Genomic DNA, 51864 nt, shown 5'->3' with positions numbered 1-51864 from the left:
TGCTTTCGAATCCTTCAAAGGGATGTATTCTGTCATGACTTGCATTAAAAGTATGTGTTATGACAGAATAATTTCTGTATTTTTTGCCTATGGATTGTCTGCACATGACGAAAAATAAGGGTTTTAGTTTCTTTTTTTTTTAGGAAAAACAAGTAAGAAGAGGTTTTAATATCTGAAAAAATATGCTACTTGATTGGCTACTGAAATTTCTTTATTCAAATATTACTAATCTTAATATTCGAAATATTCAACCATATGAATAGGTAAATCATAGAAGGAAATATTGAAATTGACTATCACTTCCATATCTTTTATCTTTCTATCAATATTAGCTATAATTTGCTAGGTAATTTGTTAGACTAGGGATATGTCGTTTCCTTCAATTTTATTTTTAAAAATGTACAGAAGATGGCAATTACACCCACAATCAACATACCAACTTTTTTTCCATTGTGTCTTATTTTATAACACTGGACAAATGGCATTTGTATGTCTGTTTTTTTATGCAAAATATTCATATAATCATTGTTATGTGATGTTTATTTTATCATTTAATATATCCTATGGCAATTAAAATAAAAGAATGAAATAACTCAATAATTTCATTTATATCTGGAAACTCTTCCGATTTTTGGAAAGTTTGCTATAGCTTGCTATAGCTACTTTCCTTAGGCGTTGGCCTCAACTTCGAGTGAGACAGACTATCGTAGTTTTCTGCTCCAAGATAATGTAGTACTAGTGTTCGAACTCTGATTCTTGGATATTTTGATTTGCTACTCTTTTGAAAAAAAAAGGAATGAATGTTCACCGACAATTCAGATTAATTTAACTTCATTTTGAAAATAAGTATCACAAACACTACTTTGCGGATCGGCCATTGGCTGAAGAGAAAATCAAATGAAATCTACGCAAGACATTTCCCCGCACTATGTTTTAATATGTACGATATTTACAACTGTTTATTATTGAATAAGTAAAAGCCCAAGTGTATCGAAAGAGTCCTGTATGCAAGAAGAAGTTGACATTTGACCAAGTTGTCGGATAATTGACAAGTAATAATGGTTTGATTTATTTTAACAATACACAGGTGATAGAATATAAAATAATCGATAATTATATGGCTAATGTCTCACACCAAGGACGAGTAAAGGTAAATACTGGCTTTAATAGAAAAGTGCATTGTTTTTGTCAAACTGACATCGATCTGAAAGTTTTGATGCCAAAAATCATTGAAAAACTTTTAATTCCGTTATTTAAATACTAGCTTTTTTACAATCCAATGTGGATATAAGGACCTTTACTTGTTCAGTATGCTTAAGTGGATCAAACTGATAACAGAAAAACATTGTCTTAATGACAATTAATATCATAGCATCCGTGTATAATTTAAAAGCAACCGAGTCATCATCTACTTATTAGAATATTAAAATTCAGTGTGTCAAGACCGAGATCAAGCTATAGAAAAGACATGTTCATCTACTAACAAAATGACTTTCTTAGTGCTTAACAATTCAGTGGCGGATCCAGAACTTTTTATCCTCACACTTTATTCCTGGTACAGTATGATGTTTTAAGATTGACCTATAATTAACAATGTGTCGTCCTAACACAGAGGCAATGATTACTAGTATATCAAATAAATGGCTTAAAACAAAAATCTCAAATGTCATTGCCTCAATGGTAAATTACACAGCAACTTAAATGTGTTACAGGGTTATAAGCACCTCAGAACAACATTGTATGAATCTAGTGTATATAAACTTTTTATTCCTAATTAGGTCATACTACTATTGTTATGCCCTAACATATTGAGTTTTATCCTTGTTTTTTTCTGTAAGTATGTACGTCCCTTACTTGTACGTATGTCCATACATCTCAAAACTGATTTCTGTTCTCTTACTTTAGTTTGCCTGAACCAAATTTTATAAAACCTATACGCAATGCTTATAACCACAAAACACAAGTCAAGTTTGAATTGTGTTGGCGTCACTTTTACCAGAGACATATAATATTATATGTCTCTGCTTTTACCATTCTAGATATAAAGGGGTGAAATTTTCAGTATACCCTATCAAGTATATATATAAACCTTATATATAAGTTTGACTTGTAGCTTTCTTCGGTTATACATTTATCAGGTGAACATAAAAACGGTCTTTAGATTTAGAAGTATAGATATAGAAAATAAGAATGTGTCCATAGTACACGGATGCCCCTTCAGCACTATCATTTTATATGTTCAGTGGACGTGAAAATTGAGTAAATGGGCATTAAAAGTGATTTTTGGAAATTGCTGGCGAGACAATGGTTTAATTTAAAAATCAAAACTATAATTGAATACATACACATGTATTTGAAATAATGCACGTCTATAACCTATTTGAAATAATACACATATACAGTTGCAAACTTTCCAGAGGTGCTATCCAGCACTTTGATTTTATTTGATAGCAATTGTGAAAAATCAAAAGTCATCGGTTTCAACTCTCCATGTATTCTCGGAAGCCTCTAAAATTTGTGAATTTCCATTAGACAGAGATGTAAAATCTCCCTCTTTGAAGAAAATGCTATTCTGAATAATCATTTCATAAAACTTTTTTCATTAAAGGTAAATGCATATTTATTCACAGAATACAGTTTGTAGAAACAAATTACTAACTTTTATTTAGAATCTAAAAGCATTTAGTATTCACATGAAACCTGGTTTCAAGAATAACACAGAATAAAATAATGATTCTGCTTTTGTGTTATCTATCTGTAGATCAACATTTAAGAAGTAAAGAATTATAAGAATGATAATAAAGGTCTTTAACCCTGTTGCAAGATAATTACAAATAACGCTTTATTGTTTTTATTGTTATTGTCCTGTCGTAAACTCAAACAGATGAATGTTGTATTAACTACAACTATCAAATCGAAAAATATTATAAAATTTTAATTGTAAAAATCTAGAACATTTATTTGCTTTGTCATTGATATCTTATCCTAACATTGTACGTTAATAAATAGCCGTGTTTTTGTAGTAATTATTAAATAATTAACATTTTAATGTTTTTTGTTTTATTCACTTAGCCAGTCAACACTGAGGTTGTGAGTTCGATCCCATCTCGTACGGATGCACTCGACTCCAATCTTAATTGACTAGGATTGTCAGTTTTCCATCGAAGGTCAGTGGTTTTCTCCGGGCATTTTATTCCGCCTTCTTCCACCAATAAAAACTGGCCGCCACGAAATAACCCCAAAACGGTGCACAATAGTGGCGTTAAAACAACAAAAATAAAAAATAAAAATCTTACAGCATGTTTCCAAAAAAAAGGTGAACATTTATTCTTTCATTTCTAATCTCTTCAAGGTGTGTGTTCTTTTGGTGCATTAAACTCCTTAACTAAACGGGTTTTCAGATTTCATATTCAATTTACTATAATAAAGAAATAGAACTGTAAATTAAAACAAGACTTTGGCTAATGATACATGTCAATGCTGTGAATATACGAACAATTAAACGAGAGAAACATATTTGTGTGACCAAGCGTGACAAAGGACTACTTCACATTTTTTTTGTTACAATTTCTTTGAGAAAAAAAATAACGATTGATACAAAAGTCACGTGGAACTGGATAAAAGGCGCAGGATATATGGACTTACTAGTATAAGTAGATAAGTGAAATAAATTAAGGATATAGAACCTAACAACACCATGCAGTTAGTTTTACTTTCTTCCGTTTTAATTTGCAAATTACACATCCATATATAATGTTTTAATTCTAAGACAAGTGATTATTGAGTACAAACGCATGACCTGAATACATTTAATTGTCCCAACATTTAGTTGAACATGTTTTATATTTACCCTAAACCATTACAAACAGATCAGACAAGATATGAATATTTGTAATTCTGTAAATATAAATGACAGTCAATTAAGAAAGATACGTAGCAAAGCACACAAAAATAAAATATGATTAACTTTTAACAACTGCATATACAAACATTTCCGAATCCGAACAAATTCATTGAGTTGAAGAAGTCATGTTTTTGTATGTTATATTGTTTTTTTTATGTCAAAAAGGAAGGCTTTTCCGCCTTCATACTGTTCATTTTTACAAACAAGTAGAACATTTTCGTTTCTGTCAAAATGAATTACACTCGTCCTATTCAGGCCAACTGCATAAATAAAAAGTTCGTCGTAATGTTTGCCATCACTAGATACAACAAATACAGTGTTTGAATTAAAATCAGTTACATATATATTGTCCTTCTCATCTGTTGTCACGCTGTTTAAACATTGACACTTTTCATTATCAAACTTCCACAATATTGTGCCATCTACCGAGCAGCGGTATATTGAAGTTTCGTATATGCAGACCAATATGTCCCCTTTAACGGTTATGTCGACAATACGTTGTGAAATTGAAGGTATAAAAGAACGTATTATTGTACCTTCCAGATCCATCACACGGACTATTCCGTCACCGATAACAACGTACAGGATATTATCATCATATGATATTGCATGACAGTGTTTACGGGTTTTGATTGATTTGATGACCTTATCTGTATATATATTTATCAATTTTATGGTTCTGCCTATACAGGATACTGCCACAGTGTCACTGTCGATCTCTGTAATATGCCACGGTTTGCGATCCAGAGGTATGTTATGTTCATCCGTACCATCTGCATTACAAGTGATAAGTTGGCTACCATTATAGTCGGCGAATACCAATTTATTGCCTATTTTGATACAGTCCATAATGCTTGATTCATTACCCGACATTGTAACCTGTAACTGTTGACGTAAAGTGACAGAAACAGGAAAGTTGTATTTGACTGGTGTTTCAGCTAGGGCGAATGCTTCCTCTGTGGCTGGTACATTTTCTGAAATGAGAGGTATTCAATTTATCACTTGAGCAGCTATTGCCTAATAAATTTGCAAGAAATTGCATGTTGTACCATATCTATTTTGTGTTTACTCTTTCTACATGTTCTATGCATAACTGATGAGTCTTATGTAGACGAAACGCACGTCTGGCGTCTTAATTTATAATCCTGGTACCTTTGAAAACTACTTAGTATTTATACCATTGGGTCGAGATCACTAATGGTGGACGTTTCGTCCCCGACGGTATCACCAGCCCAGATGTCAGCACTTCGGTGTTGACAAGAATATCAACAAAATGCTCATCTAATAGTTTTACTGTTTGCTAAAGTATGAATTATTAAAAAAAAACTAAGGATTTTCTTATTCCAGGTATATATTGTGACAGATATTTGACATACAAATTTTCATGTCCAGTTTTTAGTTCAAGTAAACTTCACGTTGGTCAAACTAACTTTCTTTGGTCAAATAACTTTCTGATAGAACAAATATTACTTAAATCTTTGTTTGAAAGTAAAAGATGAACAAACAAGTCATAAACTTAGGACAATGGTTGACATGGTCAACTTACGTCAATAATTTAACTTTGATAAACTATAGGGCACAAACTAGTACCAAAGTCATTAAGTGATTGCTATATAAGTAGAAATTCTGCTTTGAGACGTCAAAGTTTGAATTTTGAAACTTATAGGTAAGTCATGATTTTAAAAGTATTAAGATTTAAAGTAAAATATTTTAAATAAGTTTAACTAAAATAAAGATAATAAATAGTAATCATAAATGAAGTTTATTCAAAATATTTATTGTTTTCTGTTAGGGAAATAATTGAAAATATTTGTTTTACTTTATTGTTGTTTGTAACTGTTTTGTATTATTTTTGTTTTTATTTATTTTATTAAAAAGTTTGAATTTTGAAACTTATAGGTGTCAGTCGATCCCGGCCTGCCTCTACATCGGCAACAACGCCCGGCCTGCCTTTACAGCGGCAGCAATGCCAAACACCATCTTAGGCATTGTTCCCAGCTAGTTTCCCCACTAAGATGTTCCCAGCTAGTTTTCCCCATCATGGAAAGATTCCAAGACCAACCTTCACAGAGTCATTTGTCTGTTGAGAGTTTGGGTCTTTAAAGAACAACTAACTATGCAGACCAACATACTACATAACATCAATAATACGAATTCCAAAAACTAATTTTGTTACAATATTTGGTGGAGGACCCGGGCAATACGAATACCATGAATAATAATTTTTTTATAATATTTGGTGAGCACAAATAATTTTGATACAATATGTGGTGGAGGACCCGGGCATAATATTGTAACAAAATTAGTTTTTGGAATTCGTATTATTGATGTTATGTAGTATGTTGGTCTGCATAGTTAGTTGTTCTTTAAAGACCCAAACTCTCAACAGACAAATGACTCTGTGAAGGTTGGTCTTGGAATCTTTCCATGATGGGGAAAACTAGCTGGGAACATCTTAGTGGGGAAACTAGCTGGGAACAATGCCTAAGATGGTGTTTGGCATTGCTGCCGCTGTAAAGGCAGGCCGGGCGTTGTTGCCGATGTAGAGGCAGGCCGGGATCGACTGACACCTATAAGTTTCAAAATTCAAACTTTTTAATAAAATAAATAAAAACAAAAATAATACAAAACAGTTACAAACAACAATAAAGTAAAACAAATATTTTCAATTATTTCCCTAACAGAAAACAATAAATATTTTGAATAAACTTCATTTATGATTACTATTTATTATCTTTATTTTAGTTAAACTTATTTAAAATATTTTACTTTAAATCTTAATACTTTTAAAATCATGACTTACCTATAAGTTTCAAAATTCAAACTTTGACGTCTCAAAGCAGAATTTCTACTTATATAGCAATCACTTAATGACTTTGGTACTAGTTTGTGCCCTATAGTTTATCAAAGTTAAATTATTGACGTAAGTTGACCATGTCAACCATTGTCCTAAGTTTATGACTTGTTTGTTCATCTTTTACTTTCAAACAAAGATTTAAGTAATATTTGTTCTATCAGAAAGTTATTTGACCAAAGAAAGTTAGTTTGACCAACGTGAAGTTTACTTGAACTAAAAACTGGACATGAAAATTTGTATGTCAAATATCTGTCACAATACATCACTCTCCTTAGAAATTTTGGACTCCAAAATAAAATAAATAATAAAGAAAATTTTAAAGAAATTGTGTATTTTTATGTTTACTATATTAATTTGAAAATGGATTTATAACTTTTAATTATTAGTGTAAGTAAATAATCAATATCCATATTTAAATCTCAAAACAATATAGAAGACAAACAATTGAGTGATGAAAAAACCAATGGATGCATAAACATACAGCATTTACTTTTTGATTTTAAGCGGGGGAAAAAACTTGAACTTAATTTTAATATTTTTTTTTTTTTTTTTTCTTTCTTTCTTTTTTTTTCATTATTTAGATTCCTTAATCATACTATTTAATTGGTGTTTTTATCTTTTATTTGTTTTATAATTTAATTGATGTTATGATGATAAAATACTATTAAGTATTAATTATAAATCATTGTTCTTTAAAGTTTGTTATTCACATGCTTACAAATGAACGTTTATCTTTACAGTTGATGAAATGTTATTAGAAATATATGCAAAGTGTTTAAACAAAATGTTGCAAAAATATATGAAATATGAAAAACTTGAATAAATCTTAAACAGAATTTGATTTTGCTTTTATCAGTCTCTAAGTTACTGTCTTATCATTTTGATGGCGTTCCTACTCTTGAGGTAACCCATTTTGTCAATTGATTGTGGCGTCCCTGCTCCTGAGGTGACCCATGCGCATATTTTGTATGGCGTTCCTTCTTGTGAGGTAACCCATTATATCTATTAATTGTGGCGTCCCTGCTATTCAGGTAGCCTGAGCATTATACTTGCCTATATATGTATATATTGAATTATTATAACTCTGTACCGGTATTAGATTTTCCAAAATGTACAGTAAAAGGCAACAAGAATTTTACTAACTTGTTCCTAATAGGTAATTCACAAACAAGGATATTTACATTATGTAACCCTTAATAAAGTGAACCTAATCTTAAAGACGACTGATTGCAAATATTAATATTGACATGCGTTTGAAATACAAACATTCAGTTCTAATTAACATCATTCTAAAAAAGTTATTCAATGGATGATTTAAATGAATAAAATTTTACAACACTTTATGAAAAACATAATTTTAAAACTTATTTAGACAGTCTTTTAGAAAAGTTGTCCTTAAAATTTTAAGACATGAAACGCAATACGATTTGTGAAATGAAAATGAACATTTTGTTTCATAGCTGAAAATTTTAAATTAAAAATTTAGATTTTAGAAATAAGCTTTTGATGTACTCACAGTTTCATGAAAATATATGTTTACAATGAAAATACACAACAATATAATTTTAATATTAATGTCACTGATGTTGATAAAAGTTCTTCTTTTATAATAATATGTAACAGTTCTTTGATATTCAGCTTGTGTCATTGTTCAATGGTGTATTCTGATTATTCACAAATAAATCATTTACTGGAAATATATAGAATTAAATAGTCCGAACGGTACAAAAATAATGTTCAACTGTAAATATTCCGGTTCGAATTGTCGAAATACTGTCTTAGTTTCTGGCATGCTGTAAAGGTCTGGATGTTGATTTTTCATGTCAGCTTTTATTAACGGGCCTCCACCAAATATTGTAAGAAAAAGAAGGTGTTATTTCTGTACTGTCGTTTGTTCTGCTTGTTGCTCTTTTCTCTCGGCCTCTCGACAGACGAACTACATCTGTGAGAGCTGAGTCTGGAATCTTACATTTTGTGGGGGAACTAGTCGTAGACAATCTTGGTAGGGAAACTAGCTGGGAACAATGCCTAAGATGGTGTTTGGCATTGCTGCCGCTGTAAAGGCAGGCCGGGCGTTGTTGCCGATGTAGAGGCAGGCCGGGATCGACTGACACCTATAAGTTTCAAAATTCAAACTTTTTAATAAAATAAATAAAAACAAAAATAATACAAAACAGTTACAAACAACAATAAAGTAAAACAAATATTTTCAATTATTTCCCTAACAGAAAACAATAAATATTTTGAATAAACTTCATTTATGATTACTATTTATTATCTTTATTTTAGTTAAACTTATTTAAAATATTTTACTTTAAATCTTAATACTTTTAAAATCATGACTTACCTATAAGTTTCAAAATTCAAACTTTGACGTCTCAAAGCAGAATTTCTACTTATATAGCAATCACTTAATGACTTTGGTACTAGTTTGTGCCCTATAGTTTATCAAAGTTAAATTATTGACGTAAGTTGACCATGTCAACCATTGTCCTAAGTTTATGACTTGTTTGTTCATCTTTTACTTTCAAACAAAGATTTAAGTAATATTTGTTCTATCAGAAAGTTATTTGACCAAAGAAAGTTAGTTTGACCAACGTGAAGTTTACTTGAACTAAAAACTGGACATGAAAATTTGTATGTCAAATATCTGTCACAATATATAGATAACCTTAGCCGTATTTGGCACAACGTTTTGGACTTTGGGACCTCAATGCTCTTCAACTTTATACTTGTTCGGTTTTCTAACTATTTTGATCTGAGCGTCACTGGTGAATCTTATGTAGACGAAACTCGCGTCTGGTGTATCAAATTATAAACCTGGTACCTTTGATAACTATGACGACCTTAAACTTTCTCTAATTTGTTTTTCACAGGGATTGAAGTATAGAAATGTATTCAGCATATTCGTGTTCTAGGATACTTATTCAATTTGATAAGTTATTTGTTTGACGCTATTTATTAAATTCATGTGCTAGATAAAAATTGATTTAAAGCCATATTTTGTCCTAACTGCATAGGACTGGACCTACGACCTCTACATGGCAAAAAGTCAAACAATTAAACAAAAGAAAATAAAAATGCCATGATTGATAACGAACACTTGTTTTGTCTACATCAGTGGCGCTTCGACCATTTATTTTGTGAGATATAATACCGTATAGCGGGTTATTTTCGCGGGGTATAAGTGTTTATGCAAAGGTACTGATAACAGTTTCAAATCCACCAAAATAATAACCGCCAAAATATTTCTTACACCATATTTTAAATGAAAAGAAATGTTACACCCGCGAAAATAGCCCACTATACGGTAATCTCGGGATGCAACAGTTAAATAGTGACTAAAAGCTAAACTAAAGTAAGATATAATCATTGGACGTCTTCTCGTGAATATGCATATGATACTAAGATATTTTCTAATTTGGTTTCTTTAGTTTAAATCTTCTCACAGATGGGTCATGGTGCGCAATTCGTTTCATGTAGACTATAATGGGTGTCTTTTCTTCAGTTCATCTGTTCATATCTTAAAACTGATATGTATTATGGCTCATTTTGAAGCTGAGATATTTTCACACAGGTTGTAAAATTTTGGGGATAAAAAGGATGATTCATATTTTCTAAACTGGAAAAGTTACTTATTTTTACAAACAGTTACGAACTCCGAAGTTTTTAAAATTTTGTTGCGCTTTTTTCTGCAATCAATTACCAAAGATACAACCATGTCCAACATCATTGCATCCACTCTTTTTCTTTTTTATTTACCGGATTTTCGAAGTAAATATCGGTTATTAACTTGAGGCTGTAGGGCGAACGGACGGGCGGGGGTAGGGGGCGGGCGGGTTGGTTGGCGGCTACCAAATAGTTTCACCACCATAACATGAAAACACTTTGCCTTTTTTTTCAACTTTTCAAATTTGATGATGTTGATTACTGTGACAAAAATGAAGGTCTAGTTCAATTTTCAAGATTTTAGTATTTCTCCTTTTTAGCTCACCTGGTCCGAAGGGCCAAGTGAGCTTTTCCCACCACTTTGCGTCCGGCGTCCGTCGTCGTCGTCGTTAACTTTTACAAAAATCTTCTCCTCTGAAACTACTGGGCCAAATTAAACCAAACTTGGCCACAATCATCTTTGGGGTTTTTAGTTTACAAAATGTGTCCGGTGACCTGTCCAACCAATCAAGATGGCCGCCATGGCTAAAAATAGAACATAGGGGTAAAATGCAGTTTTTGGCTTATAACTCAAAAACCAAAGCATTTAGGGCAAATCTGACATGGTGTTTAATTGTTAAACAGGTCTAGATCTATCTGCCCTGAAATTTTTATATGGATCGGACAACCCGTTGTTGGGTTGCTGCCCCTTAATTGGTAATTTTAAGGAAATTTTGCTGTTTTTGGTTATCTAGAATATTATTATAGATAGAGATAAACTGTAAACAGCAATTATGTTCAGCAAAGTAAGATTTACAAATAAGTCAACATGACCGAAATGGTCAATTGACCCCCTAAGGAGTTTTTGTCCTTTATAGTCAATTTTTAACAATTTACTAACATTTTCCACTGAAACTACTGGTCAAAGTTCATTATAGATAGAGATAATTGTAAGCAGCAAGAATGTTCAGTAAAGTAAGATGTACAAACACATCACCATCACCAACACACAATTTCGTCATGAATCCATCTGCCTACTTTGTTTTGTATTCACATACCAAGGTGAGCGACACAGGCTCTTTATAGCCTCTAGTTTAGTTACGCCATTTTTGATATTCAAAAGTGGTATTTTTAAATATTTTTCTCTTGTCATTTTATGACTAAGGTTAAGTATAATAATGGCAAATGTCTTATCTCACAATTATAATTGGAGTGACAGATTTGTTTGAAAATTTTCTATTTCCTAATTGGTGAAGATTACAAGCTGTAGTAGATGTAATAGACATTTTGAAGTTAATTACATTACTAATAATTAGATGTTTCCACTTTTCCGTGGTTTTCTTCTGACTATTAGGTCTTTCCACTTTTCCGTGGAAAGACCTATTGATTTTGTTCTGATTACTTATTTTTTTTTTCTTCTGCCTAATTGCTTTCCTTCGCTGTATAGATGTTTCGCAATATGTCGCTTAGATATTTGGAATATGATATCGTACATTTTGTAAGCTTTTGTAACTACTATTTCGTAACCGAAAAATTTTCCACGTAAGAGTAAATTCACGGAACACTGTTTTTCTTGTTATCTCTGAGACTACGCAACCGTATAAGAAACCGACAAATTTATTTTTCCAAATTGCTCGTTATATCCTCAGGATGTTCTGTTTTATTTTGACCAAAGCCGTATAGAGATTCCATATGAGAGTTATTTCCCCTTTTTTATTTGATAGAATAAAAATGAGGTCAAGGTCAAAGGTTAAGGTCGTGTTCAAAATTTTGATTTTGGTTTGTTATCACTAATCTTCAGAAATCCTATAAGATATCGACAAAATATTTTACAGAATTGTTAGATGCGATATGACCTAACTGGTAAATTTGAGTTGAAAGTGTACGGAGACATTTAATGGGAGTTTCCTCCCTTATTATATTTAAAATTACACGTATTGTGATACAACTCATTTCTCATATAGGGTCTTTTGACTTGAGGTCCTTGGTTTAGGACATTGAAATTGAGACCAAGGTCATAGGTAAATTTAACGTTCTAAATTTTGACCTTTGCTTTTACTTCATATGTATGCATGATAAAGCCATTGGAATTTTTTTTTATAAGGTTGCAAGCCATTTGAACTTGAAAAAGCCAACCGGAAGTGACCTTTTGTAAACCGGACGTAGCTATTTTTTGTATAAGATTAATGTAAAAGTATATAGAACCATATATTTTTGAAATCAGTGTCAAGTAAACTATCAAACAATACCAAAATTGACTTTTTCAAAACGGAAGTAAAATATTATCTCCCTTATTTATATCTTTTTGTATAGAAACCATATATTTTTGGAATCAGCGTACACTAAGCTGTCATTTGACTCTGAAATTGACATTTAAAACCAAATTTTAATATTTCTTATCAAAATAGATCCTTACTGGTGGAAAGACCTTCAATTGTTCTGTGAACAGTTTGTTTTTAATTTGATGGTGTGTTTGTTATTCTGTAAAAACTCATTTTCTGAGTGATATATGTATATTATTGTTTTGTTGTGTCTGTTAATTTCAATGTTTACTTGATACTGGTTGGGGTTCTAGATATGAAAATTCGTTAGATCAAATTCATAAGTTAAAAAGGTGCATATCTATATTAGTATGTTACAAATGAAAGAAAACATATTGGCCACCATCAACTGTATAAAGTTTGATTTCTACAGTAAGTGATAAGATAACACACATCTGCTCATTTTCAATGCAATTACCCAATTATAATTGAAGTGACAGATTTATTAGAAAACTATTACAATGTATTTATATTTGATTATAATTTAGAATTAAATATAACATCATATCTCTTTAAGTCGTAATCTAATTTAAAAGTCTATGGTGAAATCATATTTAATTTCAGATTTACATTATTGGTTCTTGGAATAAAGTGTGATTTATTTCCATTTGAGCAGAAATGGTTCAACTTAGAAGTATTTCATCAAAAAATTGAAATATTTGGGTTCTTTGGTATGCTGCTTCTAACAATGTATTTAGAATTTGGATATTGGACCATAATAGGTAAATGTTTAATTTCAAATTTTCAGTTCTTTGAACACATTTATTTTGTGTCACAAACCCATGCTGTTTCAAATATTCAATCACAATCAAAATGCTGACCTGTTTTAAGCTTAAATGCTGTGTCCATACTTGCTCTACTGTTCAGGATTTGACCTTGGTATGAAAATCCGGTTTGCTGTCTCTCTGACAGCCTCTTGTTAGTTTCTCAAATGGAGGCGCATTAAGGATATGACACAGATAGACAGATCGTTTGAAATTTACGAAATCTTATACTACGTGATTAATTTTTTTAACATTGTGCTATATAATATTTTTAGATATATAATAAATGTACTGCAACAGTCGTGTCAGTCATAAAATGCACGAATTTGAATTATGCTCTACCTGTGAATGAGTATTGCTTACCGATGTAAGTAAGGTGTGATGAACTGCTCAATGCTTCTCCAGCTTCGTTTGTAGCTTTACAGACATATATTGCTTCTAGTACGGCGGTTTTGTGAAAAAATGTGCACATCCTGCTACAAGCATGAAATTTGGCATAAACCTTCCTCAACTATTACTCTTTGATTTCAGATAGGGAGGCATTTGAAAAAAATGTCTCACTTCCGGTAAAATTCAAAATGGCGGACATCATACTTAAATCAGCCCAATATCGAAGGCTTTTATGTGAACAGGTGTTATTATCATGCTACTATCATAATATTTACTTCAAACCTTTGTTTTATACTACTTTTGGATATATCACATAGATTAGATGCCTAACCCTTTTTCCGGTAAAAACCAACATGGCTGACATTGTACTAAAATAAGCTTATCTTTTAAGGAGGGTAATTGAAGTGTGTTTTAACGTATTGCTACTATCATTACATGGGGCAGGAACCTTTCTTTAGTGCTGTTCATGGATACAATGTATAAGACGTACATCTTTAAAACCATTACTTCCGGTAATATAAAAAAAGCGGGCATAGAAAAGTCAATTTATTATTTAAATATTCAACTTTTTTTCAACATGTAAAGAAAATGTTGTTTTTGTGCTGGTCATTAAACTTTTGGCTTTAAGCTATCCCCAAAATCACTAATTCTATACTGTTATAAATGTTAAAATACAAAATTTACACTTCCGGTAAATTTCAAAGGTAAGTCCTCAATCCATATCTTCGATGTCGAGTTTTGGATAGATTGATTAAAACACTAAATTACTGAAGCAATTTTAAAATTACAACTGTTTGCCCAAAAATATATGTTTATTCACGGTCACCATTACATGCATACAAGGCAGTGCACGGGGTACCCGATTTTCCCCATAAACAACAACAGCGGCATCCTTTCTTACATCCAGAAAGTACAAACTTCTAAACAAATGATGAGGCCTCAGAAAGAGTTTTTTTAAAAGGGATCCTCTTTGTCCCTTCGCCATCCATTAGCGCCTGAACTGGGTAGCATAAGAGCCAAGTCCATGTTCGTCCCCCTAAACACCGCCTGAGTTTATTGCACTAGATCAAGTTGAGGGAACAGCCTCAATTAGCCTTCCCCTGTGTGCAAATAGTTATTTTCTTGCTTCGTTAACCATGTTATATAAATTTTGAATTTAAAAAAAAACTAAGGATTTTCTTATCCCAGGCATAGATTACCTAACCGTATTTGCCATATTTTTTGGGGAATTTTGGATCCTCAATGCTCTTCAACTTTGTACTTATTTGGCTTTATAAATATTGTGATATGAGCGTCACTGATGAGTCTTATGTAGACGAAACGCGCGTCTGGCGTACTTAATTATAATCCTGGTACCTTGAATAACTAATTAGCCCAATCTGATAAGTTTGTGCGATCTTACAGTAAAACCCCGGTGATTTAGGCTAATCATCTTTCTTTATGATAAAGTCACATCTAAAAATGCCATCAATGTCTTCCATGCAGTCTTTTTCCTTTTCAAGCAAACAGAGAACCGTATCACAACCGGTAAAGGCATGGATCACAATAAGCCATGGTATATTGCACGCTTTACATGCTGAAAAAAACTAGTCCTGGGAATAGACCAAATAAATCTTTCCTCTTCCAAAAACACATGTTTTTATGCTTTGTTAACCCCATCTGATAAGTTTTTTTTATCTTACAACAAAACCACGTATCGTTTTATCAATGACATTAGCAAATCCATATCTGGTGATGTTTGCTGGTCAAGTCAATGTCAAAGTCACTTCTTCATCCATGCTACCAACGCAGTTCCTTTTCCAGAAAACGTGTAAACTCTCAATGCCTAGTGCATTTGAAAGGTCGTGGATAGATATATATCTAAAGCTTTTCCCACTTTCAAATGCAAACCAATATGACACGGAATAGCGAATCAGCAATGACATCATTATCGACTTTCGAGTTATGACTCAATTAAGTTTGTGATTCACTGCATCAGACACATACATCTTGATTCTAGTGTCAGTCTCTTCATGTTAACATGGTGCTAAACTTGAAACACAATCAAGTGGTGGATAACACTGAACATCCTGAGCATTTGTTATTACAACTACCTTTTCCTCAAAATTTTATTGAGCAAGCTGCTGTGAATGAAAATTAAAAAGTTCTTCCCTATTGTCGTCATCTCTCAGAAATTTTGCAAATTTTAAGGAATTTATTTTGACCCTGGATTCGTGTGTGTATTCCCTTCTCCCTAAATGTAGCTCTTGCTTCTTGTAGCAGCCTTCAAACTAACAGTATTGTCTATGTACGAATCTGAGACTACATCCACTGTTGTTACAGTCTCAAGGTGTTTCCTAACGAGTTTGCTGATCAATTATTATGTCCTTACTTTAATAAAATACCTTGAAACTGTAACAAGAGTAAATGAAATCTAGAATGAGTATCGTATTGTAGCAACAAATGCTCAGGATGTTCAGTGTTATCCACCATGTGATGTATTTCAAGTTTAGCACTAAGTTCACATTAAGCATTTAAGAGGCTGACACAAAAATCATGGTACATGTGTCTGATGCAGTGAAACACGAACTTAAACGAGTCATGATTCGAACAGTCGTTACTGATTATGTTCTCATTACTGTTCCGCTATTCCGTAACAAAGGGTAGACGAACTATGCATTGTGTTAGGAAAGACAAAAATCTTTGGATTAATATTTACCAATGGCCTTTCAAATGCACTAGGCAATGAGTGATTAACACACTTATTGCGATCCATGCCTTTACCGGTTGGGGTACGGTTCTCTATTTGCTTGAGAAGGAAAAAGACTGTTTGGGAGACATTGATGGTATTTGAAGATGTGACTCTAACATAAAGAATGATGATTGGTCAGCCTAAATCACCGGGGTTTTAGTGTAAGATCGCACAAGCTTATCAGATTGGGCTAACATGGTTAACGAAGCAAGAAAATAACTATTTGCCCACAGGGGAAGGCTGATTGAGGCTGTTCCCTCATCTTGGTCTAGTTTTTACCCATATGTAAACGTGTAATAAACTCAGGCGGGTGGTTAGTGTGATGAGCTTGGGATTGGCTCTTATGCTACCCAGTTCAGGCACTAATGGATGGCGAAGGGACAAAGAGGATTTCTTTTAAAAAATTCTTTCTGAGGCCTCATCATTTTGTTAGAAGTTTGTACATTCTGGATGTAAGAAAGATTGCCGGGGTCGTTGTTTGTGGGGGAAATCGGTTACCCCGTGCACTGCCTTGTGTGCATGTGGTGGTGACCGTGAATAAACATGTATTTTTGGCCAAATAGTAGTTATTTTAAAAATGTTTAAGTAATTTAGTCATTTTATTTTGTTTTATTCAATCTATTCTAATCTCAACATCGAAGATATGGAATGAGGATTACCTTTGACATTTACGCTATATTTTTTTTCCAGAAGTGTCAACGTTGTATTTAAACATTTAAAACAAAATATAATTAGTGGTTTTGGGGAAAAGTCAAAAGTTTAATAACCAGCACAAAAACAACATTTTCTTTACATGTTGAAAAAAGTTGAATATTTAAATCATAAATCGATTTTTCTATGTCCGCCATATTTAGATATTACCGGAAGTAAGGATTTTAAAGATATACGTCTTATACATTGTATCTATGAGAAGCACTGAATAAAGGTTCCTGCACACAATGTAATGATAGTAGCAATACGTTAAAACACACTTCAATTACCCACCCTAAAATATAAGCTTATGTTAGTACAATGTCCGCCATGATAGATTTTACCGGACGAAGGGTTGTTAAAGACATCTAATCTATATAATATATCAAAAGTAGTATAAAACAAAGGTTTGAACTAAATTTTATGATAGTACCATGATAATAACATCTGTTCACATACTAGTCTTCAATATTGGGCTGATTTAAGTATGATGTCCGCCATTTTGAATTTTACCGGAAGTGAGACATTTTTTTTCAAATACCTCCCTATCAGAAATCATAGAGTTGAGGAAGGTCTATGCCAAATTTCATGCTTGTAGCACGAAGTGCACAATTCGTCTGAAATATGCTTGTAGCCGCCGGACTATCCATCTTCTTGATTGAAGTATATTATAGTCAGTGAAGGAACATCAGCATTTCCCCCGATGTACTTTCTTTATTATTTGTTCCTAGATGCCCTCCATGGTTTCCTCAAAATTGTTTCAAACATTTGTTATTGCTTACCTGGTTAACTTTGTTTCAAAATTACAATAGGGAACAAATATTTCAGTAATTATTCACCTGTTTATTGACAATCAAAATGAAATTATTTTTAACTTCTAACTTTGACAATAGTGTAGTTTAGACTCATTAAAATCATGTTATTTGTTGGCATTCATGTTGTCAATACTGTAAACCATCTAATTTTGCGAACAATTTAATTTCAGCGATCAGAAAAATAATGCGAGTAAAACATCATCACAAACATGTAAAATTTGTATCTTTCTTTTTTTAACTACATGAACATGAACATGATGAAGTAAATTTGAAACTCTCCAAATAGGCCAGAAAGGACTGAACCCGTAATAAAGTATCTTTAAAAATAAGTTGGTTTACAGTATTTGAAATGTTTGCCCAAATCTACAACTTTATAGGGCTTCCTGTAGAAAACTAATACCCAAGAAATTTTATACCCTGTTAGTAGTAGAGTTTTATGGTAACAATTTTACATAAAGTTTTTGTTTTTGTCTTAGCAGCCTCATATTTCTTATTTATACACTGTCCAACACAAATTTGTACAAAGTCAAGAAGATATTGTCAGTCCCCACCAAAAATTATAAAAAAAATCAAAAACCATATTCAGTAATATTTAATGCAAGTATCCAATAGGTGCTAGTAGTTATATAAATGGTACAAATTTTCATGCACCTGATACCTATTTTTATTTTTAATATTGTGCAATATTTGATTGTTTGATATAAGATAATACAATATGGCTTTGTAAGCTAGTTATTTTACTTGCCAGTATATATTTTACTTGCCAGTATATATATATATATATATATATTTTAAAAGGGATCCTCTTTGTCCCTTCGCCATCCATTAGTGCCTGAACTGGGTAGCATAAGAGCCAATCCCAAGCTCGTCACACTAACCACCCGCCTGAGTTTATTACACGTTTACATATGGGTAAAAACTAGACCAAGATGAGGGAACAGCCTCAATTAGCCTTCCCCTGTGCGCAAATAGTTATTTTCTTGCTTCGTTAACCATGTTAGCCCAATCTGATAAGCTTGTGCGATCTTACACTAAAACCCCGGTGATTTAGGCTGACCAATCATCATTCTTTATGTTAGAGTCACATCTTCAAATACCATCAATGTCTCCTAAACAGTCTTTTTCCTTCTCAAGCAAATAGAGAACCGTATCCCAACCGGTAAAGGCATGGATCGCAATAAGTGTGTTAATCACTCATTGCCTAGTGCATTTGAAAGGCCATTGATAAATATTAATCCAAAGATTTTTGCCTTTCCTAACACAATGCATAGTTCGTCTACCCTTTGTCACGGAATAGCGGAACAGTAATGAGAACATAATCAGTAGCGACTGTTCGAATCATGACTCGTTTAAGTTCGTGTTTCACTGCATCAGACACATGTACCATGATTTTTGTGTCAGCCTCTTAAATGCTTAATGTGAACTTAGTGCTAAACTTGAAATACATCACATGGTGGATAACACTGAACATCCTGAGCATTTGTTTCTACAATACGATACTCATTCAAGATTTCATTTACTCTTGTTACAGTTTCAAGGTATTTTATTAAAGTAAGGACATAATAATTGATCAGCAAACTCGTTAGGAAACACCTTGAGACTGTAACAACAGTGGATGTAGTCTCAGATTCGTACATAGACAATACTGTTAGTTTGAAGGCTGCTACAAGAAGCAAGAGCTACATTTAGGGAGAAGGGAATACACACACGAATCCAGGGTTAAAATAAATTCCTCAAAATTGGCAAAATTTCTGAGAGATGACGACAATAGGGAAGAACTTTTTAATTTTCATTCACAGCAGCTTGCTCAATAAAATTTTGAGGAAAAGGTAGTTGTAATAACAAATGCTCAGGATGTTCAGTGTTATCCACCACTTGATTGTGTTTCAAGTTTAGCACCATGTTAACATGAAGAGACTGACACTAGACTCAAGATGTATGTGTCTGATGCAGTGAATCACAAACAAAATATATATATATATATATGCCAAAATAGTGAAGGATGAATATTCTCTTTTTAAAGTTTAAAAAATATACTGACCATCAAAAGAGATACAATTGACATGACTGAGGTTTGATACTCTCTGTGGAAAATTGAAAATATAAAAATAAATTTAAAGAACATCACAATTTTATTCTAAAAGTCCATTTGTTAGAAATGGACAGAATTTTTCAAGCAAAACATGTTTTGTATTGAAAGGAGATTTTGTTGCTCAAAGAGGAAAAATAGAAAAAAAAATTTGGTTATAATTAAAACATTTAATATTCACTTCAGTAATTTCCAAAGTGAAACATTCAAATATTAATTCATGAAAAAAAACCAATTATTTATTGTTTCCTAAACCAAACTATAAACATATTTTAAATAACTAAATTGATTTCTATTCAGCATCCCCCTACAGAAAAAAAAATTGATGGTCATGTGGCGGACAGTTGAGGGCTAGCTGTTCTAAGCGAAATAGTTGAGGGCTAGCTGTTTTAAGCGAAATAGTTGAGGGCTAGGTGTTGATCATCTTGGCTCAACTAAAACCTGGCCAAGCACTGTATGTTTGATAGATGTCACTCAACAGGCCCTCAACTGAAGCTGATCATTAAGTTGAGGAAAAGTTGAGCAATTGATCTTTGGTTTTCATATAGTTGAGCAAAATGTGAGCATTCAGACTTTGATTTTTTTTTGTAGTTGAGCCAAAGTTGAGCAATTTTAAATATGACCTGGTGATATAAATGTTATGTCCCATCTGTTTTCTCTGTGAATAGTGCAGTGTATTCTTCTGATGACATGACTCTTGGATTTAGTATTATTGATGTTTTAACACATATTTCTGGAAACATCTTTTGGTAAGTACATTGGATTAGAATTTCTACTTTAATAAGTGTATATGCTTTTTTAGTTCAAAATAGTGATATTTTAAGTGTCTTCTTAACTTTTAAGAGTGAAGAAAAAATTGGGACAATATATTTATGCATTATCAAAATGTGTAAGACAGGAGATATATTTATTTTATTATCAAGACAATTTTTTTTATAAAGTTTAGAACAATAAGAATATTTTAATATAACGAATTTTGGTATAAAACGATTTATTTTTATTTACTAGATAACTTTTAAAAAGCAAGGATAAAGCATTCATGTAGTCTGTTGTGAGTTGAGATCTTTCAGCAGTATTTTGGCTTTAAAAATACACACTTTAAATTATTTTTTTTTACAATGTGTACTGGTGGTCATCCGTTTGCAATTTTCGGTTTTATGCTATTACGTTATATATGTTGTATGTTCGTTTTCAACTTTGCTGTATGAATATCCATTTGGTATATTTCTCTTCCTAAGTGTACAAGTGCATAACTTTGTAATTTATTGTAATATCATTATCTTTTAAAAGTTATAACTTACCGATGTAAGTGAGGAAAGATTCATTGCTAATTCCTTCACCAGCCTCGTTCGTAGCTTTACAGACATATACTCCTTCGTCATTTTTATTGAAGTCCTTTATGGTCAGTGAAGGACAATCAACATTGCCTCCTGTGTACTTTTCTTTAGATAATTTAAGTATTTCTTCTTCTCCATCATTAACTCTAATCCATAACAAAATAGGTTTTGGGATTCCAGAAACAGAACATTTTATTGTTTGAGCTGTACCTTTGACTACACTCTGCTTTTCAGGAGACACTTTGACCATTGGTTTTTCTATAGTAGCAAAAATTATGTTTCAAACAAAAGAGTCATTTATACACATTATAATGCAGTATGTAATAGTATGTGATCCACATTTGTGTAACTGTGAACAACAGTAATTTCCTTTAAGTCGGTCGGCATTTTGCATCTATTTTAGCATTTTAAAATACAGGCATTTTAGCAAAACAGCACAAAGTCTTTACAATTATCTCATTTTCCCTGGTAGAAGGATTCATCTAATATGCTATGTATCTAATTAAAACATTGCTTAAATTGAAAAATAGTATGACATATGTGTGTCTTGTTAATACAAGATACACCGAGGGCGTTTAGAACAAAGCCAAGAAATTGCATTTTAAAGTGGCGTTTAGAACAAAGGCAAGAAATTGCATTTTAAAAGTGGCATGCTTTTTTATGATGAAAAAGACAATGGCATCAATATGGCTTATTACTACAAGTGTCTTCTTGTGTAAAGGAATTCAAATTGTAAATACCCTTAGTATGTTCTACCGAAACCAAAATAATCAATAATTCCGAGACTACTGAAATAACTCCGGTTCGTGCTAATAAACCTTACGTTTGGTATGTTGTTTTTTGTATATCAAATTTTGTTTTTGGGTGTTTTTTTGGTTTTATGCTATTACGTTATATATGTTGTATGTTCGTTTTCGACTTTGCTGTATGAATATCCATTTGGTATATTTCTCTTCCTAAGTGTACAAGTGCATAACTTTGTAATTTATTATAATATGTCATTATCTTTTGAAAGTTATAACTTACCGATGTAAGTGAGGAAAGATTCATTGCTAATTCCTTCACCAGCCTCGTTCGTAGCTTTACAGACATATACTCCTTCGTCATTTTTATTGAAGTCTATTATGGTCAGTGAAGGACAATCAACATTGCCTCCTGTGTACTTTTCTTTAGATAATTTAAGTATTTCTTCTTCTCCATCATTAACTCTAATCCATAACAAAATAGGTTGTGGGATTCCAGAAACAGAACATTTTATTGTTTGAGCTGTACCTTTGACTACACTCTGATTTTCAGGAGACACTTTGACCATTGGTTTTTCTATAGTAGCAAAAATTATGTTTCAAACAAAAGAGTCATTTATACACATTATAATGCAGTATGTAATAGTATGTGATCCACATTTGTGTAACTGTGAACAACATTAATTTGCGTACAGTCCGTCAGCAGTTTGCATCTATTTTAGCATTGTTTAAATACAGCCATTTTAGCAAAACAGCAAAACGTCTTTGAAATTATCTCATTTTCCCTGGTAGAAGGACTCATCTAATCTGTTATGTATCTAATGAAAACATTGCTTTAATTTAAAAAAAAAGTATGACAGATATGTGTTTTGTTTATACAAGATACACCGGAGGCGTTTAGCATGTTTAGAATAAAATGATTTTAGAGGCAAGAAATTGTATTTTAATAGTGGAACCGCTGTTGAATCCAATGATTCCCCAAATATTAGAAAATCTGGTTTTCGACCATAACTATAGGCTTTAGATTAAAATAACTAGGGTTTCAAATTATTTTAATACATATTTAACATTCAATAAATAGAAAATATAATCACGATATTTCATTACAGCATAGAAATTTCGCTGTTTTGGCTGTGATTTCAAGTTGAAATTGTTCACTAGCAAGTGTATCGAAGCCGATGTTGTAATGAAAGATACGAAAGATACCTGGTTTATACTTAGGCCAAAGACGTTTCGTTTATAAAAGACCCAACCGCTGGAATCACGATAGTTGAAAAACTAAATCACTTATAAACTAAATAAACATTTCAAACAAACAAAAAACACAAAAGAGCTGTTACAAATCTGACAAATATTGTCTATGCCATTTCTGTAGTTTCATATTGAACCAATATAGAAAACTTACCAATGTATATAAGCTGTGATTTATTACTAATTCCAACTCCAGCCTCGTTTGTTGCTTTGCATATGTATATGCCTTCATCGTCTATTATAAAACATTTTATTGTCAATGACGGACATGAAACTGTTCCCCCAGAATATTTTTCTTGTAATGGTACTATTTCTTCTCCGTTCTTTTTCTTTGTCCATTGAATGGTAAATGGTGATGGCTTGCCAGATATGTGACATTCTATTGTATGACTGTCTCCATTTAGAACCGTTTTCTTTGCAGGTCCTATTTCAAGCTTTAGCTCCTCTAAAATAAGACAGGGGTTTAATCGTAACTATTTATAAAACAATCAACACCATGACTTATTTAAATCAAGACTTTCCAAGGTCACATTTTATATCAAATACAAAAACCTTACTTAACGTCTTTGTACACGTTGTGCGAAGTATTATTGTCTGTTTGTTAAATTCATACAGTTGTATTGGATGTTAGTGGTGTATGTTTACACTGTTTTGTTCCAATTTTACTCATGTTAACTTTTTAGGTATGATTTGGTCTCTCATTCAATCTGTGTTAATATAACAAAACTATTAACAATCGTCATACATGTTTGAGGCAAAGCTAACTTTACAACTATGTAATATACCCATTTTCGTAAGAATAAACATGTACCATGTTAGGAATATGACAACTGTTTTCAATTTGTTCCGTTGGTCGATAAAGTCTAACGTAAATAAACCTTTATAACATATCTCATCAGGAGAAAAATACATTTCACAAATATGCAGTAAATAAGTGTTGACAAATCGTATGACTTCAGAAAGGTTATTTAATTATTTTATATAACTCAAGTTCTTATATGAGAAGGGATATGAATTCCCAATTGTGAAACCTTCAATTTGTATTTGATTATCTAATATTCCTGAGATTTTGATATTCCTGTTGATGGCCAGGTTGATTGTTTCTTAAGTCAAGCGAAATAAGCATATATCTCCCCCAGTTATTTCAATCGTTTGCCTCATGCGTTTGTAGTATCAATAACAATTCCGAATTTATTGTACTAGTAAGAATTACAAAAATTTCAGAAAAGGTGAGAAATAAAATGTAGACGTTGTGCTTCAGTTAAATTCCATATCTCTATAGCTTATCTAGAGCGGTTATGAATCCACTAGTACAGAGAGGCATTGCTTCACTTTTCTATCTGACGTTATGACATCAACATATTGAACCTTTTTTAACCATTGTTTGTGTTTAAAATGAAGTGAAAAACGGTACATAAGACTATGTTTTCTTCTTTCTTAAATTGTACCAATATTATGCTATACAAATAAACTCATCATAGATACTAGGATTAAAATTTTATATTAACGCATTTCGTCTACAAAAGACTAATCAGTGACGCTCGAATTAAAAAATATTTAAAAGGCTAAGGTAATCGATTCCTTAGGAAGAAAAGCCTTAGTTTTTTTTTTCTTCAAAAATTCAAAGTTTTGTTAACAGTTGTTTTATAATAGTGAACATATCAATGATTACTCAAGTCAACACAAAAGTGCTGACAACTGGGCTGGTGATACCCTCGGGGAAATAATTAGCCATCAGCATATGCATATTACTTTATTTGGCCTTTCTAACTTTTTTTTAATTCGAGCGTCACTGATTAGTCTTTTGTAGACGAAACGCACGTCTGGCGTATATACAAAATTTAGTCCTGGTATCTATGATGAGTTTAATTGTGCCTATAAAATGACATATGTTCACTGCAAGATTGAAGACATAGTTCGAACCTTTTTTAGCTCACCTGGCCCAAAAGAACAATTGAGCTTTCCCCATTACTTGGCGTCCGTCGTCGGTCGTCCGTCGGCGTCCGTCGTCGGTCGTCCGTCGGCGTCCGTCGTCGTTAACTTTTACAAAAATCTTCTCCTCTGAAACTACTTGGCCAAATTTAACCAAACTTAGCCACAATCATCACTCGGGTATCTAGTTTAAAACCTGTGTCCAGTTGCCCGGCAAACAAACCAAGATGGTCGCCATGGCTAAAAATGGAACATATGAGTAAAATGTAGATTTTGGCTTATAACTCTGAAACCAAAGCATTTAGAGCAAATTTGACAGGGTACAATTGTTTATCAGGTCAAAAACTATCTGAATCGGACAACTGGTTGTTGTCTTGCTGCCCGTGAATTGGTAATTTGAAACTACTCTGAAACTACTGTGTCAAATGTAACCAAACTTAGCCAAAATCGTATTAGGGTATCTAGTTTGAAAAATGTGTGAGGTGACCCAGCCAACCGATCAAGATGGCTGCAATGGCTAAAAATAGAACACAGGGATAAAATGTAGCTTTTGGCTTATAACTCTGAAACCAAAGCATTTAGAGCTAATTGATAAGGGGTTAAATTGTTTATCAAGTCAATATCTATCTGCCCTGAAATTCAGATGAATTGGACAACTAGTTGTTGGGTTGCTGCCCTCCCCCCTCCCTCCCCCCCCCCCCCCCCCATTGGTATTTTTAAAGAAATTTTGCCGTTTTTGGTTATTATCTTGAATACTTTTATAGATACAGATAAACTGTAAACAGCAATAATGTTCTGCAAAATAAAATTTAAAAATAAGTCAACATGACCAAAATGGTCAGTTGACCCCTTAAGGAGTTATTGCCCTTTATAGCCAATTTTTTTACAATTTATATTAATTTTGTAAATTTTTGTAAATTTTTACAAAATATTTTCCTCTGTATCTAAAGGGCCAAGTTTATTACAGATAGAGACAATTGTAAGTAGCAAGAATGTTCAGTAAAGTAAGATCTACAAACATCACCATCACCAACACACAATTTTGTCATGAATCCATCTGTGTCCCTTATCTGTGTCCCTTAATATGCACATAAACCAAGGTGAGCGACACCGGCTCTTTAGTTTTAATTTTGGTATGACTTGCTGTAACGAACTTTTAATTACTAACCTGGCGCTATCATCTTTAAATCAACGTCAGCTTTCTCTTTTGTGTCTATGTATGATAGAAAACCAGATATCAAAGGTATTACTTCATGGTGTAATTCGTGTATATCATTCATAATATGTTTTAATACGTCAAGTATGATATTTAAGTTCTTATAAGAATAGCTTTTTATTTTCACTCCTGCTTCTTTATTCATCTGTGATAAATGAATTTCTTGTAAGGCTTTAGTGATTTCATTCTCATCCCAGTTATCAGGAACATCCATTTGAAGAAGAACTGGTATTGTTCCTTGCCCTAGAAAATTGTGTGAAAGTAAAACTTTTATTGTTGATTCGAAGTTAAAACTGTTAGTAAAATTTTTGGTGTGCTGATATTGAGATGATCACTTTCAATTAATGAGATAACGTGTTTGTTATAATCTCAAGATCTTTAGAAGTTATGATAATCATAGTTATATCTGAAAATAATCAAAATATAGCAAGAGCATCGTATATAACATAACATAACCTCTTCTTTGCGTCAGTAAATTCTGGCTTAAAACTACGTAACCACATTTCAGCGTTGAACAGGGATGTATTAGTGCACTTATTTGTTACATAGAATTATTATATGACGTGCTTCTTTCGTATTGTAGGATAAGGCTACAGATTTCAAATAAATCTAAGTCTTACATTTCTATCTTTTTTCTTAAACATGTTAAATAACAACTAAAAAGTATCTTCAATTCTTATTGTTATTAACCCCACTTTTATTTTTTCGTTGGCTACTATTTACCGTTTTATCCAAAACTACAGAGTGAGCCGCCATGTTGACATGCAGAAATCTATAAATGTGCAAATGTCAGCTTAAAATACAGGTGGCGCTAAGCAACCAGCAATAATGAATGTATTATAGTACACATTTATTCCAGTAACTGTAAATTTAGGGTTCATGCGACATACTTAGATGACACGATGGAATGTATTTATCTTCGAGGAAAGCTTTAAGTCACAAATGCCCCATTTCTAATTAGTCGCTATTTGAAGAAGAACTGGTATTGTTCCTTGCCCTAGAAAATTGTGTGAAATGTATTATCAGTAACTTTTATTGCTGGATTAATAAGTAGGTTATCAAAATACGCTTGGTTGCAATAAGTCCTATCCCAACGATTTCACAAAAGATTTAACGCAAAATTGACATAGTGAATTAGTAAATTGTCCAACCTTGATCTGAATGTCCACAAATGAAAAATATATTCTTACCTTCATCTATTGTCCCTTCATCTTTAGATTCAATTTTTTTTTTCAGGTCACTGTTTCCGAAAACTCGAATAACTACTTCATTAACAACGGTTTGTAATGCCTCTGAAAAGGAATCAAGTTTAATTCACGTCAAAATCATGATTTCAAAGTAAACATCTCTTTGGACAAAAATTTCAATCTATCAATAATTGTTGTGACCTAATTTCTATTCACCGAATCTCAACATCAATAGGGATTTATATCGCCAACCTCTTATCTCATATCTACTGCAACTGCAGCCATTAGTTTGATAATTCCACAACTTGAATATATTATCCCCATGACCTGGGCCATTATTAAATCAAGAGCGATATATGTGAAACAGATGGTTAAAAAAATACAGTTGCTGAAAAACTACTTAATTAACAGTTCTTAGATATAGGACGATGTGGTGTGAGTGCCAATGAGACACTCTCCACTCGAATAACAATTTATAAAAGTAAACCATTATAGGTCAATGTGCGTTCTTCAACACTGAGCCTTGGTTCACACGGAACAACAAGCTATAAAGGGCCCACAAATCACTAGTGTTAAACCATTCAAACGGGAAAACCAACGGTCTAATCTATATACAAAAACGAGAAACGAGAAACACGTATTAATTACTTAAACAAACGACAACTATTGTTCATCAGATTCCCAACTTATAACAGGTGCAAACATTAGCAGCGGGATTAAACATTTTAATGGTACCAAACCTTCTCCCTTTTTCTGAAACAATAGTATAACATCACAACATAGAAAAGCACACGATAAAATATCAACTGGAAGGCTTAACTCAATCAAATATAAGCGATTTGTTTGAAAAGTACTTTATATACTGCAGTTGATAAATGGATAAAATTGAATAAAAAGCGGAAAATTAATGAATTATTTATTGTTCATATTTTGCAGATGCTTTTAAATCAAAAAATGACATTTTTACTATAATGACAGTAATTTGACAACTTAAATCACACTGCAAAATGAGTGAACTTATGATTCTGCTCGTTTTCTACCCTGAACTGATCGTCTACTTTCAAGCATATCATATTGCTGATTATATTTGACAAATTTTGCAGTTTAAGGAGCGATGATGATTGAGAAAAAAATATAACAGAATCAAAGTGTCAATGTTTATAGACATGCCGTTGACGAAACAGGATCCACATGTGTTTCTTAAATCTTTATTAATGGTGATGGAGACTGAAATATAAAAAAAGAAGATGTGGTATGATTGTCAATGAGACAACTCTCAACAAGAGACCAACTGACACAGAAATTAACAACTATAGATCACTGTGTGGTCTTCAACAATAAGTAAAGTCCATACCGCATAGTCAGCTATAAAAGGCCTCGAAATGACAAATGTAAAACATTTCAAACGAGAAAACTAACGGCCTAAATAATGTACAAAAATTAAACGAAAAACAAATATATAACACATCAACAAACGACAACCACTGAATTACAGGCTCCTGACTATGGACAGGCACATACGTACAGAATGTTGCGGGGTTAAACATGTTAGTGGGATCCCAATCCTCCCCTAACCTAGACAGTGTTGTAACATTACAACATAAGAACGAACTAGAAAAATCAGTTGAAAAAGGCTTAAAGCATTAGATGGATACTAATAGAAATACTATACTGAGTGGACGTGACCGGGTACTTGTATATCCTAACAACAAAAATATACTACGTACAGATCTGAGAGTACTCGCAGTAACTGACAGAGCTATTATTCAGAGCCCCAAAAGTTGATAAAATCGAATAAAAAAATTCTCTTTAATTTCGTACTTTATTCAGACTTTTAAAAAAATAAATATTCGAAGGTTACTGATGAGTCTTTTGTAGACGGAACGCGCGTCTGGCGTAAATATAAAAGTTCAATCCTGGTATCTAAGATGAGTTTATTTACAACCACTTTGTCGATGCCACTGTTGGTGGAGTTTTAACTCACCGAGGGAATCATCAGCCAAGTAGTCAGCGCTTTTGTGTTCACTTGAGTTGTCATTGATATGTTCATAATTACGAATTAACTGTTAACAAAACTTTGAACTTCGGAAAATACTAAGGTTTTTCTACCTCAGGAATAGATTACCTTTCCGGAGTTTTTCGATACATTGAAGACCCATTGTTGGCCTTCGAATGATGTCTGCTCTATGGTCGGGTTGTTGTCGCTTTGACACATTCCCCATTTTCTTTCTCAATTGTATACCTTAGCTGTCTTAGGCAAAACTTTAGGATTTTTTTGTCCTCAATGCCCATAACTTCGTACTTAATATGCCCTTTTTAACATTTTTGTATTCGAGCATCACTGATGGGTCTTTTGAGGACGAAACGCGCTTCTTGCGTTAATATAACATTTCAATCCTGGTACATATGAGGTTTTTTCTACCCTTCACTGATTATTTTCTTTTCATACAAAAAAGAAGATGTGGTATGATTGCCAATGAGACAACAAGAGACCAAAATGACACAGACATAAACAATTATAGGTCATCGTACGGCCTTCAACAATGAGCAAAGCCCATACCGCATCGTCATCTATAAAAAGCCCCGATAAGACAATGTAAAACAATTTAAACGAGAAAACTAACATGCCCGATTTCAAAATGATATCAAATACATAGGTGTTATCCTTTGTTCTATATTGAGTCCTGGTGTATATATTTTATTTTTTGATTTGGCAAATAAAAACATCCGACAACTGTTGTAAACTAAACACACAAAGGATTGGTTCTAATGACCCAAGTAATTTACTAAAATATTTGGTAAAGTAAAATGCTGAACAAACTCCATGCGACAGTACAAGTCTACATTATTGAGGCTACCAACCAATTTCAGGAGCTGCTTTCTCAATAAGAGTGTCTTCATCCATGATTATCTGTTCAAATCTTGAAAATGTTAGGCGAAATTCTTCTTGATGACGTTTCTAAAAGATTTGAATATAATATTAAATTACTTAAAATCACAAGTGTATTCTTTTCTTCCTTGTTATTTACAAATTATATGGGAGAAATTTGATATAAATAAAAAAGAGATGAAAAAAAGGACAAATATTTAACTGAAAGTGGCGAATTCATGTTGTGTGTTAATAAAGGAAAGTACTAATTAAAATAAAATAAACAGTTTTTTCATGTTGATTTTTCTCAATGATTTGAAAGGTGATGATTTTGAAAACGTCACCTTTCAAATCATTGAGAAAAATTAAAATTGGAATACACAAGGAAGACAAAAAAGGGAGAGATTTTGGATGCACCAGTTACGAACTCTTGAACCTGATGGACTCAATGAGAGAGACGAAACAAGATTTAAAAGCAAATCAAAACCATAATTATTTTAAAATCATACAAATTAATTTATAGAAATTCATACAATTAATCGAACATCTATATATGTGTTTAACTTTTATTCTAACTTCATGTAGTTTTAGGTACAAACATATTTTTTGCAACATCAATCAATATGTTACACTTTTTCTCAAATCTTGTATAGATTAAGCTACAAAAATATTTTTTGTCATGCATCCGATTTCACCTTGAGAGATGTACACGCCTGATGAAGCTAATTTGTTTATCGAAATATTGCGTATTTCTATTTAAAATCTAATAGAATTTTTAATGTATAAATGTATTAATTCAGTAATTGTATCAGTTTATTTTCACAAACTGATCCACGCTTAAATAGATTGAATGTTGATTGTTGCTATTTTTAGACATTATATATATATATACAAATATACTTTTTTTTCACTTTTTGGTCTTTTGGAAAATGTTGTTTGTGCTGTTTTTAGACCCTTCTACAACGAAATTTGTTTTACATGCACACGTATAAAAATTGCGGTTTTTATCCTACGCAATTATAGGTTTGAACGTAGTTTTCAATTTAGACTCGTCTATATATTGACGCTACTTACCATTATGGAAAAGGAAAAACTACAACCAATCCTTTCTTAAGAATTTTTTATTTGCTACATCAATCGAGGGAGACGTCCTTACATTGGTAGCATTTAACTAGCACATGTTTTGTTACATGTTTCTAAATTTACTTTTTATATATATATGAGTATATCACAGACGACACAAAGGTGAACAACCAGATAAATTTTCCAAAAACATTTATGATACCTATCAATTAATAATGTACATTTCATTAGGGACTATCGTTTGCTCTTTTTTTCATTTTCCTATTAAATGAACCTTGTGATATGTGTTTTTTTGTCTCTCAACATATATATATTTCCTAGTAATTCAGACAACCATGTTCGTCAAAGTTTCATATTATAACTCGCCAAAACGTAATACTAAAAATAAATTAAAGACTGAAAGTATATATACATAATATTTATGTTATATGAATTTAAGGCGCAATTACTACATAAGTAAGCCGCCTACCAAAACCAATAACAACAACAATGTTGCTAGGTTCGACTCGACGAGGTCTGACAATATTGATTATTTAATTGGCCTGAATATTAGAATTTGCTTATTTGAAAACTATACAGGCGTGTTTACATTTGTATAACTTAAAAAGAGGGACGAAAGATACCAGAGGGACAGTCAAACTCGTAAATCGAAAACGCCATGGCTAAAAATGAAAAAGACAAACAGACAAACAATAGTACACATGTCACAACATAGAAAACTAAAGAATAAGCAACACGAACCCTACCAAAATCTAGGGGTGATTTCAGGTGCTACGGAAGGGTAAGCAGATCCTACTCCACAAGTGGCACCCGTCGTGTTGCTTATGTGATAACAAATCTGGTAAATAGTCTAATTCGGTAGGTCACATTCATGAAAAATAAGATTGTTTTAGTAAAATAAGAATAACTTGATCAGATTCATTTTACATGCATTCTACTTATATCTGTTATCCTGAATGTTAATTGATATTTGTATGTACTGTTTCCTCTTTTTTTAAATAGTGGTGCTGATTTGTGCACTTATTTAGAGTTCGAATTTAGCTCTGGTAAATATTGGTTTCTGTTTCGAATATCCCTTAATGACTGTTCAAAGTATTATGCAAAGATGCTTGATAATTATGATCTTGCACAGCTGTTGGTGGAAATAAAACTGAATTTATGCTTTGTTATATTCAATTTATATTTCTAGATTTCATTTAATTTTTATTTGAGCAGTTCCTGTAAAAGCTGGTGTGTACAAAATACCTCACACATTACTTAAGAATGAATTGAACGTTCCTTTCAGCACAATACAAGAATCCAATCATGTTGAGAATAATGACTATGTATATTTTAATATGACATGCTGGTGGTAATTAATTAATATTCTACTATCTTTGTCACCCCCTCTATCTCAGAGTTGATGTCGTGATTTGGTTGCATACCCGTGTAAAGTGTGTAGTATGTCTTAATTGGTCTCCAAAATAATGTAGGTCGTCATGTATGCAATGAAGTTCTACTCCGTAAAGGTTAATTTTCTCTAAGTTTTATATAAAGGTTTATAAATAAAAACAAAATTACATTGGACCTTCTATTAGTTTGAACAAGAGAGCTCGACATTACGATACTAGATTTTATAGGAGCCAAAACAGCTAATCAGTTCCGTTTGAATCTTGCCTATCTACATTTTTTTACGATTTTATGTAGCAAATATACTACATGTATGCTTCCGATTTTCAAACTAAAATGGCCGAAAGTTTTCAAAGTAAACAATGTCCATTTGTACACGAACAGAATCCTAAAAGTATGAACAATTCACCTATATATATGAGGACAACTTTTTGATACAGCATAAGAATTGACACATTAGCATGTTTTGCTTAAGGGTCATATATAATTCTATTGCAATGGCTGCCGTTATGATAATGTAAAATGGCCGCTATGCAAAGTACCCCAAATTTTGCCATGTGAATCTTCTATTTTAACAGCATGGAGCACTAACAGTAAACGGTGCTATAAATGGTTTATTAACTCAATTAAGGACTTACGAAAGCTCTGACCAAGGCAAATATAGCAGTTCATCGTTGGAAGATGAAAGACGGCAAATGAAGTCAAAACAATTTCAACAAGATTCATGGAAAAAATACCTTAATAATATTCATGCTCATGTTGTAAGTAATAGTGCGAAATTGCGAAAAAAAACTGTTCTAATTTTGTATTTCGTAATGAACATGACGAATGAAAACGGTGATTTTGGGTGCATACAAATGAAAAATAGGAAACACTGAAATGCAACAAGGTCATACCTGAAGTTCTGCACATTTATCTCTGCAAAATTCTTGGAAAATCTGCTGCTGAACAAAACTATCGCTTGCTATCATCATTGATCCTCTTATTTCATTGATGTTTTTATAAAAGTTCTCATTATATTGCTCATCATTTATATAATATAAAAAGAATTCACTAGATTCTTTCAAAATTTTCCATTTGTTTTCAAATTCTTGATTTACTATTGACTGAGAGTCTGATTGGTGAAAGACATAGTTTCGTACTTTCCTGATATCTTCACACTTTTTGTCAACACCTAAAGTAATATTCACACCATGAACATTTGTTATTAGAATAGAAAGTAATGAAATATCCACATCAGACAAAGAGACAGACGATTTTACTTTGTAAGAACACGTGCAACGTTGCCTTGATCCATCCTTGCCTCTTGTGTGTTTCCGATTAAACATGTTTTTATCATGCTCAAATAATATTGAAATTTGATCTTGTGTTAACATAAATTTACATTCACATTTACATGAGCAAGCTTTTGCACATTTGCAGCATTTAAATGAACATCGACAACATGGATGCGGTTCATGTAAATGTAATATTTTATCTACATTTTTCTTTAAATAATTTTCAAATGAGTCAGCTTTCCAAATGCACGAGTCAAAATACTTTTTTGCGACATCTCCGGCTATATGCACAACAAATTTGACAAGTCGATGGAAGTTATCTTCTAAATTCTGGTGATCAGATGCATCTACTACAAATCAAATAATAAATAATGATCACAAAATAATCTAATAAACATATAGATCAATGCCTTCTACAAGCGGCGAAATATGCCAAAGAGACATTCAAACTCATAATTCGAAAGTAAACTGACAAACTAAATGCTGAGCAACACCAACCCAGCCACCAGTCATGTTGTTCATTTACATTCAAATCTAGTGATTAGTGACCTCACATTTGAGTAAACTAGGACGGGATTGTTTTTCTGACAAAAGAAACTATCCTTCATCATCTGCGAAACATCTCGTGATGGCGTCCGTAAAATTAACGAAGGGATGATTTCAACTTCTTTGCTTGAAACTTTGGAAAACTTATTTAATAGCTTCCTTGTGATCAACAACCCCTTATAAAGCAAACATGACCTAGAATATCGTATAAGCTTAAAGATTCAATATACATGCAGGCACAGCTGGAATGTTGCTACATAGAACATTTTGAAATGGAAAGTTCACATTTGTCTAGATATAATCATCTGCTTTTTGTCGTAAACATGGTAAAGTTTAATGTTCAATTTCTAGATGGAAGTCAGGATATGAGGTAGCCTCAACTGTATTTGCCGTATCCGTTATCTCAAGTTTGATGCTAAATGCTTTTAAACTATAAATAAACATATGAGTCATTTTATCAAGACGTTCTCAAACAGCCGAAGTCTTTTGAAAGCTTAAAACATTTATTGAACAGATTATATGCAGCTATTTTTATTGGTTTGTGATACTATAGGGGTACAAAATTCCATTAGAAAAAAATCGAATAATTTTAACACTAAATACATAAAAAAAAAACTTTCAAGACATTACCGTATCAATAATATGTCTACCAAAACACACTACCTAGTCATAAAGCTAAATGGCCACGATTTTCTGAATATATATGAGATGTTTCTTAACATTCTAATTGTATATACAATTTGTTGAAAACACTGTGGCGAATGTCCTACATTATTCCGATTTTAAATTTTGTGTCATGATAGTTGTACTGGTTTTTTTTATGCTCGTTTGCTTCTGAAAAGTAATTAACTCGTATTATCAAGAGTGCACGATTTAGACAAGTTTTATGATAATTACAAAATTAAGAAAATTAAGAATCTGGCAGCACATGTGAGGGATGGGGAACTTAAGAATAGAAAGACGAGTCCAATCTTACCCAGGATAAACACGGGTACTCCGAATGGTCAAGCACTCCATACTAGCGCTCGTTGAATTGGTCTTGCTTGTGAAAATTCAGTGATAAGCAACACTCGGTGATGCAATATTCAAGGAAAAGAAGGCGGGATTGTAGCTAATAGATGTTTAACATATATTTGCCATTTGTGACACATGAACGAACATATTTAAATTGTTGATCATTGTTTGAGTAAATAATTTTTCTTTCTATAACAGTTTAGTAAAAGAAAAAAATACAAAAATTCAATGAGGAAAACGTATCAAAAGTCAAGGGCAAACACTCCTTCAGTGGTAAATTTAATAAATCGGTCATGCAGGATAATTGGTAGATCTTGGTCGAATGAAGTATAATCTTCGTTTTCTTTTTCACTTTCTATCAGAGCGTCATAGATAAAGTCAACAGTAGTATACCGCTGTTCGAAATCATAAATCGATTGAGAGAAAACAAATCCAAAAAATTCCAAAAAGTTGTGCCAAATACGCGGTTAAGGTTATCTGTCTTGGATAAAACATACCTTAGTATTTAGAATAATTCATACTTTTGCAAACAGTAAATTTATAAAAATGAACATATAATTGATTAACATGTCAACTCAAAATAAAAACGAACACATAACAAACACATAACAAACAACCTAGGTCAGCACACAAAAATAGCACAGCCGAAACACGCATTGTACGCTCGACGCATAAAAGTGACGTCACAGGTAAATTTCTAAAAAAAAACATATAAAACTAGAGGCTCTCAAGAGCCTGTGTCGCTCACCTTGGTCTATGTGAATATTAAACAAAGGAAGCAGATGGATTCATGACAAATGTGTGTTTGATGATTGTGATGTGCTTGTACGTCTTACTTTACTGAACATTCTTGCTGCTTACAGTTATCTCTATCTATAATGATTTTGGCCCAGTAGTTTCAGTGGAAAATGTTAGTAAAAATTTACAAATTTTATGAAAATTGTTAAAAATTGACTATAAAGGACAATAACTCCTTGGGGGGTCAATTGACCATTTCAGTCATGTTGACTTATTTGTAAATCTTACTTTGTTGTACATTATTGCTGTTTAAAGTTTATCTCTATCTATAATAATATTCAAGATAATAACCAAAAACAGTAAAATTTCCTTAAAATTACCAATTTAGGGGCAGCAACCCAACAACGGGTTGTCCGATTCATCGTGAAAATTTCAGGGCAGATAGAACTATGCTGACAGATTTGCTCTAAATGCTTTGGTTTTTGAGTTATAAGCCAAAAACTGACGCCTATGTTCTATTTTTAGCCATGGCAGCCATCTTGGTTGGTTGGCCGGGTCATCGGACACAAATTGTAAACTAGATACCCCAACGATGATTGTGGCCAAGTTTGGTTTAATTTGGCCCAGTAGTTTCAGAGGAGAAGATTTTTGTTAAAGTTAACGACGACAGACGCCGGACGCCGGACGCAAAGTGATGGGAAAAGCTCACCTGGCCCAAAGGGGCCAGGTGAGCTGAAAATAGAATATAATTCAAGATTAGGTTTGTAATAATGATAATTGATGTATTTAATAACAGTGAAAATTACGATACTATTATAATATAATTATGTAGGTAATTAGATAATTAATTGTATTAGATATCTATGTCGGTATTTCTTCTAAATCAAATTGTAACCCAAATAATATTTCTTTTAAATATTTCTTCTAAACCAAGCTGTAAACTGGTGTTCAAAGTCATAAATCGATTGAGAGAAAACCAAATCCGAGTGACAAACTAAAAACAAGGGGAATACACCATCAATAGGGGAAATAAATTAACAACAGGAACACTGAAGTGCAACAAAAACAAACACCAATATGAAAAGAAACGAACTATATGATAATAACTGCCATATTTCTGACTTGGTAAAGGACATTTTATGTAAAATGGTAATTTGAACCAGGATTTGTGGCTAGCAAAACCTCCCGCTTATATGACAATGTTAAAAAGAATATCGCTAAAATGACAATACGGCATGATAGAAATACAACACAAACAAACGTAAGGACACACATTTAAGAAAAACGCTCAAACACATAACATATAATAGTCGACACAACATGCAAACTGCAGAACAACAGCGAACGCATTCCATCAACGACACACAGCCCCGGACTTACACTCAAATACAGTGACGAATATGTAATTTGGAACTACGTACAATTATTTTCACATTACCAGTCCAAACAATCATCAGAACATTGATGGTACTGAAAGGCTTTTTTATGATCACAAACGATAAGACTTAACTCATTATCCAACCGAAACCACAATAAAAGCATCAAATACAAATACATGAATATTGGATTTATATAATACCTAGACACGTCGTAAAGCAAGGCAAATTCACACTAAATAAAACAGTCAAATGCGGGAATAGGTCACATTAGGAAATTAACAGATTGAAGACATAGATGAATAAACCACAATATAATACTTGGTTAAAATATCATTAGTAAATTTGATGCGTTTCCCTCAGTTTTAGTTTGTAACTCGGATTTTTTTTTTTTTTTTTCTCTAACGATTTATGAATTTTGAACAGCGGTATACTACTGTTGCCTTTATTTAGATACATAAACATCGTATATATCAAACAATTCGCGTTGGTGTCCATACATTTAGGGAGTGTCATTTTTAGTCTTCATTTCTCATAACTTTTCAACAGTTTCTGCTATAGGAGCACTTCTAATGATAATGTAAACATGGACGAGCATAACGTATCAATTGAGATATATTAACATCATACGACAAACAAGGATATATTACTGTTGAGAAGTTGGAAATAGATGATTGGCAAGTATAAATCATCCAATTTGTCATATATTTGGGTGTGAAGTCATGCTATTGTGTCTTAATATTTACCACAACCATAAATTATTAACCTTCATGACCCTTTTCGATTTTGTCTTTCTATTGTGCTTTTCAAGATTAATAATTATTTGAATGTTATTTCAGGTTTTATTTATTTTCAGCTACTGTGGTAATGTTAGTCGATTCACTAACAATCTGTTAGATACCCTTTATAGATTATGGTTGAAAATTTTCCATTGGTTTCGGAGTAAAAGATTTTGACGATAGACGCAAAGTGATAGCAGTTTTTCAATCCAATAGGTCAGGGTGTGCTAAAAATTAGTAAAATATGTTTTAATGTCTTTTAGATAAACAAGTAGACGCATATAACAAGTCTTATGTTAAAACACTTACATATATATGTAAGAGATGTTCCGTTACTCGACCCAATACCAGCATCATTTGCAGCATTGCAAACATATGTCCCTTCATCCTCCATTGTAAAGTTTCTGATGCTGAGAGATGGCTTTTCTACTGTACCCCCTTCGTATTTTTCACAGCACAATGAAACTTGTTTCGCCGTCCCTTTTGACACTTTTACCCATAGGAGATCTTTGAGTTTATTCCCTCTAACGATACACCTGACCTTTTGTGTACTTCGTTTGCTACATTCCTTGTTGATGGGACTTGTCACTGGGACAGGTTTCTCTAAATTATTTAAGATAAACAATTACCAGTAACCGAGGTGATATACATGTTTATATATGGTAAATATATAAAATTTTATTTCAATAAACAATCATTGATACTTCAAAAATAGTAATGAAGATATGGTAAATGTCTTTAGCTGAAAAAAAAACATGATAATCCTGCCATTAACATGATAACAAATCTCCTAATAAGATAAACGTAAAAAATTTGTCTGAGCAGCTCCCATTAATATTTTCTGTTATTGGCATTTGTGGAGTTCGTGTTGTTTCTTATTTATTTAAGAAATAATTCATGGAAGCCATAGATTTGTTGGAAATTTACACATGGCCTGGGCCGTGATATTCGAATTTTATCCTGAGCGTCAGCGAGGGATAAAATTAACGAATATCACGGCCCAGGCCATGTGTAAATTTACAACAAATCTATGGCTTCCATGAATTATTTCGATTCTAATAGGACAAATACGATCATTAAAAAACTGAAGCGATGATGGGTTTACCGTGTGTGTGGCTGTTCTATTTTACCCACTGTTCGATAAATGTAAAACAAATCTAATAAACCTGCATGAATGATTTCTTAACTAACCGCTAGAAAAAAATGTGATTACTTTTTTTACTTCTCGGTAAACCCAACATTTGCAATTTTAGATTTGCATTTTTTATCGTAAGCTACCGTCAAATTCACTGTTGACATGTTGTAACCAAGGAGCCGCCATGTTGACTTGCTGAAATCAGTAAATGTGCGAATATTGCAATAGAACAGAAAACAAGCAACACCTACCTCAATACTTTATTTTAATGCAATTGTATCCGAGTTTAGAAGGTAAACGCAATAGAAAAACCTCCAGCTTTGACGTTTTCATTCGTATGACGTCATGTTTTGAAATGACGTTAATGCGCAAAAATCATTACTGGAATTTCGCGGAATTTTAATTTGTTTTGTTTTTGTCCATTTTTCCGTTCTCTCATGTGTAAATTCTTTTTGTTATGCATCAGAATCAGAATAAATGTTCTGTAGGGTTTTATTCAATTGTAATTGTTAACACAGCGAAATCCACAACCGTTTACACATAGGTTACGATACATGTGGATTTACGTGGGAGGCATATTTAAACAGCCATTCGTGTACATCTTGGTGTCTGCGCTAAGTATAGATATATCGAGAATTTTATCACGGTGTTGTTTACAAAGCGAAAGAAGCACGTCATATTAGAATATTTGATAACTGTTGATGTAAATTTTATATGAGTCTTTGTTTACTCCTTGGTTTTTATTGTTATTGTCTTGAGCAAGACAGAGCTCAAATGTTTGCTGCTGCATATCGTTTAACTTACTTTCTCCTATGTGGATGATGGCATCTCAATGAAAAGTTCAAATTAATCTTGAAAGCATCCATACTCCATCGGATATATATTTAAGGATACAACAGATACAGCTTAGTCTGTCTCACATATAGACTTATTTCTGGTTATTGGCAATATGAATCAGGTAAGAACAAAACTTTTCGTCAAAAGCGACAAATTATGCTTTTTTATTGTCAATTTTCCATTTCAATGTAGAAACATTCCAAAAGTACCATAGTATTAAGTTTGTGTCTCCAAGTGAACATTTGATACGATATTACAGAGCTTGTATTTTATGTTCTATCATGCATTCCTTGATAAACGGTTGCTTCTTACGAGGAAGCTATTGAGAGAAGAGTCCCAACCGGTTTAGTATAAGTCATTCTCACCAAAACTTTTACGGATGCCATCACGAGTTGGTTGATATGATATGTATTTAAATATTCTTTATTTTCTTTAAATTCCTTGTAAACGCATATGTGCTCATTATGCACACAATGTGAATGATTGAGATGTTTTGTTTCAAAGATAAATAAAAAAATATCAAATAATGTATGCTCACTGAGAGAAAGAACAATTTTTGAAGGCGCTGTAAAGTGGGTCAATGGGGATAAAGGAAAGAGACTGTAAAGATGGGTTTGTTGAATAGCTTAGAAACAGTATAAAGTTGAATGACCCAAATCCTAAACAATTAGACTGTCAGATTACTGAGATCATAACTGCTCACCAGTAAAAGCCAAGTATGCAGATCCACCTTTCTTTATTCCAACATCATTTTCTATTTCACAGCTGTACGTCCCTTCATCGTCATGCTGAAAGTTCATTATAGTCAGCCATGGATTTTCATCTGATCCGCTCGAATATTTTTTGGGGTCCATTGATAGTCGAGAAATTTGATTACTATTAGGTTGATTTAAAAACCAAGCTACATTTGAAATTTTCGTATCATCAGGTAAATTATAGATTTGGCACTTGATAGTCTGACTGTTGCCTTTTGCAACATTTTTAAAATCTGGCTGTATGCTAAATGACCATTTATCTAAAAAAAAATGCGTCAAATAGTTATTTCGTTTTATATCGAAGCACTAAAGATGTTTGTTACACAAATTATTTGATTTATATTTCAACGTGCAAGAATTTCTATCATCTGTATAATCAGAATGAGAATCAGATCTAAATATTTTCTTATCAGAAATTTACCTTGCAACGGTCTTCTTAATCAGTTGTTCAAGTTTTATTTATTTGAAAAGATTGGTGCTTTTTCTATTGACCAAACATAAGCCGTCCAAAGAATCCATTTTTAGTATTGATTTTACTACCTGATGGAACTATGACCATATATAACCGTATTGACAAAAGGTTACGAATACTATGGGCCAATAACGCAGGAAACCAATAAGATTAAAGATATCATTGGGACATTAACATTAATAGGTCTAACGAGCAACAACATGGAAATATATGACAAAGAGCCAACCAATATAAACTGAGAAGATGTAATATGATTACCAAGGAGACTATTAGTAAACAGTCCAAATGACGGGGATTTAAGTACCTGTATATGTCACCGTATTGTCTTTAAATGGGCAATGTTCATACCTTATAGTCAGCTGTGAAAACCGGCGACATGTCCACAAAACACCGCACTACAGAAAACACGATCCGCAACAAATATTCAAAGAAGATCTAAAATTCGCCATGAGTTGACAGATTCTATTTTTTAACTCCCATTTTCTGAATTTTCTGAATAGTATGACGTCTACATACCTTATTTTTAAAACAGGCTTTGAGCGTGCGTGTTCATTCTATTCAGACATCTTTAAAATAAAGGTGTTCCATACATAACGAACTGGTTTACCAATACGATCTAATTTACTAACACAATACTATCAGATATCGGCTAACTTGACGATGCATATATAATATTAGTATCCAAGGTATCAACTTTCTTATTTACAGGATGAATTTATCACAAAAAGAAACACAAAAATTGAAAACTCCGGGGAATATTCAAGGAAGAAAAGTCTCTTACTAAATGGCAAAATCGAAAGCTCAAACACATTAAGTGAATGGAAAACAAATATCATATTCCTGACTTAGTGAATGCATTTCATTATGTTGAAAATTGTGCATTGAACCTAGTTTTAAAGCCAGCTTAACCTCTCACATTTTTTATGGTCGCATATAACTCCATTATATTTACAACAAAGTGTTATAACAATCAATAATTTGATAAAGCTAAGTATGACGGTCAATAATTTTTAGATAAAACTACATTTGTGCAAGCTGGTAGAGTTAACTTAAATCAATAATTGATTAAACCAGGTGTTCCGTAGCGTGCAGCTTTATACGACAGCAGCGGGTGTACCCTGAACGGTTGGAGCAAGTATGAACTCAACATTCAAGCTTGATACAGCTCTGAATTTGGATAGTGATGAAATAGTTGACCAGCATAGGGTTTTGACATAGAATGAATGTGGTCTAATGAACTTAAAAAAAATAATTTACCTTTTATGGTCCAATATCCAAAATTTAAATACATGGCCATGGATTGATTCAGCATATCAAAGAAACCAAGAATTAAATTTTTGTTAAAATTAAACAAAATTAAATTTTGAGCCCTTACGAGCTTAATGTGGACCAATTTGAAAACGGAACCAAAAACTTTAATTCTAAAAACACAGTTAAATTCGGCATTTAAAAAAAAACAATAATTCGATTTTTTTTTAAATCAAACAAAAAGTTTTATTTTGAACCCTTTTGACCTCAATGTGGACCAATTTGATAACAGGGCCAAAAAATCTAAAATCTAAATACATGGTTAGATTTAGCATTTCAAAGAATCCCATATATTTAAGTTTTGTTGAAATCAAATTAAGTTTGATTTTGGACCCAAATTTGGACCGCTTCAAAACTTGGCCCATAACCAAAAATCTAAATACATGTTTACATTCATGCTCTATGAACCCAAATAATTCATTTTTTGTTAAAATTAATCCAAGCTTTATTTAAGACCCTTTGGACCTTAATGTAGACCAATTTGAAAACGGGACCCGAAATCAAAAATCTAAATACACGGTTATATCAACGAACCTTAATAATTCAAGATTTGATGAAATCAAACAAAGTTTAATTTCAAACCCTTTAGACCTCATGTGGACCAAGTTAAAAACGGGGATCAAATTCCAAAAACTTAATAAACGGGTAGATTCAGCATATTTTAAAACCCCAAGAATTGAAGAATAAAACCCCATTCAAATTGGTCAAGAAATAAGCAATTTATACAAAGTACTAGAAAAGTATTGTTTTGGGGTCTGTTTGGCCCCTAATTCATAATCAGTTTGGTCCATAACCCCAAAAATCAATCCCAACCTTTTTTTTAAATGGAACATTGTGGTAAAATTTCTGAAAGATCCATACACTGACACACAAGTTATTGTCTGGAAACTAGAAAAATACTTATTGTGACCCCTTTTGGACCCCTTGTTCTACAATTGTTCGAACCACAACCCTAAAATTAATCTAAACTTTCTTTTTGTGGTTTCAAACCTAGTGTTTAAATTTCATAGAGATCCATTCCCGGAAACTAAGTGTCTTCGGACGATGCTGACGACACTGAGGACGTGATACCGATATCAGAACGCAATTTTTTTTTTGCGGTCGTATAAAAATGGTTAAAAACTCATCAAAAATACCAGGCTTATACTAAGAAACTAAGAGCTTCTAGAAAGAGATTTCACATTTGTTTGGGTACTTTCAAAACAAATTCAGCTTCATGTAGTAGTTGTGTGCAATAGTTGTTATCAACTTAAGGTCATTTTGTTGGTAGCTGTACTGTGAAGGTATCTTATTGAGGTTTTTGTAAGGTTTACGACGTATGGTCTAGATGAAAAGTGTTAGGTTTGTGTACTCGATAAACTGTTTTACCCCCATCACATGTGCGTGTGCAAGTTTAAGCTTTTTGACTTTGTGTTGAACGTCGGTTTTTTCTGTCTATTTTCTTCGAGGGCTCGAATGTCGGGTGTTGATTAAGCCTGGTTGTACTGTCCAATATTGTTTTTAAATTTCTGTTCTTATTTTAATATTTATCCTATTCGTTCACTTCTGCATGATCCTTGTGAGGCTTCTGGCTCAGCTTAATATTACTACAATTTTATTTGTTATCAAAATGATTACAGAAAAGCTTTCAAAAACATTGCCTGTTACTATATACACATTTTTGTTAAATACAATAGAAAAGTCATATAGTTCAAGGTAATCTCGAGTCTTTATTGTTTCTTTGATCTTAAGTTGGTTTTTACTTGTCACTTGTTGATCTTAATATAGTTTGTTTTTTAACAGATTAACAGTGTTGTAAACATGCCATATTATCGATAAAAGGTGAAATTAACATGCATAGATGAACGTTAAATTTGCAGATGAAAGGTTGGATTTATATTCGCGTGTACTTAATGTCGCGATAATAAACCAACCTCGAAATTCGTGAAATGAATACACCGCGAAAATAAGTACAATTACAGTATTCAAGTTGGACGAGCTGATAAATTGATTTTAATGTCAACAGTATGTTAAAGGCATAGGAATATATGGACACTGCTTTGCATTTTACTGACACGCCGCACAGCAGTCCACACAGAGACCTGTTCCCTTTGCTTAACACAAAATTCTTACTCCTAAATGACGTTTGATTAGAAAAGCAGCAAATAATTCTTATGCTCAAGTCTTGGTTAAACAGCAACTATGAAACTTCTGAGACTTTCTAAGAAGAGATCGAATTAAAAGTCTTTCCAATAGGTAAAAAGATCAGGCAAGGTGAAAGCCAATGTATTTTAAATTCCTTAGTATTTGAAAATGGGCATATTTATTTTAAAACAAATAAACTATGGACATCTTAAAAAGTTATTACCAGGGTTATTTTAGTTGTTTAGCGCAAAATACTACCTCGATACGTAATTAATAATTAATGACTGTAGTTGTTGATAACATTTAATGATACCTTATTATACAAATAACAAACCTGAAATTCTATTCTTTCTATCTATTTCTTGTCGCCACCAAGCATCGGTGATGGATGTAACAACCACGGACAGCGCCAACAGCATCAAAATGATGTCGTCAATAATCAAGGCAATGAATATGATCATACTGCAAATAATGTATAAAATCTTTGTCGACATTGTATAATTTTCCTCACTCCCCTGAAATAGAGGATCTAAATGTTTTAAACTTATAAACATTTATTCATTCTTTTTTATTACAGTTTCTTCTACATTGTCATAACAATTAGTTTTTGCAATTTTGTGTAACATGATAATCTGATACTAATTAAGCAGTCTTACTATATAAAGATATCTTTTAAACTGTATCAGTGCAACCAAATTCTTGTTGCTACAATTTACGACAAATAGAGCCCTCGATTAGTGGTAACAAGTTCAAAGCTGTTATGACGAACGGCGTAATGGGAAAATCTTAGAGAGCATGATGTACGGATGGTGTATGTTCAATACAACAAATAAGTATAGGATGTAAATTAGTGGTTTTAAGAACGTAATAAACTGTTTTCTTCACAATTATTCGAATCACAAATAAAGCTACAATCTTATAAAATGGCGACAAATGAGATTACTATACCCAATTGATTCGGCAGATATTTGAAATTGATAAATGAAATTTGAAATCATGTTTGTCACATATACTTTTCTGAAGTGATCATATATCGATGAAAAAGTAAATCACAAAAATGCTGAACTCCGAGGAAAATTCGAAAAAGAAAGTCCCTACTCAAGTGGCAAAATCATATCTCAAACACATCAAGCGAATGGATAACAAATGTCATATTCCTGACTTGGTACAGGCATTTTATAATGTACAAAATGGTGGATTGAACCTAGTGTAATAACTAGTTAAACCACTCACTTGTATGACAGTTCCATCAAATTTCATTTTATTGACAACGATGCGTGAACAACACAAACAGACATAATATGTTAAAAGGTCAAAATAGGGGTACAGCAGTCAACATTGGGTTATCATATTAATCACTATAAAAACCAGCAAATTTAACAAAGAAGCACAAAAAGGCATACATCAAATTTAACAAACTCATTTTACTTTTTTTTATTATACGATTCTATTTATATATGTAAAATTCACCCATAAAGGATTGAAAGACTGTACTGGGACCGAATCCTTACCCTGAAAGACACATGGTAAGATTAACATTAATTCTGACGTAGAATCGCTCGTCTGATATCACACAGGTAGATCTAAAAATAAAATTGTCGTTCAAAGAATGACGGGATGCATAAGTACAGAGTCACTTCACAAAATGTCCTGAATGCAGTATATCTCTTTTTTATGGTATTCTAGCTCTCAAGTGTTTGAGATGAGAGAGATTTAGGTTATGAAGTGAATATATATCAACTGGACAACACTTCCATTGAAAACAATGTAAAATGACATGATTTTAGAATGTGTACAATTTGGGTTTTACAAAATACTTGAAATCACTTTATGGTTTAAAATTGAATGTATGCCATTTACTTACTTCTCATCCAATATTAATGCTACACATAACAGCTGCACGGAAAGAGTTTTTTGCGCTTGTCACAAGAAATGCAAATTTTGAAAGGACTCCTTTTTTCCAAAACATTAGTTTTGCAATTAATAAAGATTGTTTTAGCATTAAACCCATTCAGAACCGTTTGAAATTACAAGTTTAACACACATTTCTGTATCAGATGTTAAGTTTGCTGTAAAAATTACTTTTACAAAATTTCGGTATAGAAGACAAAACAAAGATTGAATAATTTTTTTCAGTTCAGCTCTAATGATACGTCTCTCTAGTCTTAATTTTGCCTGAAATGTAAGTTGATACCTGAAATTCAATTCATAATCGTAAACGGATTAAAAGTATTTTGAAACCCCCATATTGTACCCATTAATAAAAATCTTGTCATTTTACATTGTTTTTAATGAAAGTGTTGCAATACTATTTTACAGGTGTATATGATAGTAAATTTAAAGAACCATGCAACTTGCTTTTCTTTCTCTCTTTGAGAGGACCATGTATGGGTTGTGCTTCAAATGACAAGACGATGGTGCCAGTTAGGAATGACTATAGGTAAGGGGACGACCATTTGATATTCTGGGGGGGGGGGGATTTTGAAAATAAATAACTCAGCCTTGATAATCACAAAAATAAATGGTTTGTTCTTTGGTAGTTTGAAAATAAATTACCTGACTTGCAATGTATTGAAAATAAATAACTCAGCAGGTCTAATCGAAAGTATGAGATGGGACTAGATTCTTCATAAGATCATCTTTTTTCCCACTTGACTTGAGGTATATTGTCTCAGGAAACCTTATTTCACTTTTATTGTAACAGGGCCGTAACTACATTGAGGCAAATGCCTCGTGTAGGAAATTTCAAAACAAAACGCTTGTCTCCATATCAAATTGTGTTCAAGGCAAGTGCCTTGCAAAAAGCAAGTTCTGTTTTCCCTCAGACGTAGCCCTGATTTTTCGGGATCAATGTTTCTTATTTATTTGTCTTTTGTTTATTGATTGTCCTTCTATATTCTGTTAGTGTTGCATTCCTTTTGTAATCTAGTAATTTTATTATGAACTTGATCATGAGTTTAAAAAATACCACCAGCCACAGACTTAACTATGTGAATTCCATTTTTACTTTATCTGACATGCATATTGGTCTTTTGATGTTGTCCCTAGAAACTAAAGTCTTACACTGAATTTATACATTTTGGTTTGAGACCACAATATTGTCAGAAAATTATTAAAACAAAACTTGCATTTTCGGATTATGAAAGGGTCTTTGGAACACCCAGAAAGCATGATTTTGCATCATTTGTCCTATAGCTTCTTGGGCCTTCAGTGGCTGCAAAACCCTTCCCAAAAAAATGGCTCGCCCCGCTCGACAAAATATGTTTGCCAATACTTTTAATAGAGGTTGGTTACAACAAAACTTTAATACTATGTATATATGCAATACATGTATATGCAGTTGGGAATATAAAAGATTCATTTCTGCAGAAGATGATGATTAGTTCTGATTAAATGGTACATAATGACTTGACTATACATGTATTATTTATATAAAACAAATCATTTAAAAATTGTATGTTTTCGAATAGCATAAATATAGTTGTGAAAATGAATATATCAGTTCCTTGCTTTAATGAAAATGACCCCCCCCCCCCCTTTCCCCCAGAATATCAAATGGTCGTCCCCTAACCATTGAATAATAGAATATTATTTTTAGATATCAATATCAGTGGGAAATATAGGTACAAATAACAAATAATTTAATAGAAATTTATGACCAAAAAGGACATATAAAAATGGCCTTATCCATCTAAAATCATCTTGCCTGAAGGATTTGAAACCTTTTTTTTATATAACTTTTAAGGTTATAAACGGACAATTTTAGAAGATTGAAATAAATTATATCAGTATTAGCTACTGCGCCTGTGATACCATTGTGGACTGATAGTCCTTCACCAGCAATATCGATCCAGTACTGTAAAACAAAAAGTGAAATCAACCCTTTATAAATTTCAGGTCCAAATACTTCTCGTTTCTTAGCAATTTAAAAGAAGTGTGTACAAAAGTTGAAGTTAGTTTACATGAGGTAGGACAAACTAAAAATTATCTGCATATCTAAAATAAGTATTTAAATAACACAAAAGTGGGCCATAGTAGGGTAGTTAAAGTTTGCATGTACTATGCTTGTCAATATTTTAAATAGCCAAATGAATTTCTGTCTTTTTTTATTATCAAAAAATCATATAAGCTGGGTTTTTTTAAATTACGTTTGGTGCCTTTTATAAAAACCGTTCATTCATATGTACGAAAAATAAATGGAATCACAATTCGCAGTTAGTCAATAGTAAAAGCAAAAATTTCAGACTTTAATAAATGCGTCTTAACTTAAGCTAACTGTTAGGTAAAGCTATAATTTTACCAACTACTTCTACTTTTCATAGACTATTCTTGAATAAGCTGTTTATACTGAGGGTGTTTGTTGGCGCGTTTTTTTTTTTAACATCATCATCTCACTCTAATGCCCATTGTGCACCATAAAGTAACCTAGACAAATCCTAAAGTCAAATTTAATATTTCAACTTCCTGTTAGCTTCTGTTTTCATAGCTTAGTTTATAGTGTCCCGTGAATGATATATTCATTGTGTATTTTTGTTATAAAAAGCCTCGAATAATGGATGTGTTACATTTCTCTATAATGAAAAAAAATATTCAAAAACGTACCTTATTTGATGTAAATAGTAATATTTAAATCACTATTCTGAATTCCAAGGTGAAACGCGTAACGACATACTACACATCGAGTCTACAACTGCGCAGTTTAATTATTATTCTTTAAGTTTTTTAAATAATCAATTGATCACCAACACACGTAATATATAGAATAGATTGTACATCGATATTTATAAAATATCATTAAATTCTTTTAAGATTTTGCAACGATAATGATAAAAGAGATATACAAATAAGATGTAATATAATGCCTGCCGTTTTAGTTAAAAGATAATTAAAGGTATCTATAATACTAAAATTACGAGGTCCAATTTGTCAGCCGTCATCACGTAGAAACGACGAATCAAAGAATTCAACTTTATATATAACTAATATAGTACAATGGTGTTGATTAAAAATTACACCACTCTAGGCCCGTTTGTTTTCCACGTAATTAATATTGCCAATAATTAAGAAGTTCCGGATCGAGTCCGACACCGATACCAATAGTATATTCACCTGTTACCTATTACCTTATCTGTACGTTCCGCATCTGACTGGCGCACCACCAAACAGTGTATTTAGAATTTTGCTGTATACTGTTGAGTAGAAAATACTCCATTCCAGGCCCTTTTGTTTTCCAAATTATTAATATTACCAATAATTGATAGGTTCCAGGTCGACGGGTTCAAACAGAAAGATTTTGAAAGCAGAGAAAACTGTGCACCTTATACATGTTATAATCGGCATGACTTTATCAGATGACAATACCAATACTAAAATAAGGCATACGCATAGTTATATATCAGTCAAGGACCCGCGATATCACGGGTGTGTTCTAGTAATATATAATAATGGCAGTAATATCAAAATGTTTTAAAACGATCCATACAAGCAGTCAACTTTAAAAACAAATATTTGAAACAATTTTATAGATGTGCTATAATCTTAGGAACTAAATGTACATAACAAAAATGTTCAGCAACATAATATAGCATGCTATTTACAATAATCAAAGGTAATGTAAGTTGTGCTCGACATTCATACAACGAGTATTCGCTATAAACAAAAATTATAAAGCGAAACTTTTCGACAGAATTTGTACTCATTTCTGTCGAAAAAATTAATATGCCATTAATGGCATAACTTCTTCCATCAACTCTGTCGATAACATAAGCGAATCATTCCAGTAAAATGTTAAAAGTGTGATTTTTTTTGTAAATTGGTGATTTTTCTCTGTTTAAAGAACAAAATGCATATTATTTTAACTTCTTTGTTATAAATGATTGAAAAAATACATATCTACGAAATTTGAAAAGAAAATGTTATATGTGATGTTCATGTCTCTGATAAAATCATTTTTTGTACCCTTTATCTATTTTCCTCAAAAAAAAGACTGACTTGATCAGTAATAAAATTTGAAAATTTCATTACTCAAAAACTACTCATTGGAAATACACAATTCTTTCACAGAGTTAAGTTTGATCATGATGATTATCAAATTCATTGCTATTTTCCACTTGTATCGCATTTTTGGAAATTATCCCAGAACGAGATTTCAATGAAATTGAAAAGTCAGAAGAATACATCCTTAAGGTATATAGGAATTTTTTTCTGAGATTAGTGCCCGAGGAAATTGACTATGAAGTTTAAAAAGAACCCTACTCACGTGTGAAATGGGATTGATGAATAATTGA

The 51864-nt window shown here is 32.3% G+C and overlaps 1 protein-coding gene across 1 annotated transcript; it reads right to left on the bottom strand.

Annotated features, from left to right (window-relative positions):
- Positions 1-3966: 3966 nt before the first annotated feature.
- Positions 3967-50262, bottom strand: LOC139501069 (uncharacterized). The gene is made up of 12 exons (XM_071290037.1): positions 50180-50262; positions 45912-46092; positions 41622-41933; positions 39256-39549; positions 34113-34843; positions 30738-30834; positions 27879-27980; positions 26641-26931; positions 23695-23985; positions 22573-22866; positions 21511-21804; positions 3967-4878 (listed from the first exon to the last, which is right to left on the bottom strand). Exons 2-12 carry the CDS (start codon positions 46069-46071, stop codon positions 4043-4045), a joined length of 3702 nt encoding a protein of 1233 aa, XP_071146138.1. The 5' UTR covers positions 46072-46092; positions 50180-50262; the 3' UTR covers positions 3967-4042.
- Positions 50263-51864: the final 1602 nt, after the last annotated feature.

The sequence above is a fragment of the Mytilus edulis genome, chromosome 13 (genome assembly GCF_963676685.1).
Source record: "Mytilus edulis chromosome 13, xbMytEdul2.2, whole genome shotgun sequence".
NCBI lineage: Eukaryota > Metazoa > Mollusca > Bivalvia > Mytilida > Mytilidae > Mytilus > Mytilus edulis.
Note: the sequence above shows the minus strand (reverse complement) of the source record. Positions and strands in the feature narration are given on the sequence as shown.

Bases quoted from the DNA above. Each gene is read 5' to 3' on its own strand.
- LOC139501069 (XM_071290037.1), bottom strand. From the start codon at position 46,071: ATGTCGACAAAGATTTTATACATTATTTGCAGTATGATCATATTCATT. The intron at 26,932-27,878 runs GTAAGAATATAT...ACAATTTTCTAG, and splicing joins TGAAGGGACAATAGATGAAG to GGCAAGGAACAATACCAGTT. The intron at 4,879-21,510 runs GTAAGTTATAAC...CTCTCATTTCAG, and splicing joins ATCTTTCCTCACTTACATCG to AAAATGTACCAGCCACAGAG.